General features: G+C 43.4%; 3 protein-coding genes across 5 annotated transcripts; all 3 read left to right on the top strand.

Annotated features, from left to right (window-relative positions):
* Positions 1-22,907: 22,907 nt before the first annotated feature.
* On the top strand, positions 22,908-24,966 carry id3 (inhibitor of DNA binding 3). Of its 2 annotated transcripts, none has more exons than XM_084380606.1 (3): positions 22,908-23,354; positions 23,693-23,771; positions 24,205-24,966. In XM_084380606.1, exons 1-2 carry the CDS (start codon positions 23,055-23,057, stop codon positions 23,744-23,746), a joined length of 354 nt encoding a protein of 117 aa, XP_084236732.1. In that variant the 5' UTR covers positions 22,908-23,054; the 3' UTR covers positions 23,747-23,771; positions 24,205-24,966. The 2 variants fall into 2 exon arrangements, with proteins under 2 accessions (XP_084236732.1, XP_084236731.1); XM_084380605.1 differs by having other exon boundaries at positions 22,914-23,354; positions 23,693-23,767.
* Positions 24,967-29,804: 4,838 nt separating this feature from the next.
* Positions 29,805-40,468, top strand: e2f2 (E2F transcription factor 2). Of its 2 annotated transcripts, none has more exons than XM_084381973.1 (7): positions 29,805-30,607; positions 37,421-37,520; positions 38,726-38,945; positions 39,189-39,350; positions 39,470-39,584; positions 39,708-39,909; positions 40,193-40,468. In XM_084381973.1, the coding sequence occupies exons 1-7, from the start codon at positions 30,326-30,328 to the stop codon at positions 40,447-40,449; spliced, it is 1,338 nt and encodes a 445-aa protein (XP_084238099.1). In that variant the 5' UTR covers positions 29,805-30,325; the 3' UTR covers positions 40,450-40,468. The 2 variants fall into 2 exon arrangements, with proteins under 2 accessions (XP_084238099.1, XP_084238098.1); XM_084381972.1 differs by having other exon boundaries at positions 39,705-39,909.
* A 7,017-nt stretch (positions 40,469-47,485) lies between these two features.
* On the top strand, positions 47,486-70,338 carry asap3 (ArfGAP with SH3 domain, ankyrin repeat and PH domain 3). The gene is made up of 26 exons (XM_084380885.1): positions 47,486-47,853; positions 52,084-52,156; positions 54,455-54,600; positions 55,944-56,018; positions 57,316-57,365; positions 57,864-57,987; positions 58,999-59,084; positions 59,451-59,526; positions 60,443-60,529; positions 60,767-60,876; positions 61,803-61,872; positions 61,960-62,047; positions 62,344-62,392; positions 63,151-63,317; positions 63,459-63,592; positions 63,748-63,839; positions 64,417-64,597; positions 65,534-65,619; positions 65,885-66,000; positions 66,088-66,155; positions 67,252-67,359; positions 67,525-67,744; positions 67,897-68,188; positions 68,338-68,554; positions 68,719-68,850; positions 68,981-70,338. The coding sequence occupies exons 1-26, from the start codon at positions 47,728-47,730 to the stop codon at positions 69,053-69,055; spliced, it is 3,048 nt and encodes a 1,015-aa protein (XP_084237011.1). The 5' UTR covers positions 47,486-47,727; the 3' UTR covers positions 69,056-70,338.
* The last annotated feature ends 1,042 nt before the right edge of the window (positions 70,339-71,380 follow it).

Genomic DNA, 71,380 nt, shown 5'->3' with positions numbered 1-71,380 from the left:
ACTTGGTATCAGGTCGGAACCAAATTTTGGGGTATCGCCCACCCGGACCATTTAGTATAATGAAGAATGTAGTTGAAAGCGTTCAACTTCTTGACTGTTGCTATATTGTCAAATGCAAGAAAGTAAATACTAATAAAGACACAGGAAATAATATATAATATGACGAAGACCCACAAATCTCGAGAAGGGCTGCCGGTAAAAAAATCATATTATGATTGCGATATGAGTTACAATTACTGAGAATTCTATAAAATTACTATTATTATTATTATATATATAAAAATATTATATTTTATTTTTTTCTGAACAAACATACCATTATAATAATGTGACATTTATTGTTGTCTACACCACACGAACATGTTGTCTTACATCTGGAGAACAAGATTTGTAGACCGGGCAAAGCTCCTGTGATTTGATCATTGCGCTCGGACATAATGCCATTCAATCATACTTCAATTAACTGTGCAGCTCTGACCTTGAGCTAACGCATATTAAAATAAACTGCTATATGTTGTGTTTGATAACGACATTGCATTTTGCTACTGTCGACCAATAACAAACTAAAGCCAGATCAAATTGGATTTGTTTTATCAGTGATGTAATGTCTAAGCAAACAGTCCTCACTGGCTGAAAGAGAAGAGTTTGCTTTACAGTCAGATCAACATAAAGTCAACAAAATTAACTGAACTAAACACACATTCGTTATCAAGATAACATTGTCAGCTCAGCTGTGCATGTAGACCACAGCCAGCGTGTCAACTGATCAGATGTTGCCAGACAATTGAGATATCAAATTGTTTTGGAATACTGTGATGAATGGAGGTTCCTCTTTTGTATTGTTCCTCATATGTGAGTGCTGCTGGTGGTGCTGCTGCTGGTGCTGTGGCAGGATACAGTACATCTGCTCCATAATGATGGGGGAACAGCACGTGTTCTGCACCAAAACTGTCTAATAGACTATTACATTACAGTGGTGCCAGTTCAAAGTGGATTGCTGTTATTGAAGGAAATTAGAGTTTTTGGCAAATTACAGAACAGGATTTCCTCCAAAATGTTTGGGTGATTTTTTTATGTTGATTTAAGTCTCACGTTTTGTTGGTGTTTCCTAAGGCTGAAAGTGACCCAGTTTCCAAATGTTCCAGGATGCTATTATTGCAAAGTGTTTCTCCACTTAAGTACATTTTGTAGGGTCGCAACAGTTATTTATCATTGACGATTTTTTTCTTGTCGAATCGATTAGTTGTTTGGTAAGATGTCAGAAAAAGGGTGAAAGATATTGGTCAGTGTTTCTCAAAGCCCCAGGTGACGTCCTCAAATGTCTTGTTTTGTCCCGAACCCTAAAGATCTTCCATTTATTGTCATAGAGGAGAAAAGAAACCAAAAATATACTCACCTTTAAGAAGCTGGAATTAAGAGAGTTTAGACTTTTTTTACTTAAAAAATGAGTCAAAAAAATGAATCGGTTGACGCTACTATTTTGATTCAACTACTCTGCTCATTGTTGTCAGGGCCATCGTCACAGTTAATAAATCTGAAAAGATTGCAATGCTGGTCAACAGAAGATTTATAATTTTGATCAAACAGATCGTCATTTTTTTTGAAAGAACACTAAATTTGACCTCATTTCAGTCTCGAAATTGTGAGAATTTGCTGTTTTCTTTGTCTAATCTGACAGCGAACTGCATATTTGGGGGGATTTAAATGTTAATGAAGTCACTTTCAGCTTTAGAAGTGTGACAATTTTCCATTTTCTGACATTTCAAGAGCTCAGAGTGACGTCTTCAAATTGCTCCTTTTTTCCAACCAACGGACCGAAACCCAAAGACTCTTCATTTACTATGATAAATAGCACAGAAAAGCAGCAAATCCTTATTTTTTAATAAGCTAAGACCAGCAACATGTTTAACATATTTGTTTGAAAAATGACCGAAACAATTAATCCCTTATCAAAATAGATACCAAAGAATTTTTTTCAACAAAGTGATTCATCGACTAATCACTGCAGCTGTTTCATACACAAAACATTGAATCAATTAATGAAGAAAATAAATGACAGAGGCGATTTACATTCTTTGTCACTGCACTTTTATTGTTTGTAAACTGTAGGCTACTGGCCAACTTCCCCAAGACTCAGGTGTCAGAAATATTTTCATTTTGAGAGCTATTTTAGAGATCTACGGTATATTTTGTGTGTCTACGGTTTGAGAAGGCACGTGAACATCTGCGACTGCTACCACATTGCATGGTGATTCACTACGTTCCCTGAAAACTCACCTTTTACCATAACCCTTGATGACAAATACATCTTCCTCTCCAGCCTCCTCTTCTTCTTCTCGTCTTTGTCTTTTCTTGCTCACTCGCTTCGCCGGCTGTCGCACTCTTTCCCCTCCTGCTTCTCTTGGGGCCATGTGAGATGAGTACAAGACAGGGGAGAGTGTGAGCTGTGGTGAGCCACAGACCAAAATAACTGGTACTTTTTTATAAAAACACATGTGCATCCACCCACTCATAAAGTCACACATGCGTGCACTGTCACACACAGACAGAGGTCCCTTTTACTTGAGGATCCCTGGGGAGAGGTGTAGTTGGATGTGTTTGGCTGTGCCAGTACTGATTGTGTGTTGATATCCAGCGCTGGAAATGGACCTCATGGAGAGAGGGAGAGATGCTGTTCATGAGCTAAGAAATTCTAACTTTTGTCAACTGTCTGGACTTAAAACAAGAACATAATGTTAAAGAGAGATAAGAGATAAAGCGATTGTTTCGCCCTTTCAGTTTCTACTTTTTCTCCAGTCAGCTGCGAGATGCTTCCCTCTGTCTCACTTTCTCTCTCTGTGCTGACAGATCCTGCAGCCTCCCTGTCAAGCCGGCATAGTGGCATCATTCTAAAACTGGTATTAGGCATTTCCTGCTGCGTCCGTTGGCGGGTGTGATGGTGTGTGTGTGTGCGTCCATATATGTGTGTGTCAGTGTGCGCGAGTATGTGTGTGTGTGTGTGTGTGTGTGTGTGTGTGTGTGTGTGTGTCGGGGCGGAACGCACCTGGTCCGCGCAGCTGTGGGGATCCTAGCAGGGGGGAGAGAGAGAGAAAGAGAGAGATAGAGGAAGGAGAGAAAGAGAGAGGGATGGGAGGAGACGAAAAGGGGGCCCTGTGTGTGCTGTAACGGGGACCCGACGAGTTCAGATAGAAAGAACGAAGGAAAGATGCGGGGAGAAAAAGAAGGACAAGATTTCTAGGCACAGTAGCTTAGCATTAGCATGAGCTCACGCAAGTTTAAAAGTTGCTGGAACTGCCCTTTAAAAAGGTCTTATTCTGTTTATGAGAATCAGTCGGTTAAAGTTATCCACGTCAGCCACATGTGACGGAAATCAGTGTGCGCTCTGTTTCTTGTCTCGGGTAAAGGTTTGACAATAATCTTAAAGGAACAGTTCACCCAAAAATGAAAATTCAGTCATCATCTACTCACCCACAACGGTGATGGAAAGTCAGGCGAGGTTTTGTAGTCCACAGAGTATTTCTGGAGCTTCACAGCAAAACAGCGTTGTTGCATTCTCCTAAAGTAGATGGGGACTTCCTTTAAACAAACCAAAACAAAACACCCAAAATAAAAAATGGCTCCTTACAGCTTGTCCTGCGTACTCCAAATCGGAAGCGGAAGCCCCAAGATGCCAAACGGATTTCAAAAGATGTTATTTACACTCTTTATTTAAGATGAAATCTTTGCGGGAGCTGCAAAGCTAACCGTGTTAGCACGAACCACATCTGAAGTGGGTGCACAAGCTCGAGGGTACATGTACAATCTTTTTAAATCATGGATTTCACATGGATTACAGTGGATGAGCTGCATGGAGCCTTTTTATGGTTTTGTTTCAGGGTTTTTTTGTGTTGTTTTTACATTAAATAATAAGTCCCCATCTACTTCAGTGATTTATGAGAATGCTGCAACGCTGTTTTGCTGTAAAGCTTCAGAAATGCTTGTTTACTAGGAAACTTCACCTAACTTTCCATCGGCATGGGGGTGAGAACATAATTGTCATTTGAGTAGGCATCTAATAAATCAGCCCTATGTATGTACTATTAATAAGATCTCTCAAAAGACAGGAAATGCAGTTTATGTAAGCTTTATCTGCACACTGCTTCACCCAGTAAAAAAATTATATTACGGTTTTTAAATGCAACTGATTTATATATTTCTGACAATTGTGGTTTGTCTTCCCAGTCTCCTTCTTCCCAAATACATTATGTGGAAATTGTGTCAGTCTATGCTGGGATGCAGTTCCCCTCTTCTTCTGCAGAGGGGGCAAGGAATCTGGGAACAAAAGAAAGGAAGAGCAGTGATAGAGAGATTTCACAGTGAAGATTTGAAGTGTGAGCAAATAGGGCAACGATAAGAGGAAACCACGTAGGAACCCACACTGTGAGGAAACAAACAAATGTGTTTATCGGGCTTTTACACTCAAAGTGAACGGAGCACCTCCAGGATGTAGCGAGAGCACAGATGTGCTCGCACACACAGAGTCTATTTCACAGCTGGGCGACCGAGGAGCAGTCAGCACTGGGAAGGTCAAATGACCAGGTCAAAGGTCGAGCCACAGAGAGCCGCAGTCGAGGGAAGAGGAGCACGAGGGGCATCGAGCACACCATGCACACAGAAACTCATCCTCACACACACACACACACACACACATTTGTTAGTCATCTCTAACACTGTTGCAACTCTTGAGCCTTTGCTCCAGATGGGCAAAGGAGGCAGAGAATGTTTCTGTCTGCATGTAGAGGCAGATTGATCTGAAGTAACAGGCTGGACACACACACACCCACACACGCACACACACACACACACACACACGCACACACTGACTCATAGTTGTGATCATTTGATAAGAAGCCCGGGAGGACAACATGAGTCGACATCAAAGGAGCAGCTGAATAGATGAGTTCCCAATATGTTTCCCTTCATTCTTTGGAGGTTAGAGATAAAAAACTTAAAGTTTTGCCAAAGAAATATGTTGTATAAAATTGTAATGTTTTCCTGAAAATGTTCTCTGACTGTCCGTTTGACTACTCCTTCGATTTTAAATATACATTAGATGTAATGTTTGATTATTATAATGTGTTAAAGAAGAAACGTCAGATACGTCTGATTGTTTTCATAAAGAGCCATACATTAGAGAGATCTGTCCCTTAATCTGGATCCACACCAAAAGTTGATTAAGCAACTTGCTTAAGCAAGTTCTAGAAATACCCATTTGTACTAATCAGCTACCTCGCAATTTACCCTCATACAATGCCAGTTTAGTCCCGAACAGCCATGGGCCGAAAGAGAAGATTAAACTTTTTTTTGTTATCTGTCAAACATGTTTTATTCATTGGACTAAATATAAGATTGACAAACAAAGCCAATCGGGCGGCTTGGGAGTGTGTCCGTGCTGCACGTTGTTCATAAAGCTAATGCAAAGTTCACCATAGATTTGGACATTTGTGTTCCAAACTGCAATTCCCCTGATAACCAGCAGGAAAATCACTTAGGTCTAGACTTTGCTTGGAGATGAGATTGCTTCCTTGTCAAACTGAGGCTTAAAAATAAGTACTTATATATAGTATACTGCTAAAGTCATACTAAAAGGTCATATTGATAACATTTTTATGTAGACAAATCTTTTTTTTTTTTAAATAATACATCTACCGAGCTTTTACAAAGGTGCAGACTATTGATATCTATTTTCCTTAATAACATTATCATGATTTAAAAATAATCATTTAAATAATTTCGTCAGGTCCAAAATGATTGTTTTGTTTACTGTTTTGTGTTCTGACAGTCGCTTCCAGCTTCTAGCGAGGGTTGTTAGCCAATATTATAACACCGTTTGTATTACATGGTATCTGTGTTTCGTCAACGATTTTCGTCAAGAGTCTTGGTAGTTGTGGAAAATACGCGCCCAGCATAACATTAGCTAGTTAGCATTAGCAACGTTAGGTGGTGCAGCAAACTGGCAGATGTTTGGATCAACAGCAGTGTTGTGACGTGATTGCAGTGGTAGAGGGGACATGGATGCTACATTTTACCTTGAAGATCAAAACTGATCACAAGTCTGTGTCATAAATGGGGCCCCTGGTGTAGCTTATGGTGGCTAATGTTAGCAATTTTTTCTTTAGATGCATGACTGACTTCATGACTCTTTACTCATGCTAATGTTGCATTGTCCTGCACCTGTAGCCACAACGACTGCTGTTTGCCAAAAGAAGTCACGTAGTCTCATTTTAACAGGTGTGATAAGAACTGTATGCACTTCTATCTGTGGCCTTATTCTGTGTGTTTTTTGCAAATTCTCACAGGAAATCCAAAATAGCTGCTCTTTCATAATGTTCAGTGAGATGTCGGGTCACAGCAGGTGAAATGAAACAAGTCTTAATTGCCTCGAGATGACCGGACTAATGCATTACACACTGGTGTGCTGTTAAGTGCTCTAATTACGGCAAAGTGGATTTAGCAGCTATTTCAAAATGCCCAATCGCTCCGTAATGTGACCTTTGAATAGATGGACATTTACGCGCACGTGTGTGTGTGCGTGTGTCTCAGTGCGGAGTGGCCGTAAAGACAATGTGAAGGGACTATTTTGGGAGTGACGAGTATATGAAATTGAGTTACACAGGATTTGTGGTTTTTTGAATGAGGAAAACAGCCAGGACATCAAGTGGGAGAAGCTGCCTGAGAGCAGACTGCATCCAATTCTCAAACCTCCTCTACAGGCATCATGTGTTTCTCTAATTAAAGAGAGTCAGCGTGTTTCACTGTTTTTTCGACTGCGAAAGCTGGGCTCTTTTCTCGCAACTTGAAGCAATAATGCTTGAAACCACTAAACCTCCACTTATCTAACAGCTACCTTGTTGTTCAGTGTGTTATTTTTACTTCAAATTAGCTGTAACACACACACACAGCGTCTTATCAGTAGATTAAGATATGCTAAGTAACATGCATGGTCAACGATGCACGTTAGTGACCCCTGAGTTCAATTAGCCCCGGCATGCAGCCTAATTTCACAGCGTGACCCCTGCTGCTGCACAGACACACTCACACAGAGAAACCAGCGCAACTCTCTTAAATGTCTATCTGTGTCCGCCGGTGATCAATGCTTCCTTTGAAGGAAGCACTAGCAAGTGGGGGTCGAAGGAGATGGGACAGGGTGAGCGAACGCAGGAGTCAGAATGGATGGCGGAGAGGGGGGGGGGGGGGTGAGGACGAGGAGGAGGATAGATGCAGGATGGGACGAGAGGTGAGGAAGGTGACATTGTATCTAAAGTGATTGATGGATGATCGCAGACAGAGAGATACTATCTTTGGAGGCTGGATGGCCTCTGACCTGACCCATAAGGCTTTATGTGAAGACAACAGCTCACACATTTGTTTTGAAACTGAGAGAGAGAGAGAGAGAGAGAGAGGTCATGAGGCAGAGGCGTGTTTGTGAAGGACAAGAGACTAGTCTCAACAATAACTAGAGAGAGACGCTAGCAGCAGACTGACCTTCCATAAGCTCCGATTTTCTCCTCACCTGTATTCCTATAGAAATTTCTATTGCTGTATTCTATTCATCTGAGTTCATATCTTTATTTTCCAGCAAAAATATTACATACTTGATTGTGACAAAACTGTTAAAGAATTCAAAGTACTTGTACTTGTGATAAGTGTTAGTTAATAAGTTATAAGACCCCTATAAATCCCTATAAGAGGCCCATTTTCGACTATAGCATTATTACATTTATTGTCGCATTATAAGACATTTATAAACCCTTATGAGAAACTTGTCAACAGGTACAGTAGCTCATCTGGTAGAGATCTGTTAACGTGCATCATAAAGCATTTGTTAACCATAATAAGGCATTGTTCTCGCTTTAGATCCGGTAGCTTCAAAATGACTCGTAAATGTCAATAAATGCATAGTTAAATATGTAATTATCTTAATTAGGCATTAAAAGAGCTTAGTTAAGGGTTAATAATGACATAAGAGGAAATATATATAACAATTAATTTGTTTATTATGATGCTGTGTATTATAATGCAAAGTCATTTTGATAAGCATGTTATGCAGTCTTATAAGGACCCTATTAGCTTTTACCTAAAGCTTATTACAAGAATCTTAATATAAAGCGCTTTGAGATTTCAAATGAATCATAGCTTAATGCTATTTCGCCTGAAACAAGGTTGATACGGTTTTTGACAAGTTTATAGGGTTGAAGTATGGGAGCACATTTTCGCGAGTTAAAGAATAAAATAAGATGAAAACTAATCTTGGTCTTAAAACAATAATGAGATAAAAAAAAGTCATCATTTTGGCTTTTTATCACATGATTTTGACTTACCATGGGGATATTTTTTTTATATATATATTTCAAGGCTAAGTTTTCATCATTTTTTTCTTTAACTGGCGGAAATGGGCTTCCATATTGAAGTGTATTGTTTGTACTCAGGAAGAGTTGCTGCTGGTACTATCTAATAATAGGTAGTACCAGAATAATAAATATATAAATAATAAATACTACATGTGGCATTATATCTTTGACAATATCTTCTCTGCTATAAGGTTGTGGTGGGAGAATAATCATCATTTCTAGCTCATATACAGTTAATATGAAGACAAATAAAGACATGGCTTTGCTAAGTATTTGAGGTGGTCTTAAAATTCAGCAAATGTTTGCAACTTTGCGAAGCCACAGACGCCAGAGGGACCCAACAAAACACAAACATATCAGGTAATATAAGCTCGAGGGGAGGAGAGGAGAAGGAGGTACGGGGAAGCCCTCTGCCCTCTCTGTCTCCAGCCAGTCTACGCCAACATCTGGAGCTCACATCAGCCCTCCTCAGAGACTGGCACTGCTGGAGAGAGGGATGAGAGGAGGGAAAGAGAAAAAAGGGAGGGGAAGAAAAGTATAGAGGTTTAAAAGAGAGGGGGCAGAAAAGGTAATAATAGAGTTTAGAAAAGTAAAAACGGAAGATTAAAAAATAAGCAGAGAAAATATTTTTGTCGAGGGACTCTCCCAACATGATTCAGATGCCAGATAGGGCTGTCAGTAACTGTGTTTGTGTTCATGCATCTGTGTTTGTGGTAAGGTGTGTGTGTGTGTGTTGTGCTGATGACTTTTTCCAGTGATCATCTTCAATGCACAGCAGAGAGACAGCATGAACACTGGTTAGCTTCTGTGGCGAAACGCTGTGTGTGGCAGGAAACAGAACAACCTGTGATCTCTGCAAAAACACTAATGGAAAACCTCACTCAGATAGAAGACATGGGTGCGTATGCATACAAGCACGAAAGTGTGTGTGTGTTTGTGTGTGTGTGTGTGTGTGTGCATCTGAATGCCTGCATGTGAGTTGCAATCTGTCAAAATTATTCCAGAGATGTTGCAAACCGAGGTACAGTGTCTTAAGGAGCAATAAATGCAACGTACATCTGCTTTTGCAGCAATTAAGTTGAGAACCACAGACTTGCCTTTACAGATAACAAGTGAGACTTCCCTTACTAATGTGCAAACACAACAGACGAGACAAACCCTAACCTTTTCACAACTTTTTCTCACAGCTTTTTAAACCTGAAAATACCACTGTGTTTTCAAAAGTCGAGCTATATTTGGTCTTACTGCTGATTTTGTGTGAGATAAAAACTGCTGTTGAAGCCTCCCTCTTTCCGCTTGCTGCTCAGTCGTTTTCAGTTTAGTTGTGGCAGTAATTAATTAAAAACCTGGGTTTTATTGCGCTCGACATTTTGTGTTTATTTCGCGGCTGTTCGGTTGGCAAATTGGTGACACATAAGGCAATAGGGCTTGTGTTTGACAATCACAGGAAATACTCAACAGTCTGACAGATACTCCGAATAACGTGTTGAAATAAACCCCATCCATCTGTCTTCCAGGCACATTAAAAAAAGAATTCTCAGAATTACTCGAAAAATTCAATTTGACACTGTTTTCTTGTAATCGGGTTAGTAGGTGTTACCCCTTTGTTCTCCACACTAATCTAGATATTCTTGTAGGACTCTCGACCAGAGGTGACAGGTATCAGTGACTAATTTGAGTGTGTTTGAGATGCCAAGATTGTCCTGAAAGCTGATCTCTGAGTAACATTTGTGTTGGCAGTTTAGAGTTTCACGGTCATGTCCTGACTTATAGACAGCGATGTCTCAACTGGCCCGGGTGAGACTGAACCGGGTCGAAACCAGAGGTCTGCCAATGCAAAAAGAGGTGATAGTGTGGGTGTGTGTGTGTGTGTGTGTGTGTAGGGGTGGGGGGTCACGGGGATGTTCTTGACTGTGTCATCTCCAGCAGCTGTTTCCCTCAAACCGTGCCTCGCCCCCCCTCCTCCCCCTCCCGCCCCACCGCCTCACAATGAAACCAATACAAAGGAACAGGAAGTGCCTCCCGTTAACTGGGGCCCAATCAAAGCCATCATTATTCCCGTGTCAGAATTTTTACAGGAAATAGCTTCTCAGAAAATATGCCAGCTGTGCAGGGAGTGTGGGTATTATTGTCTTACAGGTCTTGTCTGTTTTCTTTTTTTTCTTTTTTTCACTTATCAGTCGCTGCTAACAAAAGGACACAGTCTCGCCCACGTGCGCGGCACACTGTCGCTGCTGTGCGTTCACAAGGCAAGCCAGGCACTGTGTTCTCTGGGGCTGGGTGGGTTATTGTGCGCGCTGTGAAAAGGGCTCCCCTGCTGTGCCTGCACCGGCTTCTTTGGTTCCCATCCTGAACCGAGCAATTGTCTTTTTGCGCCCAGAGAGCACACAGATGCACAGAGTACATACATGATCGCACACACACTATCACACACACACACACACACACGGCTTTGCCTATTGGAGCCACATCTGTAAGAACGCTGCTCAGATTACAGCATAAACGGTGGGTTCAGGTGAAGCCTAACGTTTGCCAGATGCTGCGGTAAAGTCACCAGGAGGTTAGCCTAACATTGGAGTGTTGTTGTTGGTCGGGGAGGGTGGAATCATCTGCCTCCCTAACAAGAGGGAGGGGGGACACACATCTGGCGTGAGCAGAAAAACTCATTTATGAGCATTATCTTAAACGAGCGTGAATAACATAACAGCACCGTGATATTTAAACATCAGAATGAATCTTGAATCTGGAGATTGATTCGTCCCGCAGCTGAAAAGAAAAAGTCAATCCTCGGTTGATCTAATCTCGGCTTTGTCCTCTGTGATCGCGCTGAGGCCTCGCAGACGTCTGGAGGACAATAATTAACTCAGTCACTCAGCGCGTTGACACAGGTGAGCACTACTCAGGTTGTTAAACAGTCATTATAGGGCTGCTGTGATGTGAATGAACACACACACACATTTGATTGACCCCCTAACATTGTCTGTCACATCAGGCTGAGGCCTATTCAGTTACAAAATGCCACTGTTGACTGCATTAACACTGATCAGATAAAGGTGACATCCCATCTGCTGACATTTAAACCCACATGCAAATAACATAACTCTACACTTGTGCCCTTTCGTGAATACAAAGACGTGGTGATTTCTGTCTGTTTAACACCAGTTCTCACCACTCATAAACTGGGCTTTGTCGGGCCTATCTCCTGTTTTTGGCCAGAGGAGCTGCTCTGCGTCCTTCACTGGGAAGCTTATCAGTGGTGTTTGAAGTGCTCGTCTTTATCTCGGCTCACTGTGTTGAGGTCATCAGCCTGACCCAGCGGTCCCTATCTCTCCCTCCACTGTTTCTCTGGTGTCCAGCCATGCAGATAATCTTAGTTTTACTTGCAAGATATCCACTTCTAAGATTTACAAAAAAAAAAGGTTGTTTACTGTGTCTTAAATCAGATAGTATGAGACGGTAAACAAAGACAGCGGGTGATGGCATATGACATAGTTTCCTGTCTTGAACCGAGCTGGTAAAGCTGTAGGTGTCGAAGTGGGTGTTCAGACTAAAAGTAGCAACAGACGACACAATAGCACTTAAATAATTAATTACTCAGTAGAGCGCATACCTCCCCCAAGGCCAAACAGTCCCCTTTAATTCAGTCAAGCCTCCTCCAATATCTAATTAAAACATAAATAAATCAGCTTTTATTTGGATCAGCATCAAATTGTACTCACTCATAGATACCAGCTACCTAAATATGCCTGATTTATTTTTTTGTTTTATCAAGATCCATGCATTATGACCTGATAAATGAACAAAAATACAATGTTAAAGGTGCAATATGTAAGAATTTTAGTTTAAACCATTCAAGAATTACATATTTTGAAGTAATAACAGACTGATGTTGATTCAAAGACATGTATATATTGTGTTGCAGACATACAGTATCTATTGAAGTGAGCATGCTAACCAGCTAGCCCCGAGCCAGTTTGTTCCCCAAAGTCCGATAGTAAACACTCCCCCCGGTGCTCCAAGCTCCCCGTCTGGGCAGAGTAAACTAATATGACCACTGACTGCATGGTTAACTGAGGATCTTAGCTAATGCCAGCCCCCGTTTGTTTGGAGTACGAATTCGACAGGTGGCCAATTCTTACATATTGCACCCTTTAAAGAAAATGAGTAATAATTCATGGGTCCGTCCCTTTATTCAGATCTGCACCAAAACTTAGAGCGAAGATGAATCACTACACAGAATAGAGCCTATTAAGTTTCATGGAAATTCATTTAGTAGCTTTTGTGTAATCCTGCCGACAAACCAACCGACCAGCAAAGGAAAAAAAGGGGAAAACAACCTCCTTAGCGAGGGTAAAAAAAAGTGTTTGTGTTAGTGTGTGTGTGTAAAATATGGATTCCTTGGGGAATACAATACAAACAACGTTATCACTGCAGCAGTCGTGTTATCCTTTTTCAGTAATGATTGCAGGGAAAACAAAAAAAAATGCACTGATGAAATTACAGTTGAGACCAGGTCTCCCTTGTAAAAGAAGGCTGTGATCTCAGTGGGATTAACTGGGTTGAATAAAGGCAAAGTAAAACAAAAATAGAAAAAGGAATACGTCAAACCGAAAACATTGATTACTGTGGATAAAACACAGACCTCATTGTGAGCAGTTTTCATTGGACACGGTCTCTATCAGCACATAATCCCCATCAGTCCAGTTCAGCTCAGTTCAGATCTTTACAGTCCCACAGGAGAAAATTCTTTCTGCACAAAGGCAGACATTAAGACATTAAAAGTGCTGTACTATGTTCAGGATAAATCAGAGGGTACACCAAAGCACCAGGTGTGCAGGGATCCAAGAGGCAGTTTACATTAGAATTAAGGGCACTTATTAAAAGTGGGATAAATGAAAACTTGAACATGCACCAAAACTTTGGAAACCTGTACCTCTGACCCATATGGAGGATTCAAATTCCTAAAGTAGGGTATGGTTTAGATTTGATGTGATAGATAAACTTTCTGTTTGATTTGTCTGTTGTAAATGTCAGATAGAGGGCAGCTGCTCACCAGTGATTTTACTTGCTGCCTTGACAATGTTTCCATACCAGTGAGAAGGAAAGGACTGACTCTATGGTTGATCATTATGTTTCTGTCTACATTCAAATATAATGCAGCCTTTTTGTCCCTTTTTGCATTTTGCCTCAGAGTTCACGTCAAAGCTCAATTTCTTATCATTGTAAGTGCCGAGGTAGCTCTCTGCAGCTTCTCTTCTTTCTGTTTTTTTGTCTTTTAACAATAGTCCAGTAGAAGTGAAATCTTTTGGAAGTCTATAACCATATCTTTGGTTTTTGGAAATGTTCATCACACCACTCTGCAAAAACACTAACCACAGGTCCATGTGGTGACTCATTTCCCTGAAGCAGACTGTGCTGTGTCATCTTCGATTTTAAGAACGGTTCTTTGTACTGACTTCCACAGTCGTCGGTCGCTGTGAAAACTGTGGTGAAGTCTGGATTATCCAGAGTAAAGACAGAACTGTTTCTAGAAAGACATATTACTATTATTATTATTTTTTTAATGATTTATTTGAATGCTGTGAGCACCACACATGGACTCCCATTCGTCTCTATTGTTGTCGGGCGGAGGTAGACATATTACTTCCTGGGCAAATGAAACCCCCTAAAACATGGATATTTTGAACTTTGCGTCTCTTTACGTTTCAACGTTACTTTTCAATTGTATCTTTTGGCAACTGTGCATCGGACAATATAAAAAATTTAAAGGTGCAATATGTAAGAATTAGCCACCTTTTTTGTTTCATACTCAGAGCATATCACTTTTTATCAACGCTTGTTTAGGGTGAGGAAATGATCATGTCGCCTCCGCCTCATAAGAAATCAGCTCATTTACATGAATCTGTATGTAATATATGTATTGTAGAAATGTTGATATAAAACATGTGATTAAAAAATTGTATCTGTGGTTTGCAGAAAGGTACAATATCAACACTTTATCCTGACAACTGGGCTGATAAAACCATAACTATCTGCATTTTAAACCATAAGTGTAAGTGTGTGTTTTTAATCATTCGGATGAACCATCCTTTCCATATATCTTTTTAATATATCAGTGTTGCCTGAATTACTTCAGCCTTTTCTTCTGCATCCCCTTATAAATATAAATCTTCTCTCTTCTGTTTTTGTAAGTGCTTCCCGTCTGTGAGAACAGGCCATATTCCTCGTTTGGCCATTCTGGGGAATTGGAGGAAGCAACATTTTTAGAAATCTTGAGTGGCTTTGACCCTCTGCTTTGGCCAGAGTCTTAACTTAGTGGTGTGAGGATATTTTAAGTAAATTACAGAGTGGCCGGAGAATGTTCGCAGGAAATGTCCATAAAACAATACACACAGACCAAACATGGCTACACAGATATAGGCATTTCCTGGTAGTGTTACTCTCTTAGGGAGTGACTCATGGTGGTATTACTTCAGCTTTTTATTCTCAGAAACAGATTTTGATGCATCAATGACAGCAGTAGATGTGAGAGGATGGTCTTTTAAACCCTGGTTGATGGCCTAAAATGGTTTGCAAACGGAACAAGAACAGCAGTCACACAAGTTATGTGTTTTTGATGGTTTTACACACAAAACCCAATTAAGACTTGCTCCATAATGCCCAGCTGGACATGGCAATGCAGAGCTGACCAGCTGGCAGAGTGTCCATTTTCCCTGAGTCCGCACCATGATGCCGTGCACGTCACACAACCAAGATTAAAGCCAACTCGGGGTAAGAGGGCATGTCAGTGTTTAGGAGGGGATTCACGTGGCTGTGGGTGAAGAAAAAACCCACAAATCAAGACAAGATAAATCACCCTAAATGGAAAAAAAATATGAGCAGACAAGTATATGACTGCCAGCCAGACAATGTGAGAGACAGTCCAGTAGCGAGGACAGGGTGTGTGTTGTGTTTGATTGGTTACGGAGCTCAGTAGTCTGTGGAAGAGCTTTTAATCAGGTCACCGACAGTCCAGACCTCTCTGCTCCCACTCTGCCCCCTCCGTCTGGAGGGCTCCGCCAGGGGTGACCAAGAGGGGCACCGCTGACCCAGATTAGGAAAGGGGTAAGTGTGTGTATGTGTGTATGTGTGTCTGAGTGTGTGTGTGTGTGTGTGTGTGTGTGTACAGGGGAGGGGAATCAGCTGTGTATCATGTCTCAATCCCCACAGTTTCAATTCATTAGCAGCACAAGGAAGGGACAAGACAGATGAGGAGGGGTGGCAAGTATGTGTGTGCTCATCCATGTGTGCTTTTACATATATCCATTTGTACGTGGACATGTGCTAGATCAAGATTGTGTGTGTGTGTGTGTGTGTGTGTGTGTGTGTAGGGGGTTGGGAAGAGAAGAAAGAAAAAGTGCTAGAAGAATACAATGCGAGTGACAGAGAGAGAAAGTCACTGCTGCAGCTCATCTTAGATTTCAGGGACCCACTTGACCTAGAAACACATGACACACACACATACACACACACAGGTGCAGAGATACCCACCAGGGACCTAATGGCCTCTGTCTGTGAGTCTCTGTGAAGCCTAACCAGCTGAACCCATGCAGCAGCCGCCACAGCTTCAGGCTCTTCTCTGACTTCCTTTCACCCAATCCCTCTCCTTTCTTTTCTTTCTTTCTTTCGCTGAGTGTCTTTTCCTCCTCCCTGTCGCTCTCCCTCAAGTCTCTCCTGCAGTCTTTTTCCACACTAATGTTCTCTGCCTTCATCTCAGCTTGTTCTCTTCATTGGACTCCGCTTCCTGATCACCCGTACAAATTTCCTGTTTGTATCTCCCCATCTCGCTCCCCCAGTCCATGACGCCTCCGCACAAAAACACATGCATGAGCACATGCGTTGTGTGGGGTCTGCGGACAAAATGAAGATCCGTATCTGTCCTTAATCATGTGCACAGGCTTGCTAGCGGAACTTAATTCACTGCGACTTACAGCGAGTTCACCACAAAATCAATAGATGTTTTCCCTCTTACCTGTTGTGCTATTTATCCCTTAGATGGTTTTGGTGTGAGTTGCTGAGTTTTTGGAGATAACAGCTGTAGCCGTTTTTGTGGCAACGAAAACCACCTTTTTTTACTCGAACTCGGACCATCTCCAGCCATTTTTGTGGCGACAAAACTGGGTGTTTTTTAAGGAGACCTGGGGACATTTCCAGCCATCCCCCAGTCGTTTAAGGTAGCAACCAAAACCGGCTTTTTCGGTTGCCAAACCAGGCCTTAACCTAAGCACAGCATAAGCACAGCGCTGGGACGAGAGGGTAATAGAAAATTGGACCTTAACAAACATCAAGTTGCCACATAAAGAAATGTTAAGTTTTAATGGATCGGTGGTTTTGCAGAAATGTGCTTGTCTAACAGTTATTAGACTATTTTATTAGGCAATTCGGTTGGAGGAGTTTCATGTAGGAACTATTTTCTTTGCACCCACCAACTGTGTCAATGTGCAGAACGAAGCATGCATCTACATACGGAGGAGAGGAAAAAATGAAACACGACAAGGTCTGTGGACTATCTTGGGTAACCAAGTTGTGAATTCTGGAAAGACATTGCATTCAACTTTTTAAAAAATAAATGTTTGGTGCTATGTGCACCACAAGCCGAGTGCCATCTGGTTCAATAATAAATTGGAGAGAAGACAGACATCTCTACGACTGATATCTCCAAAACTCTGCAACTCACACTTAAACAATCTTGATGGATAAATAGCACGACAGGTAAGGCGAAGAATATGTATTTCTGAATTTGGGGTGAACTGTCCCTTTAATACACCATCATAATGGGTCAAAAATGTTGGGATTTGTTTATTTCCATTCGAGTTGTTTCTCCACCGCAACTTGCTGGCTTCTCCTTCATCTAGCTTTGGTGTCTTTTAATGAAAAGATCAAGCTGCAGTCTGAATACTTGTATTTTCTCCCAGTATTATACCCAACAGCAATTTAGAAGCCAAAATGGACTTCGCTTTGGGTATCCTGGATGGATTTAAGTGCAGGAATATACGCTCCTTGTGTCTGTATGTACAGGCTACACTCTGTGTGGGGTCTCACAAAGTACGGACCGAGACTGTCTTTAATTACAAGGTCAAAATGCTAGTTCAAGTGAGTTTAATGTGTATTTACCACAAATGTCGCCATTTGCAAAACAACAGCAAGAACGGCAATTACACAAGAGGATTTTGTAATTATTATGGTCATCATCTGGTAGTCATCTGCAAATTGTTGCATAGGTCTTGATTTGAGTTCAGAGAGCCTGAGACTGATTCCCTGGCAATGTAGAGACAAATAGCAGACAGAGAGCCAGTTTGACTCCATGCTGTCTGCAGACACTCATTCTGGTGTTTATTTGCAGTTTTGAAAACAGAGGAACGGTTTTAATGCTTCCATTAATGGTCATCCAGTGGAAGACCACAGCAGCAAGTTTGCTGTCAGCTCCGTGGAGGCTGTAAATAATCATTCTGAGTCAGACTGCCTGACAGTCTGTCAGCAGGCTGAAGAATGCAGTGATGTCTGCTCTGTATTGGTCAATTTGTTCTTGCAAAATGACAAAATTCGAAAAACCTTTTGTTTGTGAGAAATGATGGAAGGTGTTATGACTAATCAGATCATCCTCGCCTACACCAACTGGCCATGATCACCAAGTCTGACCTTAACTGTGCTTACACAAAGCCAGATGTTTATCCTCATCAGATGCCTGCAGAATAAATTCCAGTCAGGGACGCTGAAAACGCCAAAACAATAGTGTGACCAACAGCTGGCAGCCTCTCCGCCCGCACAGGCACACTCAACATTACAGTCAGCTTGTTTTGGCCCAATGTGTGGTGGCCATGGGCTTTATGGCCTTCTGTGGACTGTGTCCCACCTGCAATACAGTTGTATGACCTCCATTCATTCCTGCATGGATCAGTAAAACACCCAAGGACATAGACAGGGCCACCTGTCTCACCTCATCACAACATGATAATCACAGCAGCATAGTTCCCACAACGGCCAGCCATATTGGTGTGACATTATTTTCTTATGTTACTGACTTCTGCAAGGTATTGCACTCAAAGGTTCTGCCTCGAAGCTAACCTGACCCGCCAGATTGTTTGTTACACAGAACCATCTGGATGTCGTCCTTGGAAAGTGTTTGGAAAAGGGACAGCACTTTCAAAAAATACATGGCAGGTGATCGGACGAACAATCTGTCTATCATGGGCTAGCTTCAACCAATCAACAGTAGGAGAGCTAGTACCACTAGTGGAGCCAGATGGTAAATCAAACTCAGTGGCGGTCCTAGCTTGCATGACGCCCTGGGCGAACCTCACCTTCAGCTCAGCACACACACACTTCCTCAGGACAGGAGCTGACAAATCTCAATTTCGCCAGTTTGTTCTGGCCACGTCAACCAGCATGCTAATGTTTCGGCCTAGTGACCTTCATCACAGCATGGAGGGAAACAAAAGTCATGTCATTTATAAACAGGGGTTGGCAGGTGATTGGCTTAAAAAGTCACAGGGTAATTGACTTCTTACGGTCCCATATACATCTTCTCTTCACATGACAATGTAGGTGAAATGGAGAAATCCATACAGTTGACAAGTTAAGTCTATGTTTAACTGATTTTTACCCCAAAACTGCTACATCCTACAATTCCCATGATGCAACTCTGCAGCATCTCTTTGTCCTACGCTCCCTGCTTGGTAACACCTGTCAAACTGTGCACCCCCACCTCGTACTCAGCCTTCCTGCGGTTGCAAGACAAGGTAACCCTGAAGACATCGCTATGACGTCCGCTGGGTTATTTCTTAAGACTTGACTGAAGCTCCTCCACAGTCAAAGAGGACATTATGCAACTGTTCTGACTGACTGTGCAGTAGCCTATGCGGTGTGACAAGTTAACTGACATATGTGTCACAATTGACCACACGTTTATGGGTTTTGCTACAGCTGCAAGGACAAATGACTCATTCTTGCTGAAACATACAGACAGAAAAAGGAAGTAAGTGAGCACATTTGTGTTTATTATCGTTACATCTTGTCCACCATCAGATATGGTCCCAGCTGTCGGATGCTCATATGTCTCAAATGTGTTTGAATGCAATCACACCAGCTACTTGTAATTGGCTCAACCAAGATACTGCATATTTTAGCGTTAACCTGACAGCCACAGTCAGACATGAAGTTGCTCAAAAGTCCTCCTCACCCTGGTGTGGAGAGTGTACACTGCCTCACAATGGGCACCTAGTGTGTGAGTGAATGAACCATTGAATGAAGTATGTGGTTGAGTTTCTTTCTTAACACATTGGGCCCCCTCTCATGTAAAAAAAAAAAAAAAAAAATCAAGCAAGATCATTATGCACAAGCTTGAACAAGCGAACAAGTGACCAGTACAAATCAACAGTGTGCATAAAATGTCATGTCAGTGCCTGGGTCACTTGGGACAAAAGCTCGGGATCTGTGGGCTGTTCAAAGCTGATGGAGAACACTGTAGCGTCTTTGACGGAGGACGGCGTGAGCAGAGGAGGAGCAGAGGAATCCTGCACGACGCACACCAGGGATACAAAGAATTAAGTTTCAGTGTGTTTCTTGCCACTTCATTATCCCCCCCCCCCCTACAAGATGGGCCTGCACTTGTGGATGAAAAAGATACCCCACACTGCCTCTCCACATGACAGTGTGGTGGTTTACCCCCTCTGTCTCTCCTTCTCATCTCACAAGATGACCCTCATTACTGTGCACTTGGTTGTGTTGAGAAGAGACACTTTGCTCTGAGAGGTTGAGATGAGTGGGAGGGAGAGGAGGCAGGTATGGAAGCACACACATTCAGGCATGAAAGTGGAACAGATGTTAAGGCTTATTATAATGTGAATGTTTTATGTTGTTTTTTTTTACCCCTCCATATTTCAATGAAATAAAGTGGTTCGAAATTTAATTGAGAGAGAGAGAGAGAGAAGTAGAGAGGAGAGGAGAAGGAGGGGGGGGGCGCTGCTAATTATGCATGGCGATTGTTGATGGCTTGATTGTCTGCGTCCAGCTGCACGGAGGAGCGGGGAGAGGGAGAGGGAGGGCGGGGAGAGAGGCAGACTCACTGACGCCAGGCTCGGAATTCTCCCATCCATTGAAAGAGAGACCCGATTGTGTCCGGGGCCTTTCCGACAAGCACCTGATCCCTGCTCAGACACACTCGTGTGTGTGTGTGTGTGTGTGTGTGTGTGTGTGTGTGTGTGTGTGTGTGTGGCACAGATTTACGCACTGAAAACTCTGGAATCCGCAGACAAGCGTTGTCATGGGAGGGGGAAAAAAATACACTCTGTTGGCATTTTTGATATCCTAGAAATAGCTCCTGTTGTTCCTGAAAATGAACTCGGGAGCAGCGCTTTCTGTGGATGATCAAATTCAAATAACGTTTAAGTCAACTCGACTCGGAGGCCTGTTATCTATTTAGCCAGCAGTTCGCTCTGTCAGCAAATATACACAATAATATTCCCACAAGACTTGGGAAATTCGGGGCAATATTTGTCCTCCCCTTGACATATTTAAGACAGATATTTAAGGTCAAAGTCTTGTTTGGATACTCTGCACCGCACACAATATATCTCTAAAATAGCGCTGGGCTGAAGTCCTGTCTCACGGTTCAATATTGTGATTTCTCCAGAGTGACTTGTCATACAGGGTCAGTGGCTTAGGGGAGGGTGAGGGGGGGTATGACTGCCAGGAAGAAGGCAGCCAGTGACTTGAACATCTGGTAAACCCTCTGCGCGCTGAGGAGGAGGAGGAGGAGGAGGATATCTCCGGCCGTGCGTATTTACGCACAAATGTGTCCAGATCACTATCTTGAAATTTGTAAATTCAACCCACTCTTTTTGTTACATGTGACTTAGCAAAATGTCAAACTAGCTTACAACCTCTCCTCCATTTGAAGTGGATTAAAAGTGGATCGATCAAACTCTTACATCTGAGTGGGTGGGACGTTCGCAGTGGTTGCAAAATACCAGACTACCATTCTGGCACCCACAGTCCATTTAGCAACCACTTTACCTAACTACTGTACAACAACTACATTACACGTGTAAAGGTAGGTTTGTCCTGGCTTTAGTAAAGGCCACATGTTGTCACTGAACATCACTTTCCCGTCACTCCAGATCATGTTCGATTCTTCATCATTTCACAAGGTTTGGAGTATTTGGAAAGGTTTTCCTATGAATTTCTCTGAGTGCAACTACAGACAGGAGGAGGGAGGGAAGCGTGGAGTTGGAGGAGGCGTAGAGCCATGTCCATGAGTGACAACCCCCCTCAGCCAATCGGATCTCCGAGCGCCTCTGCTTCTCTCCCCTCCGCTGGTCGGACGGGGGAGGGCGGGCCGTCTGCCAAAGAGGGGAGTGCGCGTCGGGGTGAATGGATGACGTCGGGAGGCTGGCGCCAGCATGTCTGGGACTGGCGCGTTAGATCAACACAGCTGGGCCGGGATAGGACACACAGCTGGCTCAGGCCTGCATTCCTCCACAAAACAGGATTGTGAGAAAAGGGGAAAATAAGACCCAAATAGGAGCAGAACGGGACGTGCTTTGATGTAAACTAAAAGGGAACAACATTTGGAATTGTTAGAATATAATAATCATGAAACCGTTTCACCCAAAGGAGGTTTGAAATGAACATTTAGACGTGACAGATGAAGTGCAGCCTTAATATTCTTTGCCGGTTTGAGATATTGTTTGTTAAACATGACTGTCTGAACTATAAAAGACGGCTTATAAGACACTAAAACATATATAATCAATCAATAAACCCATAACTAATGATCGATCACCAGAATAACATGTGCTTGGCAGTTATCTACTGTAAAAACAGCCTGATAATCCACTGACCTTTTACCTATATCATCTAAATACTCTGTTTCCAACATTTTAATTTTGTATGCGAGTTTTTGGGGGATAGTGTGTCCCGAAATAAGCACACACACCCCGTGAATATCCACCTCTCTACATAGTATTATCACAGTTAGCCTCGTTTTGAAGAAATTCTGTGTCTTCAAGGTCTTGACACAGTCTGACGTGCAGCCAAACTTCATGAAACATTTACAGTAATCAATAAAATAACCCATAGTGAACATCTCTGGAGAACCTCTTCTTGACAAGACTTTTATTTTGAAATCTTACAGGATTGCTGATTGTAAAAGTAATATGGAAACTGTGATAAATCTATAATTAAAACAGCCGTCTCCTGGAGACATGAGCTGTAGTAAAGTCAAAGTATTCCTCTTTTTTTTTTTTTACTTTTCCTCCAAACTTGTTGTGTCCCACTTTAGGCCACCCGTTTCAAATAAATCCCACCACCTGAAAGAGGTACCTAATTGATTGACAATCCCCTCCAGGCATCCCAGCCTAATTTCCTCATTCTTTCCAGCTCCTCCACAAGGTGTTATCAGCCAATGAGCGCGCGCTGTCTCTGTACACTGGCCAATCGGAGCGCGGTGCGAGGAAGGAGGCGTGAGCGAGCGTGCGGCGTATAAAGCCCTGACTGTACGTCGCTGTCAGAGCACTGTCGCTTTTTTCCCGGAGACCACAAGAACGCCAACTTAACTTCCACTCACGCACCGACCCGACTCTTGTTGTTGTTGTTGTCGTTCGTTACCGCACGTCTATTTTCACCATGAAAGCCATCAGTCCCGTCCGCTCGGTGAGGAGCTGCTACAAGGCCGTGTGCTGCCTCTCGGAGCAGAGCCTCGTCATCAGCCGGAATAAACACTCGTGTCTGGAGGAGCAGGTGAGCGCGCTGTGCGACATGAACGACTGCTACTCGAAGCTGAAGGAGCTGGTGCCGAGCATCCCGCAGAACGAGGCGGTGAGCCAGGTGGAGATCCTGCAGCACGTTATCGACTACATCTTCGACCTGCAGATCGCGCTGGAGGCGGAGGACGCAGCCGCGCCGAAGATGGTTTTGTCAATAAAGGTGAGGGGTGGGGGGAGAAAGAGAGAGAGAGAGAGAGAGAGAGCGTGCGGGCATGGATGCGTGTCCTTCAGCAGCGTACTGGCTTTTTTCTGTTCTGCACCTGAAAAGTGGATTTGGTTTCATAGTGTTGTCTGCGGATTGCTGTAAAGTTTGCTTCACTCACGCGTCTGCGCCTGCATGCACGGCGCTTATTGTGTGTTTGTAGACTGTTACGATGCAGCAGCAGATGTCCTCTAATGTGTCACGGTTGCAAGCAACACTGTTACTCTTCATTACATGCAGTGGAAAATAAAGAGTATCAAGCGTCTAACCCTGCTTCTCCTCTGCCCTCCATCCAGACTGCGGATCTTACTCGCAATTTCTCCAAAGAAGAAGGACGGTTGTGCCACTAAAGATGACACTGACATATCACGGTAGGTGTGTGTGTGTTTAACTCGTAATCCGTCACATCTTTAGGAATGATTATTATTAAGATCACAAGATGAATTGGCTGGAAAAACACGTCCCATCTCCAGGCGACTCGTTTAAGAATCACCACTGTGTTCTTTTTGTGAGGTTCAAAAATAAAACTTAAAAAAAAAAAAAAAAAAAAAAAAGCAACAACAAAACAAGCGAGAATAGTGTTGGCATTGATGTGCTGAAGGGATGAAAGTCTCTTTACCCTGCACATTCGCCATGGTTGCCAATTAGACAGGCCAGTGACTGTGTAGCGGATTCATCGCTATCTGCCTGGGGTTAATGAAAGTTCCATGCGAGGCGCCAGTCTGTCTGCTCGCCTCTGCAGAGAGGGGAGGGGTGAGGGCGAGAGGGAGAGATCTGACTTCACTTTTCTTCCTTTCTCTCCATGCAGGTGCAGGGAAACACATGTCTCCACTTCACTCCGGGCAAGAGGACAAGAGGGGCAAGAAAGGGTGGGATAGGTATTTGGAAGAGAAGGAGAAGAAGGAGGAGGAGGAGGAGAAGGAGGAGGGAGGTGGAGGGTTTTAAAGAAAGAAAAAGACAAGAAAAAACTGTTTCCAAGATGAGTGGGGGATCAACAGTAGTGCATGAGCAAGAAAACAGAGACTCATTCTTTTGGCCCCTGGACAGACAAATCAACACACCAAAGCAGAAGCCAGGATTGGAAAGCGAAAGCGAACCGGCTTTATGTGCCCTCCTTCGAGAAAAAACCCTGGGATCCCCTGTAGCTAGAAGTAGAAATATTGGTACATTGTTCTTTTTATTTTCCTTTTCCTTTTGGTTTTGTTTTTTTTTTTTGTGCGTGTGTCATTCCCAACCTAAACACCCAACCCTGAACCCTTTCTAGTCTCACATCATCTCATCATCACATAATTATTTCCCCACCCTAATCTGATTTCTAACGATCTGGAGACTGTTACAACTTTCAACCGAATGTGTACATATCTGCTGTGGGTATGTAAGGCTGAATGGGAGTTTGGGTTTTCTTAGGTATAATCAGAACTCTATACTAGAGTTAATTGTAAATGTTTGTAGGGATTGTGTTATTTCTACAGACAATGTGCTGTGAGTTTCATAAACTCTTTATTATAAAGTGTGCTTTGTATGTATGTATGTTCTTATGTAATGAAATAAAAAAACAAGATGTGAAACAGTTTCGCCTTTATCGTTATGTTTTGATATCACAGATGCGTTTGATCTGAAGTGGTGTTATTCAGAAGTGAAGGTTGACGCTGACGTGACTTTTTGGGCTTTGGATGACAATGAAATGCTGATACAACAGGATGTACTCAGATGAATCTTGAGGTTGAGTGGTTGGAAATCAAACGGAGGGAGTTTCCTGTGAGTGCTTCTAATTTTCCAAAGAATGAGTTGCCATCAGATTACAGCAGTTGAACTTCCTAAATGGTGAAGAAGAGAGGATGTCACCACTCTGATCATTCATAAATCTTAAAGGCCGTGCTCAGCAGATGGATATAAACATTCATGGCACCACTTCAGCGTGTGTGTACTTGAACATGTGCTGCCTTGACCTTGGAAGCTGAAGAGCATCTCCTGTGGCATCCATGCATCACCACAATTAGGCCTACATGAAGAATATAACTGTCTAAACATACAGTACATTCTGAAATAAATGTTACTGTACTTGGCTGGTGCCAAAAGCTGATCAAACTACTCCACCTTGTGGAGTATGAGGCATGAAATGTTGGCACATACTACCATGTGGCCTCATCCGGATCATCAGCAACAGTAAATAATTGTTCAGTGTTCCTATTACCTGTCTTGTTGTTTACGGTCTTACCAAACTTTAAAAGAGAGACAAATAAAATAGTCAGACTCCTCAATATGATGAAGATTTGAATAAATTGACCTAGTTCTAACCTTCAGTAAATGCTAATAATGAGGTTACAGCTCCATCTAGTGGTGAAAATAGGTTATTGGAAATAATTTTCATTCTAGGTTCAGGCTGTGGAAAGTGGGCCTGCAATGATAATCAATTTGGCCTGCTGGATTTTTATTATTTTTCATGATTTCATCTTAACAATACAATACAATAAATTATAATACATTACATTTCAATAGGTGTTTGCTTTTGTCCCGTGGCCAGGGGTAGAACACCAGTTCACTTGTTGTATAGTTCATAAGGGGGCCTCAAAGGTCCCTTTAACCCTTTGACTTAGTCTGCTCCTATTAAGTTTCAGTTTCGGCCCTCCAAAGGGAAAAAATATGGAACACAGACTGTAAACAGGTGACAATTTACAGGAAACCCCTTAATAAATGAGTGGACAAAAATAACAAGGTAAGGGTCATGGTGGATCTGTTTTACTGTGGGAGGGCATGTTGGGCGCATGGCACTGTTAGATGGAAGGGTCGCTGCTGATGGAAGTTGATCTGACTGATCACGTTTATCCTGTGAGGAAACTATCCTTATGGACGCAGCTTCTTGGTTTGATAGTTTGCAACAATCCTGCCGCACAAAAACATCCACTGTGCCTGCAAATTCTAAATAGTATACTTAATGTTTAACACTGTTTTTAGCAAGTATCCATCATCATCAGTGTCAAATATAAATCTTAGCACGCTGTTCCCAGCTCGTCAAATACTGACACTTTTAGGCTGGCCACCAACCCGAAGCATCTACATTATAGTTAAATTTTTATGTATCTATTTCTATTGTCCAGCTAATTCTTTTACTTGAATTACATTGAGAATGACGAATGAGTCAAATTCCTTGTCTATGTACACATACACAATAGCTGCTTTTGATTTATTTATTGCTCAGACTGTGTGTGAGTGTTGAACTCAATAGTATGCAAATGTACCATCACCACCTTAATGTATATTACACTTACAAACAATAAGCTACAAATTTGCATAGAGTAGAGACAACAACTGAGTGACACTGTCTCAAAAATAAACATTGTAATTTTCACAAAGGCAGTATTTGTTGCCTAATGTTTTTGTTAGAATATGCAGATAATTTGATTGTCCGAAGCTAACAGCAAACAAGATAAACAAGAAACAATGCTTGAGGCTGCAGCACAAAAGATCAGGTCCCAGTCTACACCACAAGGTGGGGGTGTTGGATGAGGATGCGACAACTCGTGTCCTCCTGACATCCCAGGAATGTGAACCCTGTGAGCACAAGATAAACTTGTTGCTTTGGATGTCAAAATGCACCTCTACAGGTCAAGTGTTGTCTTGACATAGAAATGCAGCCCTTTGACCCTGCAACAAACCCAAATTTGGTTTGATACAGAGATGACTGAGCATCAAGTGATGGACAAAACAAGTCAGGCCTAAATATAATCCAAGGATTTCATCAGTCACATAACACCAACTCTGATTCATTGCAGCGATGACATGGACAAGTTTTGGCATGTGTCAAACAAAAGCCCATCACTGTCTGGGAACAGTATGCATGTTGATGTGACGGCACTTTTTCTGTTTGTCTGGTGTGTAGTGAGCCTCCAGTGTGAGCTATTTCACACCAAACTTACAACCACTTTAAAGACACATGATGTGTTTACTTTGCACCATTTATAGTCCACGCTAACTTCACGAGTTGTTTCCTCTCAGTTTAGAAAACAGTCAATGTCAAATAAGAATATAGATATTATAAAATACAGTATAGCGTCAAGGGGTGTCACAGTAAATCTGTGTTGACAATAACCATGACATTTAAAAAGTGAAGTATTTATATCATAATAATAATAAACATGTGATAATATTGTGACATTGTATTGATTGCAGATGTTATGTTTGTTTATCATTTTATCTGGTGGCCTTTTCATCATTCATTAAGTGTCATTGTTCTTTTTGTACACATTTGCGCAGTTGTGGTTACAGTCTCTCTCTCCAACCCCCTACACTCATATTTTTAGTGTAATTCATTCAAATCACAGAGACAAACCACACAATAAACAAAGTCATAGATTAATTTTACTGCCAGGGCCGGATAAAATGGATGGAAAACAATAAGTAGACTGTATTTTTTGGGCCCCCAAAACTCACATTTCAATATTAATATTGTAAACAAATAAAATTACTTAAATGGCACATGATTGTGATCATGCTCATTAATTATTCATTAGTTACTGTATTACCTATTATCATATTTTTAGGTAATTAATTTTACTTTTTTAAATGTGCATTAAACATAAATATACCTAGTTGATGTTCTTTTTTTCCTTGTTGGCCCCCCTAGTGGTAAGGAGGCCCTGGGCATTGGCCCAGATCCTGCCCAGCTGACAGCATTAGTTCTGTACAGATATCACAATAATAAAATTACCCTGAATTCTTTTTGCCACAATAATCCTGTAGTGGAAATCTGATATAGTAAGAGCTTGTGTCATATTTACCAGTATGACCAGTTTCATGTGTGTAGCCCAGTGTATCGTACTTTGATCATATCAGAACTGATGCCTGATCCAGCCCGAGCTCTCCAAAGAAGACATTAAAAATCACATTTAAAGACAGTTACTTTAATATTTTCTACAATAGTTTCATCTGAACAGCATATAAATCTGGATTCCCATGACAGTGGTGGGTTATGCAACATCTCTAAAGAGTTGAACTGCAATTTGTAGTTTGGTATGAAAGAGGAAGAAACCGAGGGTGGAGATTTATTATTTTGCCAGTTCTGTTTGTATTTCTTGTCTCTTACATGTGTTAAATGTTGCAACATCATGCGAAGCAGATTTCCCAACAGGCAATTACGATTTATCTTACCTAATCCAGTGTAATAAGCAACGGGCTGTGTCAGCTTTCCCACCATTAGTTCTCTGTAGGTGCTCTCTTGAGTGAATATATCACAATGATCTTTTCTTGCATTCAGAACATTTTCAGATTTCTTGATTGCATTTTGAAATGTAGTTCAAATGGAGGCATGACAATAGGCCTGCTTTGGTTGGGACTCTGCTACGTTGCCTTGGCCAATGGGGGTCAAGTCATATGGCTTGGGTGTGGGAGGCTGTGAATGGGGGAGGGGTTGTTTTCTTTCAATATCGCCTCAGAGCCAATAAGCAAGAGTGTTACTGAATGAATCCAATTATCATCTTCAAACTATCCCCAGTAGCACCTTGCAGCAGGCCACAATACACTTTCATCAAGTGGAAAATGGCTTCCAATGGAAACAATGACATGGCTCCTCTTTTAACTATAGAAAGGCTCCAGGAAGATTAGTTTTATACATAATCACATATTGTATATGTTAAACCCCTTGAACACTATTGTTCAACACATTTCCCAAACATTTTGACCAAAGACAGACTCTTTTTTAAAAAAATTTTATTAGCTTCCACAAGATAAAACCTTTCCTTATTATTTGAAAAATATATTCAAGGGTCAGTGTCATTCCTTGTTACACTTGTTCCACTCAGGCTAAACCTGACATGTTAATAATAAGCATATTAATCAATATTAATGTCTCAAATGTCTCAATGCACTTTTTGGGCCGTACCATAACATCAAATATGATTTTCTGTATGTTTTGTGCAGATTATTCCTTTTAATTTGTAATTTTTAGGGACTGTGATCTTGACTAGAGTTCAGAATAAAGTTCTGTTAATGTTAACAACATGCTCACTCAACATCATGAGATTTATATTTATGGATAGGCAAGAAAGTTGAAGTTGGGGGTGCTTTATGATGCAGTATGGGTCAAAAAGCTGCTTATTTGGCTTTAAATTCCAACAAAAAGTGTGGTAACAACAATGTTACAAGTCCTTTATTATACCACTGATTGTATAGACTAGACTCATTCACATTCAGAATAATAAGAGGTCATTGTCTCCAACTCCAGCCTGGAAATAAAAGAACATTATGTCCCTGAATCGTGCTACTGGCCCTTTAAGAAGAGCGGCCCCGTCCTCGTACAACTGTTTTATGCAAATATGACAAGCCGAACGTGCCGCGGGCCAATCAGAGGCGAGATCGAACCGCGGGAGATCTAAATTTCGCGGGAGCAGGTTTGGCGCTAAAAAAGCTCTTCTTCCCCAGCTCTTGTCCCCTTGTATGGAGAGCCGGAGCTCTGAGGTGGACGGACAGGAGTCACAGACCGGGTCGGATTCCGCATCAGAAAGGGGGTCAACACAAGAAGCTGTAAATCTCAAGGTGGAGCCGGATCTCAGTGAGACCTGGAAGTACTGGACTTTTAAAATACTGAGTGTTTGATATTATTTATTTAAGCAGCAGTTCCTTTCACATCTTCTAAGGCTAGTTTCCTCTGCAGTTTGTTACCGGACAAAGGACAACAACACCGAGCAGTCAGCCGCATTTACCGAGTACAGTTATAAGAAAGCAGGTGTAAATTGCTTATTTAACTCATGTAGTTTGCTTTAAACAGGCTGATCTCGGCTGTGTGTGTCGCTCCTGGATATTTTGAGCTGAGAAATACATTTTTCACAGCAGCAGCAACTTGCTAGGAAGCGATCCAGCACAGCATTTGGAGAGCTGAGCCACTTCTCCCTCCGCTTGACCAATCCGGTTAATTTTAGTTTACTCAGGGAAAAATGATGCGGATGCCCAAAGGCGTCTCTCCGGCGTCGGGTCGGCCAGCAGCGGGGCTGCCTCCTTGCTCTCAGCAGAAGATGAAGGTTCTGTCCACCGGAGGAGGAGTGAAGACCGAGTTCTTCAGCAGCGGACTGTCCAGCCCGCTCATGAACACGGTACCGGCCGGCTATTTCACCCAGATCTGCAACACCACCGCGGCCGAACAAAGAGCCAACAGCCTGTATTCAACCCCCCACGGACCAGAGGCTAAACCCATCAGATCATCCTCCGGGAGGCTGCCGGTAGGGAATCAAACACACACTACACGTACACATTTCCAGTGACCAAATGTCTTGATTTCCATTGGTATGCATGTTTAACAGGGGCCACATTCAAATATGTTTTGACGTGATAAGCCACAGAGGAGCCACTGTGGCCAAAGCTGCTGGATGTGTGTGTGTGTGTGTGTGTGTGTGTGTGTGTGTGTGTGCTTTTGCCAGCCATGTTAAGTTGTGTGACATCTTTTCCCGCAGTCCAGCTGTAGTCAGACGAGACCAGACGCTGCGTGTGGATGAGTTTGATGGTTTTGGTGACGGGTGGATGGGGGGGCCCCTCTGTTGTGAAAGGGACGGATCAGTGGCCCCCACAGTGGGAGATAGCTTTTACACAATCAAACAATGCTGGGGGACGAGCAGGCTGGTGGAAGACACTAATGTAAACACAGGATTTTTCTGCCTCCCGTAACTGCAAAGTGTCAGCTCAGAAATGTTCCTGAGACTTTCTATTTGGACAGCTTTTTGTGTGATTACCACCCGTATGACAGCTGCTCCGACTGCACCTGTCATTAAGGCATTAAGGCAATACAGAACCTGTGTAACCTGTTCATATCACTGTAGGGAGGAGGTGGAGGGTCAGAGGTCATGCCTGAACAACTGGTGTCTCTTCCTGTGAGCTGCTCCTGTGGAAACACTAAAAAACACAAGACAAACACATGTTTGCTGTGTTCCTACTGTACGTGTCCTGTAGTCCTGAGGGCGTATTTGAAAAGCTTTATGATCTGAACGGATTGGGCTCCACACCTGCTGTTGCTTGTTATATATGGTCTCTCTTTTCCAGCCCTACTCAGTGTCGCAGCCTTTTTAGATCTAGAGAATTGCAGTGAGGCTAAATAGGTTAGGGGTGAGAGGGTGTATGCAGGGTCTCCAAATCTCATGTTAACCCCCTGCCCTCGGAGCCTGCATTCACTAATAGGCCCCGCAAGAGGATTAGTGGGACATAAGTAAAGGAAGAAACAGGCTACCACCTGGCTTATCATATGCCAAGGTGAACATAATAACAATTCAAGGCTGTGTGTATTCTTGGATTAGTCACATGACGCGTGTGACAATTCTCCATTTTGTTTTTTCTCCTCTTAATCCAGCGTCAAGAGCAGCTCATGTGACAGATAGTTGCTCTATAGCAGGCCAAGGCTAGAGTGTCTTGGATGTGGGCTGCGAGGGTTTATTATACATATACTGCAATGTTATCATCATAGGATGGTGACAAGTTGGTGATAAGGAGCCAGTGGGTTGAGTGTGTTTTCACACTGATAAGTGGGTTTGTCCATTCTTTCTCCCTGCCACACATTCAGGTCTGATGGTCCTTAAATAGCCTTAAATTCAATGTTAGAAATATTAAGGCCTTAAAAGTTATTAGTTTAAAATTTTAATTTGTCAGGTCTTGTTTGCCACAAATGTTTTATTTCATCTCATATCCACCTTTTACTTTCTTTTTTATCAAAATGAGTCAAGCTCTTCTGCATAAAAACCCTAATACTGTCTTTTTACTTTATATTTGCCGTTACCTGTTGGCAAAATGTAGATTTACCTTACTCATTCGACATTAAACCTACCTCGGGGGGACAACATGTATGCTCCTCAGCTTTATACTTACCGACAATGCTTGAATAAGAGACGGATGATTCGTCCAAAGCTCAGTCTCACATTTGATTCAGATTTAAGCAACTGATCCTTGCAGACACTCTGTGTTGTCATCACATTAAAGGTGCAATATGGTAAGGGGGCAGCATACCACCAGAGTAACTGCTAACTGCTGCTAACTGTTAGCGCTGCTGCTAGTGGTCCAGACTGTGAGCTCAGACCATTACTCCGAGCTCCCTGACTGCACTGCTAGCTGCACAGCTAACTGAGCTCACTAGCTAACATCAGCTACAGTTAGCAGCAGTTACCCATATTTCTTTTCAGTATGAATTTGACAGGGTGCCAATTCTTACTTATTGCACCTTTTAGATCTGTTTTTAAGTGACTTGAGCAAAGCCAGTGTTCTTGCTTATTGCACAGGTGTAGTTCACCACAAAAATAAAGTCTCGATTGATGTGAGAAAGAGTGATGCACTTTTGAAATTGCAAGGCAGGTTTCAAAAGTCCCAAAGCCCCATGGTTGTGAAACTTCCTCAGCATTTTTCAGTAAATGGGGTAAAGTTTCTTTTTGAGGGGGAAAAAAGCCCCTTGAAGCCTTGAGGTGAAAACTTATCTTGTTCAAAAAACACTAAAGAAACATGAAGCCTTCTCATCCCATTTGATTCCCTTTTCTAAACAGACACAGTGGGTTGTTTTCTTTCCTTGCTTCTGCCCTGCCTCAAAAACCTCTGATGATGATCTTACAGCTTCCTCTTTTTAGTTTTATTTCCCATTCATTTTTCTTGAATTTTCAGGTACTGCTTAGAGGTAGTCATAGCTTTCTGCCTTTCGGTCGGTGCCTCATGGTCTCTGACACAGATGTGTATTTCGGCAGCAGCTCATGCAGTGTTGACTCATTTTCCGGTCACGTCCCAAATACTGCAACATTTTGTTCACTACTCAAACGCTCTTAAATACAGAGATTTAGATGCACAGATCAGTGCACACATCGATGTGAGCTTCTGTTTTCAGTCGCAGAGCATTACTTCTGACTGCAGCTGGTGTGGCTAAAATTAAATCCTCAGGTTTCATCAACAGATGTTGTTTTTTTGTTTCTCGTTACACAGTATTAAAGACCAAAACATGACTCAAGCATAGGAAATGCCCATTTATTTGGACGTTAAGAGTCTGTGATAAGTAAAGGTGCAATATACAAGAATATGAGTTGGAAACATTAACATTATCAAACTTGAAAACAGCAGTGAGCATGTCTTCTTCATGTGCTTGCTGACATTGCAGCCTCACTGTATGTTCAGTCATGTTTCCACATTAACAGGAAGTGCTTAATGTACATCTCACTTCCTTCAAATTAAACAGCATTATAACCACTGTCTTTTTGGCTTCTTCAAACAGGATGCTAAGCTCAGCATGGACGTCTGAGTTCCTTTAAGCACAAACAAACTAAACAAATCTGCATAACAGTCAAAAATTTACTGATGGGACAAGCGATATGTGAGAAAAAGTTAATGTATGACTGAATGTAGTTAGCTGCCGAGATCTCGTCTTTACCTTTTGACCATGTTAACTGTAGTAAAAGTCAATGTATCAGTGACTGTCAGGTGAGTTTTAACCAGGGTGTGTAGGCCATTGTGTCACTCCTGTTTCCTGCTCAGCTTGATAGTGATGTAAATGTGTTACAGGCGTCAGGGCCGCCTCCAAAGTCCAGGGAAGACCTTTTCACTCGATGGCGATGATCATGATGTGACAATGTCACGATGCTCTGCGGCGCTACAGATGAATGAAGTCGTCTGTTTCAGATACAACAAGCAACGCTTACTGCAGCCGAATGGCCATTTTGGCCACGACTTGCATCTGCATAATGTCGACCTGAAACAATGTCCCGCTTATTCCCTGCTTATGTCACATGTACGCATTTGGTGATTTTAATGGAATGCGCACAGTCCGCCAAAAATGCATCGGCACTGATATCAGCTCTATGAATTAGTCTTTCTGCGGCTTTCTAGGATAACAAACCTCTTCTTCTTGAATCAACTCTGGGATATTTCCTACAGCCCCACTGGTGAGCCTCCATTTCAGACTGATGACACTCTGGTGTGACATTGGCCAACTGTATGCACTCACCCAAAGTCTCCCCACTTCTCTGTTCCTTCTCATTCACCTTGTTTTACCCCGGCGCCAGTCTTTCGCCGGCCCTGGAGCACAATCTCCTCAATAGGGGGAGTTTTGCATTTCAAAGCAGCCTGCTCCCACCCTCTCCACCACCTACCCAAATGGGCAGATCCACCCTTCTCTTTTACCTCTTGAGGGACAGCTCATCAGCAATGCAGCCATTGTTTTTCTTTTGACTACTCAAGGGTGTGGTGTTGAGGGGTTTGTGTACAGAGGAGTAGAGAATTTGCAGGCATACTGTAACTTGCCCTTGGCTCAGTGGGAATCGGAGTCCCACGTCCCAGCCCGACAGACGAGGTTTGTTGGTTTTTGATGAGAGGCCCGGCTGCTGAAAGTCCCTCACGTGACTGTGACAATGTGTGTGAACCGGCGCTGTGGAGATTTCACTGCAGTGCCTAGAAAAATCAGCCAAAGAATGCACAGCAAACGGAAGAGGCCACATGTAGTGTTTGGGTGTAACTGGGCAGGCATGCAGGGTGAGGTTATGGCAAACGTGAGCGCTTTGATACTGCAAGTCTTGAAGATAAAGAGCTAATAGGAGTGTATTTGACTCAGGCGTTTCCCATTTCCTTTCACAGCAATTAGCCCCAACGGTGGCTCAATGCACAGTAACTACATGGAAACTGGTTTGAAACTATGAAACCATAATATCTTTTCTGTCCAAGACGGAAAGGATACTATATATCTCAAGCAGTGTGCATGTGTGCTTGACTTCGTTTACTCTCAGTAGTCTGTAAGCAGGCCGTCTTTCCACCAGAAGCAATGGTGTTTGCGTAATATGCTTGACTCACCAGAGAAATCCCTCATGCAAAAATGGGAGCAGCCAAGCCCCCACCCAACCCATACAGCTGCAGGGTGAAACCGTTGGTTCCCCTCTTACAACATGTCGCCATGTTCTGTGGCTGCAACTCTCAGATTGTCGACCTGCAAGCCTGAAGAATGTAGACACAGGTGCAGCTTGGTGAACCTTATTTTTAAGCGCAAGCTGCCCTTTTTATTCAATGCTTTTTCTGGGACTGGATGGTTTGGACAGCAGAGTAAGCCCAGACAGATCTTCTCTGTTTAAACTACAGCTGTCACTCCTTACGAGCACAACCCGTGTCATCAGATTCCTCTCTGCGACCCTTGGTGGTTGACAGCTTCTGTCAGGACTCCAAGCCAACAGAAAACACGGCCTTTAATCCCACAAGAGGTCTTAATAAATTCAGTCCTGGCCCGTCTGATTCTGTGTCCTAGAGGGGTTTCTGTATGGCTCCCTGTGTGCTGTAGGGCTTAAAATCTACCCCACCAGCAGCACATACACTTGCTGTGCTGCTCCAGATGTCGCCAGTCAACAGGTGGACATGTCAGGGAACACACTGGGACAATGGCAGCCTTCATTATCCACACACACTCGCACAGGCACATCCACACGTGGTGGAGTCGCCTCTTTTCCACATCTTTGACAAGTCAGTTGCCTAAACCTATTAGACGAAAAGGGATTATTGCTGCCAAGTATTTGTGAAGAGAAGCAGAGGAAAAGCGAGACAATACAGAGCTGAGAGGGTAAGAGAGGACACGACTGTAGGTGACTGAGATGAGGTCCCCAACCAGATGCCACAAATTACCCAGCAGCCTCTGTGGCGTCCAGCTGAAATCACACGCCTTGTTACCTCAGTCACCAGAGTGTTTTGTGTGGTCGCACTGCGTGACGGGGGGAATAATTACAGAATGACTGCAAACTCTCTCGCCCGACGTGAAACATTTGTTGGAGTTAACAATTAACCGGCAGGAATTCCTCATGTGAGGGTGTCGCCAGTTGTTTCATTTCCCTGAGAGGGCGACAGGGTTCATGCAATTTTCACTTTTGCTTTTACGGACCTACTATGTAGGTCACCGGAAGAAGTAATGCTCACATTTGATTTATATTGTGTCCAAAGGTTGTGTGTGTGCTTTGGATTGAATATATTCCCCTTTTACACTGAACGGGAAACCCACGTACCCACTAGCATCTGGCTTTAACCTTCAGAAAAGGGTGCGATTTACATTCACTCCCAGCTCAAATGTTCCTGCAGTAGTCGTGGGTGTTAACCGGCAGCCCCAATAGGCAGTGATGGAGACATGACATCCCGGTGCACATGCTAATCTTTGCCCCTATTTAGGTGCGATGCCAACAAGTGTGTTGAATTTAAGGACCTTGGCGCGTGAATAGTTTTCCATCCGTCTCCGTTCAAGCAACACTCGAACATCGTTCAGTTGGAGTTTGAAAGAGAGACTGAGGTAAAAGATATATAAAAGTAACCAGCGTAACATTGTCACAAGCCTCCATATGGATCACTCCTTAAAAAAATGTGTCTAATTCATCATGTGTCTGATTTAAGACTTTAAAACAACGTCTTCTGGATGCAGTCTAATGAGATGTATGATCTGCTGCCTTCTCCTGTTCCCTGTTTTCCAGCATGTTTGTGACATTGACAGTGACACACCAGAGAACAAAAACACGGAAAGGAAAACTTGCAAAGAGAAAGGAGTCAATTGCCTAGAGGAGTTACATCGGGAGGCTTTAGAGGGGGAGGAGAGGTCATTGAGTGATTCCAGGGATTTCCTTGGGTTCTGCTGGCAGTAGGTCGAGAGCCAATCACCCCCCACCACCACCTCATTCCCCCTCCGCCCACACACACACACACATACACACAGGATCGGGCTCTCTTGTGAAGTGCTTGGGAAAGTGTGAGGGGGGTGCTTTGTTCCTGCACTTGAGGGCTGTTGGCACATTTACGGCACTTTTCAACGACCCCCTATTTAGCACATTGATGTCACGGTTCCATGGATGGGCTGGACTTGCCCTACACACTTCATTGTCACAATTCAACTTTTGACTTTCCATTATGTTACATCAATAGGATGTGCTAAGCAGGAAGGATGAATGATTGTGTGCAGCAGACCAAAGACTAGGAAGGACGTCTTTCTTCATATATCGTCAGAGAAGAAACACCCTCTTTGCTCTGATATTTCTTTTTCTAATGCACATGAACTCTTTTCTCTGCAGGCGAAAAGGAAGCTGGATCTAGAAGACCCGCTTTACCTGCCAGAGTTCCGCACACCGAAAGGCAAATGTAGCATCGCGGCCAGGATACCAAGTCCAAGGAGTGAGTAAACAACTACAGATCAGAGTGTGACCGAGGCGGTCTATCCTAGTGGGTTTTGTGGGTATATACTAGAGGTACACCAATAGTAGTGTTGATAATATCACTGCAGTGCTTCTAGTCAAGTCATGTCAAGTTTTTTGGTCAACACAGGGTTATATTAAGTCCAGTTTAATTGTAAGAAGAGTGAGTACAAAGAGATAAGTCTCAGGAAGTTGTCTAATTACAGGTCTTTACAATGGGGGGCAGGGAGAGGAGAGGTTTGGCGTTATGGTGGGTGGAGCAGTTCCTAAGATTGTATGGTAACCAGGGAGATGTGGTCAGATTAAAACATGTGGGACACAAATAGACAATAGCATTAATGACTTTCTGTACAATACTTTGAAATACATGTGCTTTGGGATAACAGAGATCCATCACGGTATTTTCCTCATCGATTCAACTTTAGATTCTTTTAACTCGATGGATTGATCATTTAGTCCATAAGATGTCAAAAAATGAAAAATGCTTATCACAGTTTATCTAACATGAAATAACATAACATAATCCAAGGTGACGTCTTCAAATTGCTTCTTTGGTCCAACCACCATTCCAAAACCCAAGACCCTTCATTTACTTTTACTAAAAGAGCAAAACCTTACATTCAAGAAGCTGGAACCAACAGATGTTTGACATTTTTGCTTGAAAAATCACTGAAAGGATTGTTCAGTTCTCAAATTAGAAACGATTGATTAATAGACTAATCGCTGCAGCTCTAATCTGTTGTGTGAATATTGTTTACAGTCAATAAATAAGGTGGCAAACACAGAGTGCAGCGTGAGTCATATTCACACAGAAATTAAGGCAATTGACACATTCATCTAACAGTTTGTTTTCATGATAGACTATTTACAAGAGCCTGAATGACTGATTTAACAACAACGTGAGTCAGTTCTCTGCATAATAGACAGATCCACTGAATGAATTACTCATATTAGTTCTGAATAGTGTTTGTTTATCTTCTTATGCCTTTTATGTTATTGGAGGGAGATTTGAAACATTTAAAATTTTACTGAAACATTTTCTGTAAATAAATAAAAGGAAGTGAAGTGTTGATATTCATTGTTTATGTCTTATTGTCATTATTGCTTACCTTTTTGTCTCATATATGTGCATAGTATTCCATGTTAACTGTCGTCCTCTGTCCTTCGTTTCATCTTTGCTATCAGCTCCAAAGTCTCCAGGCGAGCGGACGCGCTACGACACGTCCTTGGGCCTGCTGACGAAGAAATTTGTGGGTCTGATCGCTGAGTCTCCTGATGGAGTTCTTGACCTCAACTGGGCCACCGAGGTCCTGGAGGTCCAGAAGAGACGGATCTATGACATCACCAACGTCCTGGAGGGAGTCCAGCTCATCCGAAAGAAGTCAAAGAACAACATCCAGTGGCTGTGAGTACCAATAGAGGAAGAAGACATGTAGTAATAGCCTTAACAGAATAAAGATATTGTGTTTATGTTTACTGAAAAGATGGTTTCTTTGCATCACAATGGCAACAGTGTATTTATTCCTGCTTACACTTAGCTTATCTGCCCCCTAGTGGTGGCCAGGGGCTATTGCAACACCTTTAGACAGCTACAGATCATTTCTAATACAGTCACATCATCACACTTTTTGTTTATGTGTTCTCGTAGGGTTGGAGATGTATTTGAGGGCGGTGCAGGCGGAGGAGAGAAGGCCTGCGCCCTGAGGAAAGAGCTTGGAGACCTGGAGAGAGTAGAGAGATCTCTGGATGAACTGATCCACTCCAGCACCACACAGCTCAAACAGCTCACCGAATATGAAGATAATCAGAGATATCCTTTCCATGCCGCTGTGTGTGTGTCTACACGTTTCTCTGGGTGTCTTCTTGGTCTGTTTATACACGCAAAAATCCACTTATATTTCTGTTCTGACCCTTGACCCTACACCTTACGTTGGGCTATGTGACGTATCAGGACATCCGCTCCGTCGGCAGTCTCAGAGACCAGACCGTCATCGCTGTCAAAGCCCCCGCTGACACCCAGCTGGAGGTGCCAGACACGGCAGGGGTGAGAGACCACATCCACGTTTGACTCTTTCAGTTCCTAGGCTGATGTAAATTGTTATCATGTGTCGACACTGCTGACAGATGGATAACACAAATTCTCTGTATCCTCTCCTCCTTACAGCAGAGCTCATTACAGATCTATTTAAAGAGTAAGAATGGTCCCATTGAAGTCTACCTGTGTCCAGAGGAGGGCCTTGAAGATGCTAGCCCAGTCAAAAGTGCTGTCACCCCTAAAAAAGAGTTCCCTCAACCCCTCGGCCCTCCGACTACGACCCCAACAGTGCCATCACTGCCAAGCTACAGCATCAAAGAGGAGCCTGTTGAATGTAAGCTGAGCTCACTGTAGGGTCACGTATGGTTCTGACTTTATCTTCACACTCGTCCCAGCATAGTGAGGCGTTGGTTGCACCAATGCAGTGGTGCTGCACTATTTGAGGCTTTGTCTTTGTAAACATGGCTAAATATATGAATTAAAAGGAATACATTTATATTCAGGGAAGCTGGTGACAGGACAGCATCTAAACATAGCCTCGCCAAAGTTTTTTGTTGTGCAGAAACACACACTTAAACTCAAATCTCTCCCCTGCTCTCTCCTTCCTTTAAACACAGCCAACATGTCGACAGCAGCTCCCGCCTCCACTTCCACCCTGCTGGACGTTGAGGGTCTGCTGGGTCTGCCCCCCAGCCTGCTCCAGATCACCGAGGACCAGCTTCCTTGCACCTCTTTCACCCCAGACCCCAACACCCCCTTTGTCAGTTTCTCTCCACCTCTGGACCACGACGATTACCTGTGGAGCCTCGAGGATAGCGAGGGAGTGTCAGATTTCTTCGACACATATGATCTTGGAGATCTGTTGAAGAGCTGAGGTATAGATCATGGGGGCGGGGGGGGGGGGGGATTTTAGGGAGAATAAGGGGTGGGATATTTAATTGAATGCCTTCTCGAGGTAGGAAATATTACACTATGAAGCCATCAATCTTTGTTATTGCCATGCCTGTTTTAAAGGAGGAGTTATTCCCCCTTTGTATTTTTTGATCAAATAAAAATCATTTGTACATATGATTGTAAAAAAGGATCAAAGTGGGAGGTTGGGTGATGCTGAGATAGACACTAATGTATGTCATCTCCAAACATTAGGAAACACTGTTCAAAAAGAAAGGATTGTTTTGATTTTCTGTCACATTTTCAGATTGAAACTTGTACAAAAGCAGCAGCTCGTATGCACAACACACCACCAGCAACTAGATCTGATGCATTTGGCTATCAGGCAGTGTTTACACTGTGACAGCTCAGGAATTATTTTCTTTCTTCCTTGTTTCCAAAGTCTAAATGTTTGTGCCACTCTTTGGCCCGTAGGGGGCAGCCTTGTATTATGTCAGCTTTAACTGCCATGCAGCTCTACAGGATTCAATCACTGGATGAGGGAAGGCTAAAGAACCGTACGCAGGGTGTGTGTTTTATTTTTTAAAGAGTCCTAGTCCTTCAACACTGACCAAATTAACTGTGAATATCCGGTCCTACAGCTTGAACATACTGTATTGGTGAAATCAGATTTTTTTTGCTTCTGTCTTTGCTCTCTCCTGCCTTAAGCTTTATGTCAGGCCTCGTACCTGTTTGGTGTCGTGTCCCGTGCCAAAATGTGAAAGGCAGCCTCTTACAACTGATACTGGACCCAGAGTGGGTCACACTCACTCTTGTTGGTTTGGCAGCTTTATTTCAAATCCAGGTGCTCCTCTACTGATGTGAGTTTGCTGATTTTAGTAGACGATTTTTTGAGTTAGTAGTGTGAAACTACTATTGTATTTCTAAGGAAATAACCCAACAAATAAATTAAATGCAGCCTCTGTGTTGAAGGGGGGTTAATTGATGTAATTAGAGTTCAATTAGAATAGTGTTTTTTTCCCCCTCTTGTCCTGAAATGAATGAAATTTGCCGATCGCGCAGCAACAGAAACGACGAGATCATTTTTGAAGCCCGTGAAGTCTTTCACCACACGATGTGGTGCAGCTGCGACTTTTTATGAATTTCATGCTGATGTATTTTTGGCTTTCCCTCTACGTTGCAGAGATAAGCTAACTGTCCTGTCCTAACAAAACTTGAAAAGTGTGCGTTTGTGTGTGTATTTGACAGCTTGGGAAATGGGTGGCGTCATGGTGTGTTTGTGTGTTGTGAGTTTTTACGATGTAGATTAGAGAATTTAAATTCAGAATTTTTAGGTTTTTTTTCTATGAGCATTATTTTTCTGGTATTTGTATATAATTTGTTTTGTATTTATACCTATTTTTTCTGAATTGTTTGAAAAGTTCATACTGGCCTTTTTTTTCCAGAAGGCACGACTGTTTTTGTATGACATGCAGCACTTAATATTCTGTAATGTTGTGTGAACTGTTTGAAATTTTTAAATAAATACTGAAGCCATGCTTTACACTTGGAATTGTCCTTCAGTTTTATATTACTCTGTAGTTCATGGACTGGCATCCTGACAAATTACAACAAATTGCATATGACCAGAGAAACCGCTAACTGCTGACCACTGTAGCTGTCTTTAGCTAGTTAGCGCAGTTAGCCGTGCAGCTAGCGGTTTGGACCGGGAGCTCTGGGACCCAGCAAACATTTCTCTTCAACGAAACTGCAGTGGAAATACATCTACACTCACATGAATTATAAGATATACTTTTCCTCTAAGCATCTGCAATGTATCCCCTTGTGATCTGACACTTGCTGGAAAGTTGACTAACATAAGGGCATTCCTCTTCACTGCATGGTGAGCTCAAAACGTGGTGTATTTTCTGTCTAAAATCAGCAAGGCCACAGCCACTGAGGATATTGATTTGATAAGAAGTGACATTCCCCGGAGGAGAGAGAAAAGGTTGACACGGAGAGCGACAATGACGCTAAATGGGCTATAAACCCGACCGGACAGGTAGACAAAAACAACCCATCGTTCTTTGTCAGTGTGTTGCTTTGGAAACAAGATAACAAAAGGGAGCCGACGGCCAGGGGGTCAAAGTTCAGTGGGTCACTGTGGAGAAGTGTCCTGGTGGGGGGAGGACATTTGCAAGAAAACATCACACATTTACTAATACATCTTTAAAAGATGCAAGCTTTTGTTAAATATTACACACAGCTATCAGTCTCGTGATATACGATGGGAAGTTAAAATGCTCTCTGACTCTTTTCTGTACTTAGATATTTCTTTACTCTGTCTGTTATTAAGTTATTTAGATATTACTTGTGTGGTGTGCCTGTTACTTTCCCCCCTCATGAATCCAATGCTGGGCACACAATTGTAAGATCCATGAAAGTAACTCTTGAATGCACAATTGACATGTATGTGAATATGAAAAAAAGATATTTGGATAATAAAAAAGGATTTTGCGAGCTCAGTTATGACATTTTAAATGAAACATCAAATGCTATGAAATGATGCCTTCATGTAGGCCATATTCCCCCCACCAGTGACTCTGGAGAAACACTTAAAACTCATCAATATTGTCTCAATATTGAACAAATTATTAAGATGATGAACCACATATGTGCTTTGTCACATGTTGATGTTGTAGCCATATTTTAGCTGGTTGCTGCTGGTCTAAATCAGAACTAAAGCCAAGATGTTGTAACTACATAAATTATTTGCCTTGTTTTCACCTTGTAATCACTTTTCTTACGCGATGAACTATCATCTACGTCCTGCAAGCTGCAGCAGCTAAAACACAATCTAAAAAAAGATCCTTTCGGCCAGAAGTGGGTTACAGATAGTCGACGAAACTGGGCCTCTATCTAGCCGAGACGTCTGAATGACGTCTTTTGCTTGCTGGGGAACTACAGAGTGTGCATACAGGAAGATACAGTATGACAACAGGAACCACAAAGTTATTATGGACAGCACAGTGGTTAAAAATCGCCAGCACAGCTCAAGTAGATATTATAAAGTTTCTGAGTCTGTCAGCTGCAGCAGTTTTCTGCAACTTCTTGCGTCTGTTTGCTTCTGGACCGACATCAGGCGTCTATTAGCGCTAAGTGCCCATTAACAGATGTTGCGCACAACAGCTCATGTGTTTAACAAGAGGTCATAAACTGAAAAACATCAGACACAGCATACACACGCATGGCCTCTGACTGTGTGGTTTACATGCTATCTAAACAGCAGAGCACCTGAGTCCCGTTACATCACACCTTGAGACCATTTTCTGTGACAACGAGGAACTGAGGTAAATATTATTAGCTCCTAAAATTGCCAAAAACTGGACAAGGCCTCTTTGTGTGCTGGTGTGGCATTAGCAAAGTGACAGCTCGTCAGTGAACAGCACCGACCTGTGGTCTAAACATTACATGTCTTTGTTACGGGCCACAAGCGCCATAGGGACACATAATGAGAGTGTTATTTTCATTAAGGGTTGGAGCAATTTAGCGACTATAATTGGAGCGTTTAAGGCCACACACAACCTCATTCAGAGCTACTTGAAAGCGTTGAACTGACTCTTGGCACAAAGTATGACTACAGAAGTCTGAACAGGTTGTGTGTTTGCACGAAAGGAGAAGATTTTTTGAGGTATAAACCAGACGCAATTATCCATTTAACAGGTATTAAATGGATGAATGCAAGCTAGTCGAGAGACAGAAGGTTCAAGGTAAAGCTGAATTACATTACTATAAAGATTCCTAGTCGGTGTCTTGATCGACACTGTGACGCGTGACGTGAATCACAAACAAGTTTGACTACCGACGACCAGTCTGGGAAAGTTTTTGTTGCCATGTGATGACGGGCACGCTGCGAGGATGCCTGTCTGAGCGTGAGGTTGTTGTGTCGCAGGCTGAGAAGCAATGCCACGGACGACATGCATGACACCGAGCCTGATACTGCTCAGTCACTTGAGTCAGGATGACGTATCAGCAAGTGTCTAGGCTCTTTTTGTGGCGGGAGGTGTTACTGCAGGGCTTTATTCTTGGTGCAGGTTCTCGAGGCAGATTGTTTTTCATTGTTCAAGACACTTTGCATGCTTATTCCAGTGGGAAACTGAAGACCTGTGGTGTACAATAAATCAAATCTCCCCCCTCTCTCTGTGTTTCTCTCCAATCCTCCCATTTTCAGTCATCCGTGCCGACCAGAAGAGGGGGTATTTTACGGTAAGCCTGGGCCTCCTGGCTTTGACAGGGGTAGTAAATTGATAGCAGGACTTGTGGAGCTGAGTCAACACGCAGAGCGGAGAGGGAGAGAGAGATTTTTTCTTTCAGGGGGGGGAGGTTTGGAGGACCTTGCGCTGCTGCTCCACTGCTGCTGGGAAGCAGCGAGGAAATCCTGGCAGCTGTAATCTTTACTGGAAGATGTCGCTACGACCTCTGTGCGTCAGAGAGAAGCTGCTTTCGGTGCACCACACTTCCTCACAGCCCAAACTTTCGACAGAACATGAAATTACCTCTAGCAGTAGCAGAAGGGAGGGTATGGCCATATGGGAAATGACAATGAATAGGTAGTGTCTAGGAAGGAAAAGGGTGGAGACGAGGAGGGAAAACATTAAGCGAGCCACCCCATTTTGTGTCATCACACAATGAAGTTTCTCTATCTCTTCTTCCTTCCGCTGTCACTCCACATCTCCTCCACCCTCACTCTCTCTACCACCTTTCGAAACTATTTTCCTCTGCCGATTCCTCATTTCCTCCCTCCCCCTCCCTCCCTATCCTGGGACTTGTGCTCTCCACCATACGTTAGTGCATCGCCTAAGCAGACCGGTTTGTTCAGTTTTACAATAGGACCCAGGCTGGAGGGCTGGCAGACGCACAAAGGCTCTGCTTCTTTACTAGAGGCTGCAGAAGAATCTGAAGGAGGGTATTGTTGGGACACAGCAAGCCTCAGCATTACATCAGCCCAGACACGCATGCAAAAAATGAATGTGCGCAGAATTATGCAGACACACACATGCTGCATGTCTCACAATAGACACCTATATGTATCCATGCAAACTGCTTATATCCACCTCTTTTTCCTCACTTGCCTCATACGCACAAGTATGCCATATACACAATGATAGAATGAGGGCCTGTTAACTGGGTCAGCAGAGCCATTTATGTGGCTCTGTATTGTTGTTTGACGCGTGCCCTTACTTCCTTACAAGAGTGAGTGTTTTCTCCTCTTTCTGATTACTAGGTCAGAGAGAGAGTTCCCTCTGGAGACTACTTTGATTGGTGCATAAACTTATCTTGTATGGAAGAAACACGAGAGGCATTCGCTCTGGCTTTTCCAGTGAATTTTCCCCCGGCACTTCCAGAGGAAAATGCTTGATAACCACTCCTTCGCTTTCGCTTTAAAGGCGGCGTGCAAGAACAGCACAACACAGATAGCAAGTGCCGTGCGAGTTGTTTGCTCAGTGAAGGGACCTTGCTACACAAAAACGAGTTTGTCTATCCGTGTGAATGTGAACACAGCAACAGTGTGAGCGCGCACGGTTAAGACACAACATCCATTCACTGAGTGGCAGTGATAAGTAATTACAGAGAACAGATAAAACCCTTTAACCACATAGTGACTCTGTTTTTCCCTCGGATGAATACGGTGAAAATAACCTCAATTTGCCTATCGAGCTGGGACTAATTTCCCCTTTTCTGAAGCTCGTGTGGGCAAATATGTGGTTTTGTGGTAAAACCAAAGGGAGCCACTGTATTTGATGCGGCTTCCTGAAAATCACCCATCTGCACATCATAGTGTACGGTATCACTGTTCTGCCCGAGGCGAGGTTCAGTGATACACCTCTTTTCTTAGGAGATGACAGGCTTGACAATGCCAGGCATGCAGGAGTTATGTTCTGTGCACAACTCTTGCAGCTTTCCCAATCTCTCTGATGCACTCTTTCCTTTATGTTCACTCTATCAGAGGATTTCAGGAGAAGGTCAGTGGGGAGGGACTTAAAGGGATCCTCCCTCGATGAAAAATGTCTTTTCAGGAGATGAAAAGGAAGAGGAAGAAGCTCTGGGGCCTGCAGCCAAGAGGATCAAGGTGCAAAGAGCCAGTGAGGCGTTACACCTCCGAATCCTGATTAGAGGGCAATTTCACAGCTGCAAAATTCTCACTTGAGATGTGATGATTTATGTGCATGCACTGCTTGGGTTAGGTTTAGGAAACAAGAATACTTTGTTAGTTTGTTGGCTTACTTTGCTACAATTAAATTCACAATGTTAAACATCTATTTGAAAGGATAGCTTATCATGGGTACATACTTTTCCGGTCTTTATCCTCTAATTGCTAAGCTATGACATTGGTCAGTTTCAATGACGGCGCCTGGATCAACATTCACTATTTTGCTCCAGGAACAACACTTGCAAGGTAATACCAGGTCATTCCATTGCCCGCAATGCAACTTAGCCACTGAGTGACAACACTGGAGTCAACATATCCAGTTACATGCAGCTTCCTCTGGATCCAGAAAAGGCTTCATACCACTTTTTCACACATGCGTCAGTACTCCTCGAGACTTGTACACACGTTAACGTGTCATTTTTAATCTAGCATCATCTTTGGTAACAAATCAGAGCTTTTGATTCTCACATTTCTCAGTGATAAAGTATGCCTCTGCCTGCCTCACTGCAAGGCTCTCTCTCTGAATCAGCCCCTCATCCATTGAAATTCCTCTCCTTGAATTTTAGTCCGTGAATGAGGCATTCTGCATATCCATGGCGACCACACTGCAGACTCTCTGGAGTTTGCATAGAAATGAGAAGTAAGAATGAAAGGAGACGAGGGCAAGGACACACACACACACATACACACGCACACGCGCACACACACACACACACACACTCCTTTCTCTCTCTGCAGTGTGCCAGAAAGCACAAACATTCCCACGTGATGATGGAGTTTGCTCCCTCCCTCGCGGGGCGGACAATAGCGCGCTGGCGCACCTCCACGCGCACACATTCACAGAGTGGAGTCTGAACTCGGTCAGGACGCAGGTCCTCTTTTCAGGAAACTTTTCAGCTCAAAGGCGCTTTTAGGAACCAACACTCTGAGGAATACAGTCTCGTCTCAGCTGCGCACAGTGGAGGAGTAAACTATCCATTTTTTTTTTTCTTCAAATGGGAAGTACATGCGCGCGTAAAACTTTGGCTCACTTTTCTCCTCAGTGACTGTCAGACCCGCTTCGCTCTAAACATGCCGGAGCGAATCAGCATTTCGGACTTCGTGGTCCTCACAAACGAGGATCTGTCTTCTCCCGGGACGTCAAGTTTTCAGTCCAAAATGAGCGACTGTCGGAACACGGTGTCGGCCGTGGAGGAGGTGAGAGAGGCGGAGGAGAGGCGGCGCAGAGGAACACGCACCTTTGTGTGTTGTTATTTACCTGTCCGTAATGCATGTCTTTAAACTCACCTGTAGGGTAGCTCAACTTTCAGCGTGACATCCTTAGTTTATTTGTTTGTTTGTTTTGCAGCACTGTGGAGTTGAAGCATTACGTTGTAAGTCGTTGAACATTTTATTTGTTGTTCAACATTGTTTCCAGGTGAGCACAGCAGTGTGAGGGGAAACGTGGAGACTTTGACCTGGTTTTTTCCCAAAACATTTAATTTCGTCATTTCATTCCAAAAGCTGTACCTAATGTTAACTGCAACGGGACACATTTACAGAGGGGCAAGTGCAAGGTGCACGTATTGTGCTGACCTGTGTGCACTGGACTCTTGTGAGGACTAAGATTCTGGAAAACTTGGCTGTTCATAAGTGCAGTGGCGCCCCAAGAAATCTTTAGTGGGTTGGCGAAGGGGGGCCGCTGAAAGGCTTGGGACAGTGGCTGGCTGACTGTTCATTTATTGTTTTTATGGGAAATATAAATGATTCAGTTACTGTAAATGAACAGTAAACAGAACCTGATAAGTATTTCAGCTGAAGGGGAAGCCAAATTGCTTTCATGGACTTAGGAAGCGCAGCATCTGCACACTCCGATACGGTAGGCGGCAGTATATGCAGAATAAGGAGAAGAAGAACAACGATCAATCTCCTGCACCTGGGTAAAAAAAGCCCCCAGGAAGAGCGCCAGGCCATAAAGCCAAATTTGCAGATGCCAGACCCTGTAATTACAATTTTTTGGGCCCCTGGAGCACAGGGGCCCAAAAAGACTTTTTCCCATGTGCTTAGTTTGTGAAAGAAGCAGCTGTAAAATGCAGAATATATGGCCTTTTTGAGCGTCACGACCAAAGCGAAATGATTCATTTGGTTCACTAACATTTCGTAAATCTAGAAGAGCCGCGCTATTAAATAAGTGTACCCCCACAAGCTAGCTGAGGGCTAAGCAGGAAGTTAGCGTGAGTTCAGTGCATACGCTTTATGGGCCCCACAATGCAGAAGCTATGGGAAACATCCAGGTGACTTCATACCCAGACGTCGAAATGGATTTGGCTTTATGTGCCACTGAGCCACCTTAAAGGGAATACACACTGTCTCTAATGCTTTATCCAGTTAACTAGAGAGTCAAACATGTCGTCGCCAGCGTGGATGGTTTTTCTTACCAGTTCCAGAGGAAGACAACACAATTGCAATTTGCAATGCACGCTCTGCAAGGAAAGGAAGGAAAGAGTCTAAAGAGCTTTGGAACATTAAATGACCCATCTTTGCTCTCTACATCTTAACCTTGGTTCCCTCAAGTGTGCATAAACTACAGACAATAAACTTTTTATAATAGAAAATGTCAAATTAATGGTTAACCTCAGTTTTGGCTGGAAAGTGATCCACATTGTCCGTCCTTAGTTAGCACTTATGGTGACTTACTGCAGGCTGGGCCCGTTCAGCAGAAAAGTAAAGGTTACATGAGGTAATGTAGCATTCGGAGAGTTTACTTGGCCTCGTCTCTCGTCTCATGGGAGTCAGACTGAGATGGGACACAAACGGAAGACACACATGGCACAGCTGACAGTGTGGCCCCCTGACAGATCAAGGTATTGTTTATGTGAGCGTGCGCGCTCATGTTTGTCCATGCTTGCAAGCATGTCTGTGAAGGCCGGTTTATGCGTTTTGTCTGTTTGAACTGGTACCTTGGCTCAAGGCCTGTTTGAGGTCTGTGTGTGTTTGTGTTTGTTTGAAATCTGTTCTCACAGAGCTCCTCGGGCAAAGGAGGAAACGGAGAGAGGCTGCCACGAACTCTGCCGTAAAACAAATAATCCAAGTGTGCGCACAAGTCGGCCCTTCCTTGTCTGTTTTCGTGCGATATAACAATACGGTTCACTGTAACCCAACCATGTTCTGTTTACGGTCGGAGCTCTGAATCATCTTGGTTTTACTGATACAAATTTAAACTGGGGAAATTTTATTGTTTCCTTTGTAATGGTTGTTTGTCAGCAGAAACTGAGTCTGAAGCAGAAATTCGATCCGACAGTCCAGATATCGTGATATTTCACTGATGAGTTGAGAGCCTTAAAACGTCTGTGGGAGATGAAAGGTCTTCATTCCTGGCTCGAAACCGACTGCTGAGCAGAGAATGGAGACAGCAGAGTCTAACATTTATAGAGAGAGAATAGAATATTTTAGACAGCTGTCAGATGTATTTATCTCGGCCTAATGTTCATATTTATGGCCATGACACACTGGAAAATACATAGCTGGAATAGCTGCTCTGGGGAGGGACATGCTGGAATCCTACACATGTGCACGCAGACAGACAGACAGACAGACGCGCACACAGATGTAAATGCAACGGTCCCTTTATAGACAGATCTATGCTCATTATGTTTAGTCTGCTCAGCTGGGACCAGCTTGATTAATGGCTAGGGCAATGTGTGGGCATGTGTGTGGTTTACGGCGGCAGGCAGGGGGACAGAGACTCCATTCACCGCCACACAAACTCGGCTCCTTGTTACTTATTACTCCTAAATTAGAGGCAACGATAAAGACGGACAATGAATGGTTTCATTTCCTACAGCTATAAGCTGTCACAGGCTTTATGACATTTCCATAAATGTTTTTTTTCAAGTCGGCTCCAAGTTTTTTTCCTGTAATATGTTGGGGGAAAAAGCCTTTAGGTTATCCTGCAGCGGAGTGTGTCATCATGCCTAGTTACTGAGGTAAATAAGGATCAGATGTCTGTTAGTCATGAAATATTAATCTCTGCTGCCAGCAGTCGCACACACCCTGACAGCAGGTGTACACAACCTCGCATACGGGCACAAAAACGCCCTGTAAAGACAGTGAAGGCTAGTTTCAATTACAGGTGGAGCTCATTACACTTTCCAGAAGGCATGTGTTCATTGTCCTTTCTCTGTCTCGACTGACAGGTGTGTTACCTGCCCGTTTGCGTGTCCGTGTGGCGTGATTTTAGAAGTTTAGAAACTTTCGTTGACCTGCACACGCTTCTTTCCGCTGCTCATCCTGCCTGCAGACCAACCTGCCAACAGAGGAAACTACAGCAGCAGCAGCAGCAACAGCAGGCGACTCCTATCTCTAGTCTTCACTAAATCAGTTTCCCGTTCATTGTCTGCAGAGTCACACAACACAACACCGCCTTTTAATTAGTGAACCAACGCTTAGGGAGTGGACTTGACCGGGAAAAAGACTGGGGCGTGTAAACAACACCATCTAACAAGGCAGACTCTACATTACTGCTGGCTCATTAAAAACTATTCCTGGTGGTGGCACAGAGGTGGAGCGCAGCTCGGTGAAACAAGTGGCCTCTGTGAGCAGAATAAACAGGATGTCGTTTCAAACCTCGCTGGTTTGGAAGGAACGATTGATTGCCCAAATACAAGCCTGTTTGCATCATGTGTCATGTTTATGGGAAGGTTTGTTTTCCTGCAGAAAAAAAAAAACCCTCAGTCAGCTCTCATTCTGAGAAAGTGTTGTTTGAACATGGAAAGTGACACTCAGTCAGACAGGTGAAGTAAATGCAGTGACATCATTCGGGGTTGTACATGATTGTCTTGACGGAGAGTGCTGACTCACCTGTTCATCTTAGTCACACATCGTGAGAAAACTAAGCTTAACTGAGTATGTGCACTAACACACACACACACACACACCTCTTGTAAACCTGCACAGAAAAGCAAACACAAGTCAAACATTGGTATGATTAGGTGCTAATTCTTATGTCTGTGAAAGGTTGTAACCGCTAATCTGCATGTTGGAGAGAGGGAAGCTCGATCAAGTCAAGCCCAAATCACAAATCAACATTCCTCAGGGGGCTTTACAAGCTGTTTAGTGGACGACACCCTCTGTCCTTAGACCCTTGATTCAAGTAAGGGTAAGGAGTCGAGTCTCGAGTTCCAGTCTACAGGGCATTTCAAACTTGAAAGTATCATGTTTAAACTTATTTAGCTCATCAGAGTAGCCAAAAACAGTTCCTCGGTTGGATTTCCAGAAAACATATGATTTTTAAAAATATATATCGCAATATGAAATAACATATCAGGCGGCATAAGAGTTGATTCATATCACCCAGCCTCCATGTTTGAGGCATCGTCAGGTGCACACACATCCTTATTCAGATTTTTGATTGCACATGTTCATCTTTGTCTCACTCTTTAATTCCAGTCTCTGGAGATGGACCTCACAACCCTACAGAGGATGAAGAAGATGATCAAAACTATACATGCTTCTGGACTCGGTAAGTGTCACACAATACATTCAAGTTCAAGAAAACAATCCCAATTTAAGGCTCATGCGCTGGCAGTTTTTGGATCTTTATTGGCAGATGGAGTGTGCTCAGATGGCTGTTATGATTTCATCCATAGCACGTTGAGGACTTCATATCCATGCTGTCTTCAAATTTTGCATGAAAGTTCAATCTTGAGCTTGGAAATTTGTCAAAAGGCTTTTTAAGAATAAACTCTCAACTTGTGACACTGTACACATGTTTTTTGTGTATTAATACATTACCAAACTACAACTTCTGACAAGTTACAGAATCCCTGAAGAAGGATGTCTTTCCCCACAAATTTTGCATGTCAGCTTGGCCTTTAGTTTTTAAATAAAGGTCAGCCTCTATTATGGCGGGATGAGCTTCATAGGGGAGCCTCAGCATCACTCATTGTGTAAGCCTGACTAAGATGACCTCATCACGCTCGTGTGGGCAGTAGTGTTTATGAGTGAGGCCCCTTGTTATGGGACGAGAGTGCGTGGGACGTTGGGTGATTGTGTTTATATCCATACAGAGAGTATGGTTTTGTGGCGTGCGTCTGTGTTAAAGTAAATGGTATGTGCGGTTTCGGCAACAACGAGGTGCCGCGCGGTGACCTAACAGATCCACAGGGTCACTGAGTGAATGTTTTTGCGAGCGTGTGTGTGTCACGTAGGCCTGCAGTCCGTCACCATGGATCTATGAGACGTGAACATGCTTAAGATGTGAGTGTTCACCTCAAAAATGCGCGGTAGAAAGAGAGGAACTGCGCAACATATCCTGTAGTTGTTTTTCTGAGCTCGCTTACAAGCCTGCTTCCCATTTCGAGGCTTCAACTCATAGTTTTTAGTAAAAGTGAGTCAGACAGAGAGAGAGCTGCCCAGAATTAAGCAACCACATACACTCGGCAGCAATAATGAAGTGCTCCATGACTATTCTCCATACGTATTCACTTTACTTCTTCATGTTTTCTTCTTCATCAAAGTAGAATCATATGGGTTAGTTCCAGTAATCTGACAACAGGAGACCTCCCCTTTTGGTCATTATGTTGTTTAACCCCTTCATCAGTCCTGATGTTAATCAACAGCCTGACTCACCATGTGAACACAGACACATTCGTACGCCTACTCCTCCCCCACGCAGTCTGACGGTCCGTTACTGTGTCACACATGCAAAAACACACACGCGTGCGCGCGCACACACACACACACACACAAATGGCGAGATGTTTCTCTTCTTTCGCTCTCTTCCCATAAACTGCTAAGTACCGCTTTTCTGCCAAGATGCTGCGGCCTGCGAGTCTGTGTGTGTTCTGGCAGAGGACTGCTGGTATCTGGTTGTTAAAGGTCAGCTGCAATATCATCCTCTGTGACTCAGCGGTTTGTTGTTCGATAGATGCATGTATGTTGTTTGTTATAATACTTTTCTAATGGCCCTTTAGCCACAATGTCTCGGTTCTATCGCTCCCCGCGGATTTTGTCTCCTCCATCCTGCCTTTGTCTGCATTCTTTCCCTAAATTCACATCTTCGCTGTCATCAAGAATCTTCCACTTTCGCTTTGCGGCCAGTTTGTACAACTGTGTCTGTCTGTCTCCCCGCTACAATCAGTTTACCATTTTGTACTTATCTTGAAGTGCAAACTGGAGCAGAGCTTGACTTGAACTGTGCTCTTTCTGAGAATTTCTTTCCTTCGTCTGTTTAGTCTGCTGGTCGATGTGTTCCTTTACTACTTCCTTAAATTGTTAATTCACAATCACCAACGAATGATTTCATTTCTCCTTAGTGTTGGGATTTCCTAAAGATGTTTCGATATGACTGGTGGACAGACATTAGGTTTTATTTATAGACATTTCCCCATCCGTCTCCCATCTTTGTTGATCTGAAAATGATGACTACCATGGCTTGATTTGTAACTTGTGTTTATTTGATGTCCGCGACATCTAAGCCTCACTTTAAAATAGCTGTAGGGTAAAACGTCATTTGGTTTAATGTAAACCAAAGCGGTGCCAGTCGGAGCTCAGATTCTTTTCCATCAGCCTTTTTCCACATGAGTTCAACAGACTGGGAGCCCGCTGAGGTCACGACCCTCGGGAAAGTGACCTATAAGCCCCAGAGAAACACGGGTCTCCTTCTCCACGACGGGTGGAAACCACTACTAATTTATCCCATATGCTTGTCTTGTTAAATACTCTCACTGCAACAGGGCCAGCCAATCTGCCTTCCTCATGTAACTCAAGTCTGAGTCACCATTTACTGTCTATACTCACTTTGTGTGTTGTTTTTCAGCCCACGTGGACAACAAGGAGCAGTACATCGAGGTGCTGGAGAACTTGGGGAATAGCCATCTGACCCAGGACAACAACGAAGTCTCCACAGGCTTCCTCAACCTGGCTGTGTTCACCAGAGAGGTCACGGCCCTCTTCAAGAATCTGGTGAGGAAAAAGGGAGGGTTAGCTTGGAGTTCAAACCACACACACAAAGAAAAGCTGGTCCATCTAAAATACTCAAATGATGGTAAAAAGAAGGAGGACAGAACCACACATTTCTCCCTGTAAGATGTTGGGTGTACATGTGAGAAATAAGTGTGTGTGTGTGCACGAATGCGTGGAAGAAAAGGTTTTCAGCAGCTGCACTCGGCTCCCAAATCTGGGGCAGTCCGGAACCCTCCCACTGATAGTTTCTATGGCGATGATAATTCATCCCAGACCTCCATGTGTGAGCTAACACACACACACACACACACACACCATCTCACACACTCCCCCAGCATGTGTCAATCAAGGCCTCACAAGGGAGACTGAGCCTTACAGATGTGAAGAGGAAGTGGAGGATCCATAAGACGAACAGGAGGGTGATTTAAGGAGTTGTGCTGCTGAATCGACCTGAACGTGTCCCTCGGTGCTTTGTGTGTGTGTGTGTGTGATAATGTGTTTGCACCACTGCCTCTGTGCACACAGGCTCTCGTGCATTGATCCGTGTCATCTGTACATGTGTTGACACTTCAGGAGGAGGCATTTCCCCGTGTCAGAACTCCATGTATTATCTATTAGTTACCTCAGCGTTTGGATGCCAACCAAAACAACCCTACCTGTCTGCAGGCCTCTGTGTCAATACATAAAGGTCAGATCTGCAGTCGGCTCAAGGAAGTGGTCGGACGTTATTTATGTTAAGAGCTGGGTGCAGCTTGGTTGTCATCCAACAGGATCCATGGAAAGGCTGCAGGAACAGACGTTGTAAATTTTGATAGTGGAAACTGGAGATTTGTGGACAGGAGATGCAGGATGTATGTAGTCATGATGCATGCATTAGTACAAATGTGATGTATTTCTATTGGGAAATTAGTGCTAATGATGTCTTGCTGTAAAGCTCAACCTGCCGGGGTCATGCTCGTTGTTTTATGATTCATTCTCCCCAGATCCCCGACAGACTCAGTTCATCTCATATCCGTCCAAACCTCAAATTGATGTCAACTTCCTCTGCACTGTACACAAAAAAATCATTGCCTCATCATCCGACTCGGATCAACAAAATCTTAATGGTGCAGATTACTGCTCGATGTTTTCATTCAATGAATCACCGGCTCAAAAAGACTGAATCACCGTGTTTCTGGGTTACCCGCACTCATTCCCAGAAATATAGGTCCACAGGGACATAGGAGTGTGTACAGCAGTGTGTGCATGTGGGTGTTTGCTCACACTGTAAGAGATAAGAGCCACATTAAGGGGAATATGTTTTGACTTCTATTACTAATCTGCTTTGTTCTTGCATGTTTCAGGTGCAAAACCTCAACAACATCATGGCCTTTCCTTTGGAAAATGTGCTGAAGTCAGAGATCCGGGACAGCAGACTAGTGAGTCTAGAGTTCTTTGTTACGAATTCCTGAAAGACTGCTGGCTGAACTGGTATACACATGATGATGTCCGTGTTTTAGGACAGGGACACTACACTACACTACACCTACATGTTGATCAACAATTCAAATTAAGGCAATATTCTGCAGAAATTGGCATTGTGTGCGATTTTGTGCCCCCAGCAGTTTCGAAGTGCAACACCACTGTCGTAAACTTCATCCACGTCATTGAGTTGCGTAAACTGATGCTTATTCCGAATTTGATGACAGCAACACTTTTCAAGCAAGTTGGGACACGGGTGATCTAAGACTGGGGAAGCTCCCACCTGTTTGAAACATTCCACAGGCAAACAGGTTCATTGGTAACAGGTGATAGTCTCATGATTGGATATGAAAGGGGCATCCTCGTTAGGCTCAGTTGTTCACAAGCAAGCATGGGGTGAGTCATACACGTGATTGTATGAAGGATATTACTACACGGGCTCGGGAACACCTTGTAAAACCATTGTAAGCATAGTTCCTTTGCAAATGATTGCATCCTGTTTTTATTTACAATCACACGGCGTCCCAACTTCTTGTCCACTGCTACAGTGAACAGAGCTCCTATGCTGGACTTACTCTAATGTGAGCATTTAATGAGCCATTCTTTGTTGTAGATTTCCAACTTAATAACGTAGATATCACAATGTAAAATCAGTTTTAGGGTGGATTTCCCCTTTAAGCACATTATGCTGCCTGTCTGTGTCGTAGACGCAGCTGAGCTTACTGAGATATTGGATAAGATGAGGCTGTTTATGCAGATCATTGCGTAAGGCCGAGCTATGTTCCAATACTCAAGCGATCTGCCTTGCACAGTATTTGGCCTCTTGATTCGCCATGCCAACAGACTAGTGAGTAATAACAGGCTAATGCCTCTGTAAGCTGCTGTCACTGCCGTGCCTTTCAAACAGCTGATCTGATAGATGAACGTTGCTTCACTGTAATGCGAAGGAAGTGCAAACTGCTACTGAAATCCTGTTCAGCCAGAAAGTAGACCAGTTAGCTTAACGTGAGTAGTCATGTCTCTGTGTATTAACTGTCGGCCTCCACCCAGCTCTGAGCAGGTAAATACCAATACATGAGGCAGCACTGTGAAATACTGCTTCACCTGACTGTCTATTAAAGGCTTCTGTGTGACATATACAGCAACTTCCCTGTAGTGAATTTTGTCTTCATGAAAACAGCTTTGTTCATTAAAGTCTCTCCTCTCCTCCTTCTTCTCCCTCTCCTTCTTTTTCTGCTTCTCCTCCTCTCCCAGGAACTCAAGAAACAGATGGAGAAGAGCTGGAAGGAGTACGACATAAAAATGTAATTAACCTTACTCTTACACTTAGATTGTTTCCTCACATTCAGTTCTTCATCTTTAAGCCTTACTGCTGCGTGAAAAAATTAAAAACAGAAACCTCAGACCGAGACAGATGTTACTGCCTGAGGAGGACCACGTAGCACATTTACAGTTCTTGCTAGTCCTCGCTGGGTCACAGAAGTTGCTGTAACAGCAGAGGTTAATAGGATAATGGTCCATTCCCCTCGGCGTTTCTCCATTACATTGCTGTGAAATAAAACTGAGGCGCTGCACTTTGCGGCTCTCATTTGATCTCGTTTTGGTGTTGATTTAATGTTTTAAGGAGACTTCACCTCGCCATTATTGTCTTTCATTCAGCTTCCTCTCGCCCCTCTGCCTCTATAAGAGGAAGTGGAAAAAGAGATAGGGAGCGGATCAGACAGATGAGAGCATTGTGAATCACATTGTGCACATAAATAACTGTCTTTCTCTCTCTTTCTCTTCCCTCCCCCCCCCGACAGAGGGAAGCTGGAGAAGGAGAGGAAGGAGAAGGGCCGGCAGCTGGGGCTGATCAGGACGGAGGGATCAGACGGAGGGGAGGACATGGAGAGGGAGAGAAGGGCCTTTCAGCTGCAAATGTGTGAGGTGGGGGATCAGTGCCAGTCCAAATACCAAACCCAGACACCTTTCACATACCTGAGGCAGGCTTGATTTAATTCACACGGGTGGTCTGCCTCGCGGATTCCATATTCCATCCACGGTCAACTGCCTGGCCAGGCTCAATCCCCTTTGTATCTCTCCTACGATGGGAAAAATATGCTTTAGGAAGTGGAGCATGAGCTTAATCGGTTGAGTCTTGCAGAGCTGGGTCATATACATAAGAAAGCGCAGTTCAAAGGCAGATGGAAATGCTTCGTGACCAGCACCTGAAAGCCAAATTGGGGAAAATTCTCGTGAAAAGCACAGGCTGTGTTGTTACACACAGGTGGTGTAGTCTCAGCTATAAGTGTGTTAGCTGGAGAAAAAAAAACCCCGAGAAAAAAATAGTCCGACTAACCCTGACTGAGACCAGCTGTTGAGACAAAGAGGAGAGGCAGGGAAAATGGAATTTCCACTTGTTGCAAGCTGCTCCACCCCTCCGTCTCTGCGTCTCGTTCTTTCTTCTCCTCTGCATACATACAACACACACAAATATACACAGGGCAGAAACACTTCAGTGAGCCCGTCTCTGCTTCAGCTACAGAGAAACAGATGGATTTAACTTCAGGTTTGTGGAGCAAAGACGATGCAGTCATTTCTTCCACACAGAGCTGAAAACCCTTATATAAAGCTTCTCTTCTTCAAAATGTGAGTTTAGACTCGGGGCAGGCTGGAAGTTGGTCAGAATAAAGCCTCCAGTATGTGTCCGAGTTATTCATATTTTTCCAGTTTCAGTCTACAAGGTTCACTGACTGTTGAAATAAGGAGCATGACCTTTGAAACAATATGAAGCGGTGTCCTGGAAAGCAAGGAGACAATCAAAACAGGATATTAAACATGTGTCAAGGATGAGCCTTAAATTACGGGTGCTGAAAAATGGTGGCTTCGTCTTCACATTCAGGCTGCAGCTGCTTCTTCTTGAGCTCTTTTTAACCGTCTGTGTGTTTGTGCTTTCAGTATCTTTTGAAGATCCAGGAGCTCAAGGTGCGTCAGGGCCCTGATCTTCTCCAGAGCCTCATCAAATATTTCCAGGCCCAGCTCAGGTCAGTCTCAGCCGACGTTACCCTTTTCTATTTTTGTGCCGTTTTGTTCTGCGTGTAAAATGGGAACAAGAAGAAAAGGTTTTGACTTTTTCCTGGCCTGGAAGCTATGGTAGATTTGATTTCTACCTCAACGTTTCAGTGGAGGATTTTTGCATAATAGTTGAGGTTCTTTGGTTTTCACTTTTCCTTTTACAAGCTATTATTACCGTTGTTATCCATTTACCCATTTTAATCACACTGAGGGTTTTATGTGGGAGCAGAGTTGCTTATACAGCTTCAGCATGTGATGTTTTGGTTGGTGTGAACGAGGATGTTTGGACTCGAGTGCCACCATGACTCAGCATTTGTTCTTTTTCCTCGTCGCAGTTTCTTTCAGGACGGGCTGAAAGCTGCAGAGAACCTCGCTCCCTTTATCGAGAAGCTGGCTGCGTCTGTTCACACGGTAAATACACGGAAGCTCTTTCTCTGGTGTGTCTGTCTACCTGCATTGTATCAGTCGGGAAAACGTGAGTCATCTTGCGTCTTCAATCGGATTTGATATTATCCAGCTTTGTTATGATTTCAGAAGAACGTTTGTGATGATTTGGAGGTGACGCACACTCTCTTTCTTTAATGGTTTTCTTCATTTGTCATCAGTTGCGCAGTCCCAATACTGGGTCAAAGAAGTTGCTTACAGTTAAGCTCTCACAACGGCCAAAACCTCCATCTCTCTCCCCTCCTCAGCAACGTCCCCCCCAAGCTCACCCCACAGGCACAGACTGTTATTGGAGTCTTTTCCCAGAAATGCCCCCCCCCCTTCCCTGTTTTTTCCAAAAGACGAAACTGAAAGCATCCCTCATTTTCATTCCTTCCCTCATGCACACCTATTTCTCCAACCACTCCGACTGGATGGAGCACTGGAAACAGACTGTTAACTGTGATACTGGGAGCGTTAGAGGTTTTTCTGGTTCTGCATGGGCAGAACGGAGACCCGTTCAGACATGCCAGACCTCAGCCTGGAGAAGGAAATTCAGACAGAATCTGTGTTATGGTTCCCAAGAATAAAAAAACGCCGAAATATTTGACTTTAACAGATTTGTGCTGCATGCAGGACCGGCCACTCTGCTGCTTTCACACAAAATGCAGGACCTCCTGGGTTGACACACCCCAGCACCGAGCTCTGTTCTGCATTATTACACAAAGCTCTGATGTATTGTCCTTCCACACCCAATTCTTGGAACAAATATAAAAAAAAAAACCCATTGCATGATCCAATAAACGAGTGAGAGCACAAGAAACATGCTGTTCTTGCAGCTAATTAGATTCTTTTATTGCTGCAGTTGAATAAACATTCTCTCATGCTGTTGTGTGCGTTGTAGGTGCGTCTGGACCAGGACGAGGAGGTAAAACAACTCACTCAGTTGAGGGATTCGCTCAGATTGCTTCTGCAAGTGGAGGGAAAAGAGGTATGCTTATTAATAAAGCCTCGTCATACCCTGAGTTGGCAGATCTTCAGTTGCACTTCATCAGTATGTAAACAAAATGTTGGCTCTGAAAACCTTCAGCAGCAGATGGCTTTCATTGTTTCTGATGACTATCCTATGACTTTGCCCTGCCACAGTTGTTTTATATTGATTTAAAATGAGCCTCAGAGCCGGCTCACAGCATGAAGTAAAGTCCTAAATCAACATTTTCATCCCCAGGAGTATCTGAACAGGAAGAACTCTGGCAACGGGTACAGCATCCACCAACCACAGGGCAACAAGAAGTATGGGACGGAGAAATCTGGCTTCCTGCTCAAGAAGAGTGATGGGTGTGTAAAAGCGTTAGTTACAGTGTTCAAATGTAAGGTTGCAGGGAGTTATAACACCTTCCTTGATTTTGTTTTTCCATTCGCAAAAAACACATGACATTTTTTCTTTTGGTGTAATGAGCCTTACAAAGAAAATGTTTTTTTTTCTCCTGCCAAAACTATTTATTTCCTCTCGGTTTCACACATGGAAAGAAAATTCACCTTGGGAAACTTTTTTTCACGTTGGAAAAAAAACAATTGAGGCAGTTTAACAGATTTATCCTGGCACAAACTTTTCTTTTCACCAGTTCTCGCAGTCATAAACGCAGGAGAGAAAACAACTGTAGCTCATTGACAGAAGTAATTTTAGTTCAAATCTTCAAACATTTACTGGTGCGTATTTCAACAAATTATAACATTTCACAGTGATATTAGCCGCTCGCTGACTCTGTCGAAGGCAGCAGCATTCAGAGCTGGTTGAAGAGTAAGCGAGTAAAGCATGGAGGGAGAAAGGGGGAACTTTTTCTGCCCCACCTGGTCTTCATTACTCTGAGATGAAGATTCAAGCAGGGGCCTCTCCTGTGGAACTTATTGGCAGACCGGCTAACTGAACGGAGCCAACTTTTGCGTCATGCGCACACGCACACACACATACAGAGGGCTAGATTACAGTGTGATAAGGAGACGGGATGTGGTTCAGTAGGGCGAATGGGAGACAGGAGGAGATCAACCTTTCCTCAGGCCACTGACGGAAAACAGAGCACATTCTCAGCCATTTTACCCGATTCAATCAAGATAATGAGAGTTAACAGCAGTAAGCTGCGCCAGCATTATGTGTAGAGCCCATTACTCAATTCAAGGCTACGTGTTAACACTGTTATCACTTAATGCACTGCACAGATTTCATCCGTGTTTTCCTCAAATCGGATTGATGTTTTTTGCTGCAGGATCAGGAAGGTGTGGCAGAAGAGGAAGTGCGGAGTGAAATTTGGCTGCTTGACAATTTCCCACAGCACGGTGAGGACACGTGGGCTAAAACTGTCACCAAGCATTCTGATCAGACCAAAGCGAATACATGTCCAATACATATGTGTTTGTCTTCAGATCAATCGACCGCCAGCCAAGTTGAACCTCCTGACCTGTCAGGTGCGACCAAACCCCGAGGACAGGAGGACCTTTGACCTGGTCACTCGTAGGTTCACTCCTCACTTTTGACCCTTAACACTTTACCCTCCACGCATCACCAGTAAAGACTCGAAAGACTCATCTGCAGTGCAGCTGTTTGGAAGCTTGCAAACACATTAATAGATTTAGATAAACGATTGTGATGTGAAACAGCAGTGATCTACCGCATGCTTGTTTTATGTCATTTCTAGTCATGCAACCTTTATTTCTTAACTTTAAAACCATCTTCACTCCCTCCTCTATACAGCAATATATTTCCTAGATGCACTACAGTGTTTAACCACCATTTACCCTTCACCATAGATAATCGGACGTACCATTTCCAGGCAGAAGACGAGCAGGAATGTGTGATGTAAGTGTTGAACTACTACCGTAGGATGCATCCCAGCTGTTTTATTTCCCTTTCTCTGTTTTTTTCCCTCATAGTGTAAGCAAGTTGTTACATGTCATACATCTTTATTGGAGCTCAGGTAAGAAGCTGTGCAAGGTTAGAAACAGCTCAGGTTGCAGTGTAGAGGAGAGTGTAGTATAATCTGATGATGTGTGCAGTAAAGAAGGGCTGACCAAGGACAAAAAGGCAGGAAAAACAAAATGATGCAGAAATAAAAAGCTGTCCTCTAGGAGCCCCCCTGGCCCCAGCTGCCGATGGGTGGAACTTCTTTTTCTCGCCACAGACGGCGAGCAAGGGAACGCTGTTTTGTGATGTGGGGATTAAGGGGGAGTGCGTGTGGGTTTCTCTGTCCCCTACCCTCCCATGTGTGTGGGCCTCCCATCCCGAAGGATTCTTTGATGTGATGAGCTGTGTGAGTTTAGTGACAGGGGAAGATGGAAATGGTTTGTAGAGAAAAGTACCAGCGCTTGTGAAACAAAAAGATGTGAAGGTTTGGTCTGTGTGGCAGGGAAGTCTTGAAACTGAAAAAGTGAGAGTGACGATGACTTATAGACGGTTGAGCGAAAACAAATGCAAAACACATGTCGGAGCACTTTTGATCTTGTGGGGAAACGACTGAAATGATCGATCCTTTGGTTTATCTTGGTGCCACAAGAAACGTTTTGACTCTGTTCTCTGTTATTAACCGTATTCTTTATGTATGTGTGTCTCTGCTTTAGTTGGGTGTCAGTGCTGCAGAACAGTAAGGAGGAGGCCCTGAACACAGCGTTGGGAGGAGATCAGCTCCACCTCCAGGACAGCGGGCTCCAAGAACTCGCCCGAGCCATCATCGCCGAGCTTCGACACATGCCAGGCAACGAGGCCTGCGCCGACTGTGGAGCTCCAGGTCAGCCAGGCGTTGTTGTTGACGATCAATGTAGAATATAATATCTTCTAGCCTGTTCCATGTATTTTACGAGCGAGATGTAAGCAACAACATTCGTTTCATATCAGTTCGATGTGCCTTTCTTTGCTCTGTGTGTCTCAGATCCAACATGGCTGTCCACCAACCTGGGCATTCTGACCTGTATAGAGTGCTCTGGCATCCACAGAGAGTTGGGTGTCCACTACTCCAGGATCCAATCCCTCACTCTGGACCTTCTGAGCACTTCTGAGCTTCTGGTACTAAATGCACACATGGAGACACACAAAAACAAACCCAGTCCTGGTGGATTTTGTTTAGTCAGGATTTCCTAATTACACTCATTATGTAACCGTCTGCCTTTCATTGAAATGCTTCAAAGTTACATCTTTGTGGCTGGATTGTGTCATTTCAGTTGGCTGTCAGTATTGGAAACACCAGATTCAATGATATCATGGAGGCGGGCCTTCCAAATGACTCTGTCAAACCATTGCCGCAAAGTGACATGTGAGTTCCTGATTTCTTTTAACCTGTTCTCATTCCTGGAAATTTAGGTAAAATCCTAAAATGCCTATCCCAGTTTAGCCCCAAGTAAATTCAAAGGTGTTGCTGAACCATTTTGAGTTGAAAGATGATAAGATTTTCCCCAAGCTGTCAGAAGGTCTGAATGTGCTTCTGACATTAATCTAAAAGAGTTTGACTATACAGAATTATTTATTTTTTAATGCAAAATTAAACCTGCAGATGGCCTGTAACTGCCTCACTGGCTGCAACACAATAGGCCCACATCATATCATTACATGGTCCAAGTTCAAATGTAATAACTATCACTGAAAATGAAGACTTAACACTTGTTTTCCTCAGGAAATATTCAGGCACCTGGCAAAAAAAATGCAATTTAATGACCTCAAGATACCCCTGCCTGAGAGTAACAGGGGCAGAAACTCATTATAGTTGTGTATTTCCTTATTTACAATAACGTCATGTTATAATAGAGTCATCCTGGAGTTTGACTTCAGTTTGATGATTTATATTTATTATACTTGGTGTATTCTTCATTAAAATGTGTTTACTTATCGACCAGGAATGCCAGGAAGGAGTACATCGTGGCGAAGTACGCCGAGCGCCGGTATGTCATGCGTAGAGAAGAAGCAGATCCCGGCCGGCTTTACGACGCTGTGAAGAGTCGTGACCTCACCTCTCTTCTTCAGCTCTACGCCGAGGGAGCAGACCTGGCTAAACCTCTCACGCTGCCTGATGGACAGGTAAAGATCATTTACAGCCACATGGAGATTTCCACACCTGCTTCTCTTCCTGAAATGTGTCCCATTATGGTGGGAATGTAATAAACCTCCATCATCTTGAGGCAAATTTTAAGTCTTAACATGCCCACAGCTGTCACGCATTTAGATTAAATGACAGCTACATCCTGACAAGGCTGCCCACCCGGCTTGCTAAAAGCAATGTTTCAAAAAGTTACTAACTTGTTCCGGTCACTTAAGAACCGTGACTGAAACGGCTAAAAATAGGATCACATCCTCCACGACTTAAAAACATGTTAAGACGTACAGTATGTAGGATGTGTGGGGATAGTTACAGTATGTGAAGTATGTGTTAATTGTCCTCTTGTGTGCACGGTTCATGTGGGCGGGGAGTCTGAGGCCCTCCCGTCTCTTCTGGCCTCTAATCCAATCTTTCCCTCCCTTTTTCATCCTCTCATCGCGTTTCCTGCCGCCTCTGCTGTCTCTCTTCAACGCCTCGTCTTTAATCACGCTCTACCGTCCCGTCATACACTTCCTGCTCAGCATAAGCGCCGCGTGTAACACTGCCGACTGCGCCGAGTGCGTGTTTGTTTGTGTTGGTTGGCCCTCGTTTATTATTTCAGCTTTTAGGTCAGAGCTCGTGTCTCCTGAGAACAAGTGAGACGAGCTCATTGAATTACGCAGGCACTTAAGTCTTTCCCCTGCCCCTTCTCTCTGCGCTTCGCATAAACAGACATGTTTTCACTTTTCAGCACACAAACAAATAGGAGTTGCACAATTAAGCCTCTGACATTAGCGTCATTGTATTCTAGTAGCATGTCTCAGACCTGAGTGTCAGATACAAAACCCAGTCACCTCAGGCCACTGACTGACAGTGAACTGGTCTCTTTTGAGGGTCAACAACTTTTCCTAATTCGTACTCTCTTCCTCTTGTTTAAGGGGATCAAGGAGACAGCTCTCCACCTCGCTGTGCGTCTGGAGGAAAGGAGCTCTCTGGCGCTGGTGGATTTCCTCTGCCAGAACAGGTCAGACACTGACAAGTAGTGAAGTATGATGCCTATCTCCTTTTTGTATGAAGACAATTGATCAGTTTTATACAGTGGTGTTGCACTCAGAAAATGTGGGGGGCGCCAAATCGCACAGACCGTTAGAAATGTTTTAAACTGCATTAATAACAGTCTTTAAAATGTGTTAAAATTGTAAATTTAACTTGTTGAAAGCTGCACAAACCCTGTCAGAGAGCTGATGATATTTAACATCATATGTCTGTACTCTATGTTCGCTCTACAGCAACTGTCTGGAGAAGAGAACAGCAGAAGGAAACACAGCCCTTCACTACAGCGTCCTGCATCACAAGCCAGAGTCTCTCAAGTTACTGCTCAAAGCAAAGGCAGCCCTACACACAGGTACCTTTAACTATTTATCTTCTTTGTTTTTTCACCTGCTGCGCTCAGTAAATACTTAAAACATTTCTTCTCTTACATCTCCTATAGTGAACTCTTCAGGAGAGACGGCCCTTGATGTTGCACGGAGGCTGCAGCTCGCGCAGTGTGTTGAACTGGTGAGACCCCGCTTTTTTCCCCTTTGGATTCAGCCTTTTTAAGATTTGATTCATAAATTCAAAGAACACACACAATCAGGAGGTACGTTCAACGGAGGAATCGAGTTGCAACATTAAAATGCCTACCACAAGGCCAACTCCAGAAACAAAACAAGACTTGAAACTTCCCCAGCTGGAAATACTACCTAGAAATAACTCCCCGTGCAGCAAAGCTCAGCTAAGGACTCGCTCCCAGGACAAGGAATCTTATCCTCGTCAGGTCCCAGTGTGCATCATTTATAAACGGGTTTTATTTTCTTACCGGCCATCTGCCCTGCTGAATCAGACCTGCCTTGTGTAATATCCTGTTTGATTGTGCACAGCCTTGTTTCACAGGCTTTGTTGTTTAGAGATCGACTAATGTTACACAAGTGAGCAGCTTTAACATTAACCCCGTTACCCAATTCATTAAATATCATTTTGCATTGAGGTGTTCTCTTTCTGTTTATTAAGCTAGAAGCTGCAATGAGACGTGGGCTGTCTCTGGACTCTAGGCTCCATCCTACTTGTTTTTCATTTTCATTTTTTGAAACATCTGCAGATTTGAAGGTTACACTGACACGACTGATAAGGAGGGAGTTTTCTGTCAATAGTTTTTTCCCAAAATTGCATAATGATGAATGATGGCTTGTGTTGATATTGTTTATGATCCTGCCCTGTCCATTTTCTTTTATTGTTACTATGTATCAGTCTCAAAATATTGAACAGCTGGCACTGAAACATTAAAATGCTTGTGCTTATCTGTACCTACAACCCAAGTACAGCTAAGAAGCAGAACTACTTGAGCATGGCAGTGGAAAAATTTGGTTTGATAGAGCCAAGTACACAGCTACTGCATCATGAGATAAGATAAAATAATTCTGAAGGGGAAATAAACCAGATAAATAAACCTAAGACGTAAATTAATATACTGTAAGTATGTAAAGTAAAACATACAGATAAAATAGAAAATAAGCTTTCTTATCATAGCTATCTTATCCCTCATATCGTGTGTATACTTTTATTATGTGGAGATGAGAGTATCCTGACTGTTTGTATGTGTGTGTGTGTATTTTAGTTGGAGCTGGCCCAGAGTGGGAAGTTTAACTCTCAGATCCACGTGGAGTTCATGTGGGAGACACAGTCCCAGGAGTTTTATGACAGTGAGGATGACCTGGATGAGAGGGTAAGAAGCCAACGTCATCACTGACTTTGTTTCTCTGCCAAAAAAGCCTAACCAATGTTCGGAGCAGAAGGGGGTTTTCCACTGCAATTGCTACTCTACGAATGAGGAAAACACCTTAAATTCAACAAAGAAACTAACCATGAACTCATTTCTACTTTGTTCCAGGTGAGCCCACTGCCCAAAAACCGCTCTCCTCCGTCCTCAAATGGAGGTGGGGCCTTTGCCCGCTGGAGTGTGGCTGGCGGTGCCAATGGTGGCGTGGGGAGCAGACCATGTCAAACCTATGAGAATCTAGACTTCCTATACAGAAATCCTCCAGCCAACAGCGCCCCCTCTGGAGCATCAGCACCACCACCACCACTGCCGGCTAAATGCATCCAGAGAGGTGAGATACTGTCGTGTGGAAGACTTGCCTCCATTACAAAAACCACAAATCTTTCATCTTGGAAAAAAGATGTTTTTATGATTGCATCTACTGAAATTTGCGAAGCAGTCCTGCTAGTATAAAAGATGACTTAATTTTCTCCCCCTCCACAGGTCGCTCTGACCCCCAGATTTCGGTCACGACACAGGAAGGCAACCCTATTCCGCGACGCTGCTCTAACCCGGCCTCCCACTCCTCCAGTCCCCAGACACGGGTCAGACATAGCTCTCCTTCAGCCATCACAGAAAACCAAGGCCAAGGGGGAAAACCACCGAGGTCTCCACTTGGACAAGGAGGTCTGTTCAGGGGACAGAAGCAGAGCTGGGAGGGCCAGTCTGGTGCTAGCTCTGGCTCTCAAAGCAGCATCACGTCAACATCCTCTCAGAACCACATAGGGCCTGTCAGGTGAGATAGCGCTGCTATAAAAGATAGTGTCATGTGTAAATAAGGCCAGTGAAAGGATTCAAGTTGATGCCATGACTAAAAACAAGAATGTAAATATCTGGTTTTGTTCAATCAGTGTTTTTTTTTAATGTGACTTCTCCACCCTCCAGTTCAGAGAAGACCACATCGTATCGTCGGACCAGCAGTGGAGGAGGCAGCCAGGGGAAGTGTGGTGTGATGTCTCCGAGCTGTGTGGGCAGCCAGGAGGAGCTGTACTGCAGCTTAGTGGGGAATAGTCCAGGCCTCACCCTAGCTCCGGCTCCAGCACCAGCGCCGTCGTCCTCGCCTACCGTAACCTGTGGCCCACGACCCCGCAGGAACGCAATGGTACAGTCACACAGAAACCGCTTTTTATTGTATTGTGCCTGTAGTTTGAGTCCTCTATATCGTAACATATAATTCCACAGGACTCAGAAAGGGCCTGTGAGATTTCACAGTCAATATAAATTTGCTGGTGGCACACTGAAGAGTATATCACATGTCTCCTGCAGGTTTCTGGCAGCAGGCCACATCAGAAGCGTGTCAAGGCTTTAGTGGACTGCAGAGCAGTCAGCTCAGAGCAGCTCGCCTTTTTCAAAGATGAGATCATTGTGGTCACGGCCACTAATGACCCCCACTGGTGGGTAAGTGCAACTACAACTTCTTGATTCCATTCCAGTGCCTTGTCTGCTTCTCTTTCGGGTAAGACAGTGACAGATTAATAAGAAAGTGAAATAAATTCATGTCATAAATATTACATCACTCTTGTTCCAGGTTGGCCATATAGACGGGGACCCTAGCAGGAATGGCACTTTTCCTGTCAACTATGTACACAAACTGACAGACTGAGGAGACATGGAAGCATGAAAGTACTGTAAAGTAACATCTAGAGGAACTGAACCCAGATGGGATGCTTACTGGAAACTTACAGTGGATTTTATCTACAGGAGAGGACAGTGTTGTTCTCCTGGATCTAACTCAAACTCGAGGGTTTGAGCAAACTGAGAATATTTCCACATGAGGATATACTAGCCAAGGGATACAGGAGGATATAAATGGTGCTGTTGTAGGGATTTATTCCCTTTAACATTTACTCATCAAGGAAACCAACAAGGGAACTGAAGGCTTTCACAGCCCCATAAAACATCTCATTCCAAGGACAATATTTTCTCTCCTGTTGGTCTGGCCTTGGTTTTTTTTAACTGCATCATGTTTCTCCGCTTGTCTAAAACCATAAACCACTATTAATAGGTACGGATGCATCTGTGGTTGAGGTAGAAACTGCTCTCATATCCATTTAACCATTAATGATTGCAAATGTTTAAGTTGTCCATACTGATCTAGGATCTGTACCTAGAGGTAAAACTTACCTGCAGGGCAAAACCCCCTAAGGCACTTTAACTCACTGAGAAATCTTCTCAGAGCTGTAAATGTGTACCGAGCCAGGACGGAGCTGCTTTTTGTTCTGAACGGAAGCTGTCTAGTCTTTTTTAAATCACAGCATACTGAGGACTTGGACTTGAGGTTCAAACCTGCCCAGTGTCTGTTGCAGCCTGCCCTGGGACTCCCAAAGTGGCTCTGTGCCTGCCAGTCTGTCTCCAACAAAGCGGCAGGCGTCTGGGCCACAGGAGGAGAGATGTGAAACTTCAGCTCAGCCATCTTGGCAGTGGGCACAGCTCACTGGCTGCAGGGAGAGTAGAGGATCCAGTTTCTTTTGGCTCCAGGCATCCGTCTCTGGAGAACCTGGAATAACAACGGTGTGTTATAAGAGAAAAAAAAGACTCTGTTCTACCAGGAAATGGCACTTAAGGAGAGCTTGTTAATAACAGCACCTCACTGCAGTAATTTGTTCAGTGAACACACACTTATTGTGGACACGTGTGTATTGCCAGATATACACAAGCACACTTGCACTTACTAAACTCACAGTAGCTTCCAAGATGTTGGGATCCTTTAGGGAAGAGAGGAGAGTTGGGAGTAGGGGAGGTGTGACTGCTCCACTTTTTATAACTATTAACACATTTCACAGCTATTAAACACAATTTGTTGTACATAATTGTCTAAAAATGTCCACTGATGTACAGTATATATCACCTGTTTTCTCATCTGCATTATAAAGGATTGTATCATTATATAGTGTTACTTCATGTTGGCAATTTGTTGTGATTAGATGTCATGTTTCCTCTGTTCTCGTTCATTATTTGTCTAAATGGCTGTCAGAGTAAAAAGAAGGTTGCATAATCAGTGTTCAGAAAGGTTCTCGTCTCACTGCGCTGAAAACAAACACCGACAGTGACAGTGGCAGTGGCAGGCAGGAAGCAGGTGTTCACTCCCTTTTAATCAGTCCCGAGTTGAAACAAACTGACGAGGAGTCTGTCTCTGCTCATGCAGTGCTTATGACTAAGCAAACAAATCACGAGACGGACGTGTTGTCAGGTAATTGCGGAGCAGTAAATGACTGTAAACAGGATCTCAAATGTAAACGGTAGTAAATTAACTCATCAGTCAGTCAGTATATTTGTAACATACACATGAAACGTGTTTAATAAAGTGCCATTCAGTTTTTTATAGTGTAAATCATGTGATATTTTTCTGTCTGGCATGAGTAAAGTGGGAAATGTAGCATATAAAAAGCTTCTTCCTACTGATGTGTGTGATGAAACTGATTCCGACATGGGTTTGGTGGCCATGATGACCTTGTACACAACTACCCTGCACACTATGGAAAAATACAGCTTGGCAAATGTCAAAATTTAGAAGCGCTGGGGTAACGCTTTATAGTTACATCATATACATACATAAATAATGCTTGACTCAAGATAATCAATGCTTTTAATTATTAAAAGGTGCAATATGTTAGAATTTTAGTTTCAAACATTCAAAGATTACAGAGTATGAAGAAATAACAATTTTGATGTAATGTCAAAAACATTTATGTTTTGTGTTGCAGACATATCTATAGAAGTTAGCATGCTAACCAGCTAGCCTCTAGCCTTGCGCTCCAAGCTCCCAGTCCAGACAGAGTCGGCTAATATGACCGCTAGCTACATGGTTAAGCTGACCAGCCAACGGCAGCAACAGTTAGCAGCAGTTAGTGGCTAATCTGGTTATATGCTGCCCCCTATTTGTTTTGAATATGAATTGCTATGGCCCATTTAAATATCACCCCAGTAT

The sequence above is a fragment of the Pagrus pagrus genome, assembly GCF_965226575.1.
Source record: "Pagrus pagrus genome assembly, chromosome: 18".
In the NCBI taxonomy this organism is placed as follows: Eukaryota; Metazoa; Chordata; class Actinopteri; order Spariformes; family Sparidae; genus Pagrus; species Pagrus pagrus.
Note: the sequence above shows the minus strand (reverse complement) of the source record. Positions and strands in the feature narration are given on the sequence as shown.

What these genes read in the sequence shown, in the direction of transcription:
- id3 (XM_084380606.1), top strand. Translation starts at nt 23,055, where the DNA reads ATGAAAGCCATCAGTCCCGTCCGCTCGGTGAGGAGCTGCTACAAGGCC. An exon ending in AGATGGTTTTGTCAATAAAG is followed by an intron (nt 23,355 to 23,692) that starts GTGAGGGGTGGG and finishes CCCTCCATCCAG; the next exon opens with ACTGCGGATCTTACTCGCAA.
- e2f2 (XM_084381972.1), top strand. Translation starts at nt 30,326, where the DNA reads ATGATGCGGATGCCCAAAGGCGTCTCTCCGGCGTCGGGTCGGCCAGCA. An exon ending in CATCCTCCGGGAGGCTGCCG is followed by an intron (nt 30,608 to 37,420) that starts GTAGGGAATCAA and finishes TTTTCTCTGCAG; the next exon opens with GCGAAAAGGAAGCTGGATCT. An exon ending in CAGGATACCAAGTCCAAGGA is followed by an intron (nt 37,521 to 38,725) that starts GTGAGTAAACAA and finishes CTTTGCTATCAG; the next exon opens with CTCCAAAGTCTCCAGGCGAG.
- asap3 (XM_084380885.1), top strand. Translation starts at nt 47,728, where the DNA reads ATGCCGGAGCGAATCAGCATTTCGGACTTCGTGGTCCTCACAAACGAG. An exon ending in CGGTGTCGGCCGTGGAGGAG is followed by an intron (nt 47,854 to 52,083) that starts GTGAGAGAGGCG and finishes CTTTAATTCCAG; the next exon opens with TCTCTGGAGATGGACCTCAC. An exon ending in CTAATGACCCCCACTGGTGG is followed by an intron (nt 68,851 to 68,980) that starts GTAAGTGCAACT and finishes CTCTTGTTCCAG; the next exon opens with GTTGGCCATATAGACGGGGA.